The following is a 72,089-nucleotide window of genomic DNA, read 5'->3' as shown; positions in this document are numbered from 1 at the left end:
CAATAGCTTTGCAAATATTTCCTTTTTGGTGGTCTCCTAGACTTGAATACAAGGACGAAGGAACATATCCAATTCCCTTTTGAAAGTTACTATTGAATCTGCTTCCACCATCCTTTCAGATTCCAGATTATAACAAATCGCTGTGTAAAAAAATTTCTCCTCATCTCCCCTCTGGTTCTTTTACCAATTACCTTAAATCTGTGTCCTCTGGTTACCGACCCTCCTGGCAGTGGAAACAGTTTCTCTTTATTTACTCCATTAAAACCCCTCATAATTTTGAACATCTCAATTAAATCTCGCCTTAGCCTTCTCTGCACTAAGGAGAACAACCCCAGTTTCTCTAGACTCTCCACATAACTGAAGTCCCTCATCCCCATGTATCATAATATTAAGCACACAGGCTGTTAGGAGGTACTGAACCTGACAGTGAAAAGGAGTGAGATGCTGAAGCGGAAGAGTCCATCTTAACAATCGTATCTCTACTGATGGAAGTTCATCTCCATCACACTGACGAGCTCCAGCTTATTCCTCCGATAACTAGTGGGAATGATTTTTCTTTTCCACTCAGGACACTCGGAAAGCGACAATTTTACTACTTCAAGACTTCTTAAGTAAAATTAAGCAGCAAGTCGCACTGCACATTGTAAGTGTATTTGTTGCGAGATATCATGTTGCACCAAATCAAATGCCCGACCAATAATATCATCACAGAATTTAAAAGAGAGTTTTGTAATAACAGAATCCATAAAGAACACAAGTCTTTCCTTTCTTTCTTAATAACATTGGAAGTTGTAATCGAATCTGTGATCTTATTCTAACGTGAGGCTTGTAGTAACAGAGCTTGTTATAACCAGTGCATCTCCCATGGCCTTATCCATGGGCAGTCTGGAGTACAGTTGTGATGTGTAGTTACTAACCTGCCCTGTTCCTTTAAGGACATTTGCCAGGTAATTATTGGTGCTTGTAATTGTAGGTGAACCCAATTAGAGTTTGTAAATTGCTTGGAAATATCTGGCTCCAGGTCAGAAGAAACAAGGATGAAATGCTTGACTTTTTTTCCTTTTGTTAGAAGATTATTTTGCATCTGTGACAAAGTGTGAAACATGGAATGTGATGTCTGGAGCTTGAGGACACTCGCTAGATGCAAGACTTTCAAAGCCTGGGATGAAATTCTCTTCTTTTTAATTATGATAACGAAGGCTACAGACGTTCTGACTCCTGTGCCAATAAAGTATTTTCAGTTCCTCGGTCAGTTTTTGTTAACAATCCAAATGTCTGTCTTTGCTTTTACTTTTTAAAGTATGATACAGAAATTTGCACTTACCTGAAGTGTCACGAACAGAGGTGCACTAGATGTGCTATTTGCTTTTTATAATAATGGCCCAGATTTCCCTGGCACCATTTTGTAATGGCGCATCTACGGTGTAGGGATCCTTGAACGGTGCAAAAATAAGAGAGAATTATAGAGTAAGTGACTTATACTATTAATTATGCCATTGCATATTTCCCTGGGGCTTTTGGGCTGTTCCACTGTTACCCTCGCTGAAATTAGTTAGAAGGTAATTTGTAGGGGGTGGTGGTGTGTGTCAGCTTCGCCTCTGACTTCTGAGCGGTCCGAATCGCTCCCACTCCCTGGGTTCTAGACCTTGGACTTATTTGGGGGTTGTGACAAAGTGCAGCAGACAACTGGTTTTGGTGCAAGAAACTTTGACCTTTATTCAAGAGAGGAAATACAACACAACGATCTTAACACTCTAATAAAATGGGGAACACTTCAGTACACACGAGGGAAATTACAGTAGAAAGATACCTCACCCCTCCCAATCCCACGGTACTAGCTAAGTTGGACTCTAAAGGACCAGAGATAATGCTCACCAAACAAATCCTTGACAGTAATTCACCCAGAGATAAGTCAGAAATAGATTGTAGAGTGGAAACTTTGCGGATCTTCGGTTTTCTCCCGAGTTGGTTTTCTTTGGTCGCGGTGGCCCAATATTACCCGGTTGGTTGGTGGCAATATTCGGTTGGTTGTTTCGTAAGGCCCTTGTTGCCGCGAGGTGTCTGATGGTCACTGGGGCTGTTGCTCTGGTTTCTTCTTGTGTGTCGGCCTGCTTCTAGAGCTGCTGACCTTCCCTGTCGAACTGCTTTTCCTGTTGCCCCCTCGCCTTGTTGAACTGTCGCCTCCCGAGCTGTTGTTCGCTGGAAGCTGCGCTTCCTTCCAGAGACAGGCAGAACAAGACAAGCAGAACACAGCAGCCAGCAAGAGCCAGAGAGAAAGAGAGAGAGAGGTTTCAAGTTTCCACTTCTATTTTTTTTTCAAAAAATATACTTTATTCATAAAATTTGCAGCAGTACATACAATACAGTTGTCATATCGCTTTCCAAATGTACACAATACAGATTATACAATTTGCAGGTTACGTCAAGTACAGTACAATGAACACATTGGACATAATTACAGTTCATGACACTCTAGGGTGTCTCATTGCATCATACTCAACACAGATTATTGCTTGCAGGTCCATTTCAGATTCATTACAGGTACATTACAGCAATTTGAATTTTACATTCTGCCCGAGGGGGTTTTTCCCTGATTGCAGCCCCTCGGTTTACAATGGCGGGAAGGCTCTAAACGGTTGCCTTTCCCCACAGGGCCTTTGCGGCGGCCGCACCCATCCTCAGTGCATCCCTCAGCACGTAGTCCTGGACCTTGGAATGTGCCAGTCTGCAACACTCGGTCGAGGACAGCTCCTTGTGCTGGAAGACCAGCAAGTTTCGGGCAGACCAAAGGGCGTCTTTCACCGAGTTGATGGTCTTCCAGCAGCAGCTGATGTCCGTCTCAGTGTGCGTCCCCGGGAACAGCCCGTAGAGCACAGAAACCTGTGTTACGGAACTGCTCGGGACGAACCTGGACAGATACCACTGCATCTCTCTCCAGACCTTCTTTGCAAAGGCACATTCCATAAGGAGATGGGTGACGGTCTCGTCTCCACCGCAGCCTCCTCTGGGACAGCGCGCGGTGGCGCTGAGAGTCCGGGAGTGCATGAAGGATCTGACGGGAAGGGCCTTTCTCACCACCAGCCAAGCTAGGTCTTGGTGCTTGTTTGAAAGCTCTGGCGATGAGGCGTTCTGCCAAATGACATTGACAGTCTGCTCGGGGAACCAACCGACAGGATCCACCATCTCCTTTTCCCGCAGGGTCTCGAGGACGTTACGTGCGGACCACTTGCTGATCGCCTTGTGGTCAAAGGTGTTTTCCTGCACAAACCTTTCCACGAAGGACAGGTGGGGCGGAACGGTCCAACTCCACTTCTATATCCCTCTCTTATGAATGGTCTTCGTCACTTTAAAAAAAAGAACACTTCATGTCTGTTTAAACAGTTCTTACAAAGTCCTTAAGAATCTTTGATGGCTTTTTGATGGTCCCTCATCATGTTGCAATTGTTTCTCCCGATGGGTCATTGTTAATTCCGATTTTTAGAGCTTGTCACACAAGGCTTCCCTTTGCATCCAACGTCCTAGGTGTTGATCGGTTTTGCTTTAAAACAAAGGCATGGCCCCACCATGTCTGGAGCAGTTGCCTCTTTCAATGGCCGACTGCCTTTCGAATTCATGCTGAGTGTCGGCCACCTGCTGTAGGTTTTGCATTAAAACAGAGACCAGTCTGAAGCAGTAATTCTCCCACATTCCATGTGTGTGTTGTGGATTCGTCTGGTGACCTCTCACCTATCCTTCCATCTTAAGATTTCAGTCAATGGCCAAAGTTTTCCCATACTCAGGGTTTTTTAGGGTTTTTCTCCGAGTTTTGGGGGATCTGTGAATTTTGAGAATTTTACAATTACCATAGCTCTGTACCCCATTAAAATCAATGGCAATCATGATTTTCCTGCATTTAAGTTAGTTTTCACGCCACTGCCACATAAAAATAATAGCGCTGGATAGCTGGCATGACATGATTAATTGACTTTGAATGCATCTCTGAATGCATTTAAATGACATGCTAATCGGAACATTGCTGTGCTTGCTGATCGGGACATGGCGTGCTAATGTGTTTGCTGATCGGGACGTGTTGCAAGACAGGTTCTTAAGCATTACATTGTCCTGACAGTAAAATGATTCTTTCTTTTCAGTATTTTTTTAACAATGTATCCCTTTTTAAGCATTTATTGTTGCTAATCTAAAAGTTTGTTTATCTAAAAGGTCCCTCAAGAATAAATAAATGCCTAAAAAAGACATTCAACAAATGCTTTTCGATAGGGAAAAATAATGTTTAATTCATGCCAGGCAAAAGCAAGCTTTGAATGAATCATTTATGGAGTGACGGAAAATACAATGGCCAATGGCTGCACTATTTCTGATTCACCACTAGGCTCGTTGAGGTGTATTCTAATTAGAAATGCAGGAAAATATGGAGTAAGTTATCAACAGCAAGATTGGTGAGCCAGATAATGGTATTATATTAATTAATTGTATTAATTCTATTATATTAGCTATATTATATTAATTACATTTATTATAGTATACATATATGTATATTAATTATATTGTATTTATTATATTAATTCAATTATATTATATGCAATATTAATTATGTTTATTGTATTATATTGTATTAGATGAATAATATTATATTATATTATAGCCAGAAAACTGTTTGAGAGGTTTGTAATACATTAGAACACTGTATTAGAGTTTGTTATAATAGGAGATTTGATGTAATGTAAAACTTGTAATAGAGTTTATTATAATGAAAGGTTTGATGTTGCAAAGGCCTTGAAATTACACCTTCGGATAATAATATCTGAACACTTAATATGTTTGAAGGAGGAAGGATATTTCAGGTGAACAAGTTAAGTGTTTGTACAGTAAGTCTCACAGTGCAATTTAAAAGCCAGAAGGGTCGATTTTAACTGTTCCCGGCAGGCGGGAAAAGGGCAGCAGCAGGTCAGAAAATCAGGCCAGGTGTAAAACAGGCAGGAACATTTCAGATCGACTCCAGAGGTTGTAATAGACTTGTGGGTTAAAATTACACTGTGCAATAATGGTGAACATGTTAAAGCATTCTTATTCCTTTTTATTTTAACAATGATGTTAATCAGTTTATTTTAAATGGGTTAACACCTTTGGCAAAATAACAGATGGGGGGATTTCATATCAGCACATTAAAGGAAGAACTTAATTTATATAATAGCCATGATGTGGAGATGCCGGTGATGGACTGGTGTTGTAAGATTCCTTACATTAATTTATATAGCACATCACTTCCCAGAGTGCCTTACAAACCATGATGATCAGGCATTCTTGGAATGTAGGCTAATGCAGCAGCTAATTCGCACAGGACAAGAAGTTCTACAGCATAGTCGCAGGATAAGGGGTAGGCCATTCAAGACTGAGATGAGGAGGAATTTCTTCACGCGGGGTATGTGAATCTTTGGAATTCTCTACCCCCGAGGGCTGTGGATGCGGAGTCATTGATTATATTCAAGGCTGAGATCAATAGATTTTTGGACTCCAGGGGAATCAAGAGATATGGGGATCAGGCAGGAAAGTGGAGTTGAGGTTGAAGATCAGCCATGATCTGATTGAATGGCAGAGCAGGCTCGAGGGGCCGTATGGCCTACTCCTGCTCCTATTTCTTATGTTTTTATAAACAGCAAATGATTGACTAACCAGCTAAACTATTTTTGATTGAAGGAAGTATGTTGACACTGGGAGAAGCCCAGCTCTTCTTTAAATTGGACCGTTTATATCTACTTGATATTTAACACTCCATCCAAATGACAGCATCTCCAATAATGCAACACTCCCTCAGTAATCAGATAAAAAAAAATCTACAATTCAGTACCTTCCTTGTAATTCTTAATTGATGTGCAAACAGTGATATAATTTGTAACTTTGAGGGAGTATATAGATAGAGAACCCAATACATAGCAGACAATCTCAAGGAGACATTTATTGCAATATGCACCAAAATCAATCAAGCAATGACATACTTCTCTTCAAAGAGGTCAAGATCTCGATAAGTCAAAAACAAAATACAGCGGATGCTGGAAATCTGAAACAAAAACAAAAAGTGCTGGAGAAGCTCAGCAAGTGAGGCAGCATCTGTGGAGAAAGAAACAGAGTTAACATTTCAGATCGAAGACCTTTCGTCAGAACTGAAAGATGTTGAAAGAGTTAAAGTTTTTAAGCAAGTGCAGAGCCAGGGAAAGGTGGGGGGGAGAGAGGGGAGGGAGGAAAGAAAAAAAGGGAAGGTCTGTGATAGGGTAGGGGGCAAGAGAGATTAGATGATGATCAGTCCTCAGCAAAGGCCTTTGCTTCGCCCACTTATGGCTCCACCTCAATGAATTTCAAGCTCGACACGATGCTGAGCTCTTCTTCAGTCGCCTTCGCCTCTACGCCCACTTTGTTGGCCAGGAGTCTTCCCCCCCGCAGTCTTCAGGACTCTCGTTCCTCCTGGACCCCTCCCTCTGGCCTCTTACCCTCTCTTGATCTTCTCATTGCGAACAGTTGGCGTGACATCGGCCGTCTCAATTTCTCCACTCCCCTCACTCACTCTAACCAACCTCCCTCTGAACTTGCAGCACTCCATTCTCTCAGGACCAACCCTGATATTGTCATTAAACCTCCTGACAAGGGCGGCGCTGTTGTTGTGTGGGGAACAGACCTCTACTTTGCGGAGGCTGAACGCCACTCTCCGACACCTCCTCCTACCTCCCCCGGACCATGACCCCACTGCCGAACATCAAGCCATAGTTTCCCAGACCATCACTGACCTTATCTTCTCTGGAGGTCTTCCCCCAATGGCCTCCAACCTCATAATCCCCCAATCCCGCACAGCCTGCTTCTACCTCCTTTCCAAGATCCACAATCAGGACTGCCCTGGGAGACCCAATGTTTCAGCCTGTTCTTGCCCCATGGAACTTATTTCCTCCTATCTCGACTATTTTTTCTCCCTTATCCAGTCTATTCCGACCTACATCCGCGACTCTTCTGACGCCCTCCCTATTTTAACCGTTTCCAGTTCCCCGGCCCTAACCATCTCTTTTTCACCGTGGATGTCCAGTCCCTCTGCACCTCCATCCCCCCCAGGACAGCCTGCGGGCCCTCCGCTTCTTCCTTGAATGGAGGCCCAACCAGTCCCCATCCACCACCACCCTCCCGCGCCCGGCTGAACTTGTTCTTACATTGAACAACTTGTCCTTTGACTCCACTCACTTCCTCCAAATAAAAGGTGTTGCTATGGGAACCCATATGGGTCCCAGCTGTGCCTGCCTTTTTTTGGGATAGATGAAACATTCCTTGTTCCAGTCCTCCTCAGGTCCCCTCCCTCACCTCTTTTTCTGGTACATTGATGACTGTATCAGTGCCGTTTCCTGCTCTCACCCCGAACTGGAAAATTTCATCAACTTTGCTTCCAATTTCCACCCTTTCCTCGCCTTCACATGGTCCATCTCCGACTCTTCCCTTCCCTTCCTCGACTTCTCTATCGCCATTTCTGGGGATTGGCTGTCAACCAATATCTATTATAAGCCCACTGACTCCCACAGCTACCTTGATTACAATTCCTCCCACCCCGCTTCCTTTAAGGACTCTATTCCCTTCTCCCAGTTTTTCCATCGCACCTGTTCTGACAATGCAACCTTCTACACCAATACTTCCGATATGTCTTCCTTTTTCCTCAAGCGAGGATTTTCCTCCACTGTAGTTGACAGGGTCCTCGACCGTATCCATCCTATTTTCTGCACTTCTGCCCTTACCCCTTCCCTTCCCTCCCAGAACCATGATAGGGTTCCCCTCATCCAGATCTTCTACCCCATCAGCCTCCGCCATTTCCGCCACCTCCAGAACGATCCCACCACCAAACACATCTTCCCCTCCCCTCCCCTTTCAGCATTCCGAAGGGACTGCTCCCTCCGCGACACCCCGGTTCACTCTTCCATCACCCCCACCATCCGCCCTCCTCCCCAAGGCACCTTCCCGTGCGAGCGCAGGAGATGCAACACCTGCCCCTTCACCTCCTCCCTTCCCACCATCCAGGGCCCCAAACACTTGTACTTCTTTCAATTTAGTATACTGTGTTCGCTGCTCACGATGCGGTCTCATCTACATTGGGAGACCAAACGCAGGCTGGGTGATTGCTTTGCTGAACACTTCCGCCCTGTCCTTGACCCTGCATGACCCTGACCTGCTGGTCGCTTGCCATTTTAATTCCCTGTCCCACTTCCTCTCTGACCTCTCTGTCCTTGGCTTCTTACACAGTTCCAATGAAGCTCAACGGAAGCTTAAGGAACAGCACCTCATCTCTCGTTTCGGCACTTCTGGGCTCAACATTGATTTCAATAACTTCAGATCAAAACCACTGCTCCCATTTTTTCGGTCAGCTGGTGCTGGCAATGGTTCTGCTGCTGCCATTTACAGCTACTCCTGATCAATCCTTTGTTTCTTAACCTGTCCCATTACCACCTTCCTTACCTTGCACCATCATCCCTTTTGTCATTTAATCACTCATGCCCTCTACCCTATCACAGGCCTTCCCTTTTGTTATTTCCTCCCCTCCTCTTCCTCTCTCCCCCCACCTTTCTCTGGCTCTGTACTTGCTCAAAAACTTTAACTCTTTCAACATCTTCCAGTTCTGACGAAAGGTCTTCGACCTGAAACGTTAACTCTGTTTCTTTCTCCACAGATGCTGCCTCACTTGCTGAGCTTTTCCAGCATTTTCTGGTTTTATTTAAGATCTCGATAAGAGTCAAGAAAGTCTCCTCGAGATGGACTGTGATGTTTCCTGTTATTGTTTGGTGATGATTTTTTCCAGTATCATTATCGTTTTATGACTGAAATATCGATACATGAACTGTTAAAAATTCCTTCTGTGCACACAGTTCTATAAGATAGAAGTTTGTGCGGTAACTGTGCATTTACGATTTCAATATAAACATTATCAGAGGAAATTCTCCTGCTATGTCTCATGATGTGTCTAACACCACAGCCAGAAGTGTTCTTTTTTCTTCATCTTAGCTCCTTCTGCTGTTGACACTTAATTAAGACACTCAAACTGAGGTGGTATGGTGTTAATAAGCGAAAAAAGCCAATTTGTCCTGTGATTTTCCAAGTCAGTGCTACTCAAAATGAGGATTGGTAGCCACTTTTGGCACGATTCTCCTGCTCCTATAGCCCTCAGCTACGTGCCGATCTGTTTGCTTCTAGGCCTCATTCACAGCCTGCCTCCTCTGGGATTTTGCTGGAGCTGGAATTGAAGGAGGGAAGGACGGGAAGGCAAGAGGGCTTGAGGTTCTAGTCTTCTACATAAAGTTAGTGAGTCGCCTTGCATTGGAGGCAGTTCAGAGAAGGTTCACTAGGTTGATTCCGGGTATGGAAGGGTTGTCTTATGAGGAAAGATTGAACAGGTTGGGTCTATACTCATTGGAGTTTAGAAGAATGAGAGGAGATCTTATTGAAACATACAAGATTTTGAGGGGACTCGATAGGGTAGATGCTGAGAGGATGTTACCCCTCATGGAGAAATCTAAAACTAGGGGGCATAGTCTCAGAATAAGGGGTCGCCCGTTTAAGACGGAAATGAGGAGGAATTTCTTCTCCCAGAGGGTCGTGAATCTTTACCCCAAAAAGCTGTGGAGGCTGAGTCATTGAATACTTTCAAGGCTGAGTTAGACAAATTTTTGATCAGCAAGGGAGTCAAAGGATATGGGGAAAGGGCGGGAAAGTGGAGTTGAGGTAAAAATCAGATCAGCCATGATCTCATTAAATGGCGGAGCAGGCTCGAGAGGCCGAAAGGCCTACTCCTGCTCCTGTCTCTTATGGTCTTGCTCTTCGTGTTGAGTCTTCACTATTAGCTCTGCTGTATATAGTACAGACATTTCCCCACTAGTAGGGAGGAAGAATTGGAGAGAAAGCCACTCCTGGTCCACTCTCACATATCAATTGGCAGATCGCAAGCAAAGTTGGCACTTTTAACAATACAGTTTCTGAATAGATAGGTGTGCTCGTGTCCTTACAATGTTTCATCTGCCCTGTCCATAGAGTAAGGAGAACCCAGCGGACCAGCAGAAATGCCAAAGGGCACCACACACCGCACACCTGAGTACTAATCGTCGTCATACCACTTGAAGCGGGCACCACCATGCCCTCTTAGAGAAGTGCATAGTGACGTTGCTGAAGAAATACAAGGTGAGGCACGGAGCACAAGTGAGGAAAGAGCAGTGGTGATAGTGGCTGAGGGGCTCGCTGGCATCGGTTCCGTTATTAAAGACTGTGATTGTAGGCTGAGAAAGAGTGGGTGCTTCTGTTGCATCGTAATTTTTGTTAAGCAGAGATTAAGTGTGATGTGTGGGAGTACTTTGATAGTGGATCATTTGACCGTCCTAAAGATACGTACAGTTCAAATAAATGTTTCCAAATGATTTGATCTTCATTTTGACAGCCTTTCACTTAATATCCTGGGAATTTCTTCAGTTATTATTGTAGCATAAACAATGACTCAAGCAACTGTGGTTGTTGGCGTCAGTGAAATTAAACAAGGAGGTGACGGATTGTTTCATTTGTTTTGCTGAGGGCCACTGCGGAGACTTTACCGCACTTTAGTTTTTAAGGAAATACCATCAAGAACCTGGAGATCAAAACTGTCTGAAGTCACAGATGAGACTTCCCTTCACACATAAATAATGTGCTTTGTGAGTAGCTTCTGTGCAAATGCTTCTGTGCACTGTTATAAGCTTTTGTGGAAGATGCAAGGAAATCTGCTGAAGACAGGTCATGTTGTTTAACCTTGTAGTTGGCACGGACCCATGCTTAAACAGTGTTGGAGTGCTAAATTGTGGCGCCAGGACAGTGGGGGAACACACATTGCATCACCTTTCCTGCTGATCTCAGATGGGCTGCTTGGAAGTGTCATAACCTCTCTTGTCTTTCTCTATTTTATCGATATTACTATGGTCAGAAGAACATAAGAAATAGGAACAGGAGTAGGCCATCTGGCCCCTCGAGCCTGCTCCGCCATTCAACAAGATCATGGCTGATCTTCTACCTCAACGCCATTTTCCTGCACCATCCCCATATCCCTTAATGTAGAGAATTCCAAAGATTCACCACCCTCTGAGTGAAGAAATTTCTCCTCATCTTAATCCTAAATGGCCCACCCTTTATTCTGAGACTGTGACCCCTGGTTCTAGACTCCCCAGCCAGGGGAAACAGCCTCCCTGCATCTACCCTGTCGAGCCCTGTAAGAATTGTGTATGTTTCAATGAGATCACCTCTCATTCTTCTAAACTCTAGAGAATTCAGGCCTAGTCTACTCAATCTATCCTTATATGACAATCCCGTCATCACAGCAATCAGTCCGGTGAACCTTTATTGCACTCCCTCTATGGAACTTATATCCTTTCTTAAGAAAGGAGACCAAAATTGTACAGGTGCAGTCTCACCAAGGCCCTATATAATTGCAGTAAGACATCTTTACTCCTTGTTATTGTCTTGTAATAAAGGCCAACATATCATTTGCCTTACTAATTGCTTACTGCACCTGCATGTTAGCTTTCAGTGACTCCCAGGTCCCTTTGAACATCAACATTTCCCAATCTCTCACCATTTAAAAAATACTCTGCATTTCTTGTTTTACCACATTATATTCCATCTGCCATGTTCTTGCCCACTCACTTAGCCTGTCTATAGCCCCTTGAAGCCTCTTTGCATCCTCCTCACAATTCACATTCCCACCTAGTTTTGGTCCCCTTATCCAAATCACTGATATAGACATTGTTCCTTTGGGCATTATTTTGCTCTTACTAAGTATCAAATGCCCTGTCAAGTTCCCTGGATCCTCACTGTGTTGCACTATCTCCTACTCTAAATTCATGCTTTCCCAGGACCTCAAAACTGTGGAAATTTTTGCCTCCCTCAGTCTTCCCCTCCTTCTACAACTTGCAAGCTTATATAACCAAGGCGTGGTGGCCACTTCCAGCCCTACAACCCTCCGAGAATTCTGCATTCCTCCAATTCTGAACTCTTGCGCATTCCTGATTTCCTTTGCCCCACCATTGGTGGCAGTGCCTTCAGCTGCCTTAAGCTCTGGAATTCCCTTCCTAAACCTCTCTGCCTCTCTACCTCTCTCTCCTACTATAAAAGGCTCCCTAAAACCTGCCTTTTTGACCAAGTTTTTTGTCACCTGTTCTAATATCTCCTTATGTGGCTCATTGTCAAATTTTGTCCGATTAAGCTCTTGTGAAGCACGTTGGGTTGTTTTATTACGTTAAAGGCACTATACAAATGCAAGTTATTGTTGTTGGTGTCACCTATTCATTACTTTTTGACTTGCCTCATCTTCTTTCCTATCCTTTTCAGCCTTCGTATCCTTGGGCTTTGGGCCATCTTCTGGGTTTCTCAATGAAAAGAAATGGGTGAGAATTTCTTGACTATTTCACAGTGTGCGAACTTAATTTAAAAATAGGAAAGTTGGGCATCAAATGTAAGGAGGAGGGGAAGGAAGGTCTTTTTTTCCCACCTTGTCTCCATGTCTCCACTATCGTGTCCTGCTCTCCTCTGCCAAAACTGCTCACCATTCCAGGATCATCCTGGAATGCAAAGATAACCCCTGGCTTCTCTTCTTCACTACAAACTGTCTTCTTAAACCCCTCTCCCCTGCCCCCTCAACTCTCACCTCCAATGAAAAGTGCGAGAAGCTCATGGACTTCTTTGTCACTAAGATTGAGACCATCCGTTCAGCTGCCTCTGCCGCTGCCCTCCCTTCCCCTAGCCCACCAAGCCAAACTTCCCCTAAGGTTCCCCCCTGCCCTAGCCCTGAACTCGCACCTTTCTCTAGTTTCTCTCCTATCTCCCCTCATGTCCTCTCCGAGCTCCTCTTGACCACGAGGCCCACCTCCTGCTCCCTCGACCCTATTCCCACTAAACTGCTGACCACCCAACTTCCCTACCTGGCCCCCTCCATGGCCTCGCCCCTCCTTATCTCTGTAACCTCATCCAACCCTACAACCCCCCAAGATTTCTGCGCTCCTCCAATCCTTGCCTCTTGCGCATCCCTGATTTTAATCGCTCCGCCATTGGCGGCCATGCCTTCAGCTGCCTAGGGCCTGAGCTCTGGAATTCCCTTCCTAAACCTCTCCACCTGTCTACCTCTCTCTCCTCCTTTAAGATGCTCCTTAAAACCTATCTCCTTGACCAAGCTTTTGGTCACCTGTCCTAATATCTCCTTATGTGGCTCAGTGTCAAATTTTGTTTGATCACGCTCTTGTGAAGCACCTTGGGACATTTTATTATGTTAAAGGTGCTTTCGAAATGTAAGTAGTTGTTGTTATCTGATATAACTGTTTTTAACCAGGGCTTCTTTTACCCTTGAGTTTTTTTCCTCACCCTCCTCTGATGGGAGAAATTTCCTCAACACAGCGTGACTTTTTTTCCCTGTGCATTCACAAGGGAGATTCTTTCCCCCAGAATGACAATACCTCTGTTTGTATATTTCTTCTGTGAATGCAGGTTCAGTCACTTTGTGTTGTGATGGACATTCTGAGCAGTGGCACAGAACGAACTCTGAGAGCTTTTACATCAGACAAAATCATTCTAAAAATGGACAACTGCAACATTTTGTTAGTAATATTTTAAATGTTTATTCAACAAACACTGCAAAATGTAGGTATACTTTGTGCATTTTTCCAATCATGGAGGAAAGAAAGGGCCCAACTCTTTCTAAATGATACACTTTATCAAATTGAATTTCCAAGTGTTTACATGCACACAGGACCTATTTTACAAGGATTTGATGGTGATGCAGAGCCTCACTGACTGGGGGCATGAGTCGTGAAATTGGGCCATATTTTGCTGCAATGATAAATTCTAACATTGTACGGCTGCGCTGGACTTTGTAGCTTTTTCTATGCTTCCTCGCCAGAGCTCTGCTCACCCATACATACCATCACTATATGCCATCACTTGGAGGCTGGCTGCAGACAACTTGTATCACAGGGTAAGTACTTCCAGTGAGCATGCATTAAATTATGTCCCACCAAATCCTTTCCAGCTACCCCCGATGACTTATGTCAGTTCATTCAGTTGGCTGTTCTCAGATGCATCAAGAAAGTCACAGAGCCTTTGTTTATAAGGGGTAATGCATTCATCCCTTTCCTTGTGGAAGGAGGCATTGGTTCACGAGGATACTGTATGTTTATGGAATGCCAGAATTCCCAAGAATTCAGAACACAGTAGCTGACACCCATATACTGTACAGACCGTGGAATCTGGCCATCATCTCCTGGTATGCAATATACACTACCTGGCGGCCAAACAAGGCAACCTTCCTCGTGTAGCAGCACATCCCACTTTGCTGGCCACCAAACAGGGAGTCAGATACTCCACTGCTCAGCTACTCACTCACGGATTCCATTTCATACCTGTTCATGGGCTTCCTTTCAATTCATTTTTGCCTGGCATTTGGTTTCCCCCCCCCTCCCCCAGTCTTAGCAAAGGCTGACAAATACTTAAAGCAACTTTGAAGCTTTATAAAAACCGAAAGAATATTTGCCTCTGTAAGCAGTCACTTACCAATAAGTACCCACGTCTTGAAACTTGAGCTGCGGGCCAGATTTATGTATCTTCTGTTTGGTTAAATGTCAGTGCAAGGCCAAAGTTGCACCCAGATTTTGCTGGTCGATGAAATTAGCGATAAAATTCGATCCATCCCGATAGATTACTGCCCAGGTAGTGAAGACAAAAATCTACCCCCATTTTTATTGTGTGACACTTTACCAAGAATAGACACAGTACAGAATGATAGATTAAGTATCGAATACAATAGAAATGATGACTATACTAAATACATTTGCTACGTATTGATCTTATTTCAATATATTTAAATATTTTGGTGCATCTTTGAGCCGGGCAGTGACTCTTCAGTACCTCACTCATGTGCCCTTTGCTCCTGTGTGCACCCAAAAGGTGGGTGCCAGCAGCCTATTTGATTGGGGGGGGGGGTGGTGGTTGTGAGAGGGATATCATCACCAAGCTTGATCCTGTTTTCAGCTGAAGTTCACACACATACACTTTGCAGCATGGATAGTGATTAGGACTGAGAACACTGTATGATCTCCCTCTCCCCCCTCCTTATCCCAGGCTAATTTTAGTGTCCCCACCACAAACCCAAGTGAGTTCAGTCTTCTCAGCAAATACTGGGGATCAAGCCTGGAGAAATTACAGACATGGACCTGTGCATTCTACCATTCCATGATATAGTGAGTTGGTGTAACAATGAGCTGTGCTTTCAGGCCACATCATATGTTACAAGTTATATTTTAACCCATCCCAATTGATGTGATAGGTAGGGTAAGCCCTTGTTTCCAAACAGACCCAACAAAGGAACATCGTAGGTTTTGACTTCATAAACTAAGAATTGCACCAACAAATCATTGCAACGTTACCTGGGATGTGACTCAATCTATAGTGAAGCAGCAGTTACCCCAGTTTTTCACATGCATTGTTTTTATCAAAGTGATGTGAGTCAGTTCTCCACACATTGCAAAGACATGCACACAAAAAAGGCCTCAATGCTGACTGTGATACATTGTCCCAACACTGGACTACAAGGAGCCCAGAGCTCCACAGTTAACCACAGTTTAGATACTCAATGGAATCCATAAATTGCAGCATTTGTTTTCCTTAAGTCTATCATGTTCTGCAGTTTCCTCTCTATTTTCAGGCAGTTCTTTGTATCATTTTGTGGTACTGAAGAAATGCTCGTTGTTACATCGTTGTGTGCTCTTGCACAATTACGCCAGTGAGGGTGGGTCCGATTTCATGAGATAACTGGAAGGAAGAAAAGTTTACATGGTATGTTTAGAATAAGGCAGCAGCATCTTTTTCAAATAAAGCAAGAGGGAATGAAGCAATGGAAAGTAGTTCTATTGATGCGGGGCTTGCTGGAAATATTTGTAAGGAATGAGGAACAGACAGATATAGCTGGTGTTTCACAGAGGAGTAGAATGTCCATCTGATGCTGGTCCCGTAACAACAAGCTGAATTTCAGTTTGGTTTGATGTTAGGCACGCATGCCTCTGAATCTGTGAGTTCAAATTCCACAATGCGAATCAAATCTAGGCTAATACTTCAGTGCGGTACTGAGGGAGGGCGGCATTGTCAGAGGTGCTGTCTTTCAGGTGAAATGATAAACTGAGGCCCTGCCTGTCTGATCAAATGAAAAAAATCCAATGGCATATTTTTGAAAAAGAGTTGGGGGTTCTCCTAGATTCCCGGCTAACAGTCATCCCACCACTAATGCCACCAAAAAGGGCAAAGCTGATCATTCATCCCATTACTGTTTGAGAGATGTTGTCGTGTGCAAGTTGACCACCGTGTTTGCTTAAAAAACACTTCAAAAACAATTGATTGGCTGTGAAGCACTTTGGGAAGTCCTGAGGAGATGAAAGGTACTACAGAATGCGAGGCTTTCTTCATTCTAGGAATAAATGTATTTGTATGCATTTTAAACAAAGATGGTAACCTATTTAGAATAACAGGTACAGCAATGTGGTTATGGTACTGGATTAGTAACCCAGAGGTTGCGATTTCAAATCCCACCAGGGCAAATTGTGAAGCTGACATCAGTTAGTCTGCTCATTTGTGGTGAGTACCAGGGAAAAATTACCATGAAAGTGCCCGGATTGTCGTAAGAACCCACCTGATTCACTGATATCCTTCAGGAGGAGGGAACCTGCCGCCCGTGTCCAGTCTGGCCTACATGTGACTCCAGTCCCACACTCCGTGGTTGACTCTGAATTCCCTCTCACGGTGGCTGAGCAAGTTGTACAAACAATTGCAATCGAGGAGCAGGCCCACTACCACCTTCTCAGGGGAACTAAGGATGGGCAATAAATGTGCCCTTCTCAATGCCACCTACATCCCCAGAACAAATAAAACAAGCAGATTAATATCTGTATTAAATAAAGCACATAGAGGAATTTAATATCAATATGCTAAGTGTTTGTAGCTGAGGGATGATTATAGCAGTGAAAAGCAGAGAGTAAAAGGTTCACCTCCCACAATTTGAAGCCTCAGTATAGTTAATTTATAAATACATCACAAAGGAAATGGGGGGGGGGGGAATAACGTTACATAAAAGACTGTAGATCTTGCTATATTTTGCAAAATTGCTTTACTTGGGTAACACCAAATTAGCTGTTGAAAGCTTGTGTTTATCAGGGTGCTGCCGACAATATCAAGTGTCAGAAGACAATCAATTCAGAGGGAAACATAAAGTATGGCAAAGGGAAGCAACAAGTGAGACTTGCAAATATAAAAGTGTCAACGTGCAAAATATTTCAATCGGGGGTATTTCAATAAGTAATAAATAGTCTAGACTTGGCAATAGAATATTGGGGAACTAGAGTACGAGCCATATTGATTTTATCCAGAAGTTGCTCTGAAATCCTGGACCAGGGCTCCTCTGAAGTTCTCTACCGTTGCAACATAAGAACATAAGAAATAGGAGCAGGAGTAGGTCATGTGGCCCCTCGAGCCTGCTCCGCCATTCAATAAGATCATGGCTGATCTTCGACCTCAACTCCACTTTCCCGCCCGATCCTTATATCCCTTGATTCCCCTAGAGACCAAAAATCTATCTATCTCAGCCTTGAATATATTCAATGACTCAGCATCCACAGTCCTCTGGGGTAGAGAATTCCAAAGACTCACAACCCTCTGCGTGAAGAAATTCCTCCTCATCTCAGCCTTGAATGGCCGACCCCATATCCTGCGATTATGCCCCCTAGTTCTAGACTCTCTAGCCAGGGGAAAAAAATCTCTCAGCATCTACTCTGTCAAGCCCCCTCATAATCTTATATGTTTCAATGAGATCACCTCTCATTCTTCTAAACTCCAGAGAGTTTAGGCCCATTCTACTCAACCTCTCTTCATAGGACAACCTTCTCATCCCAGGAATTAATCTAGTGAACCTTCGTTGCACCGCCTCTAAGGCAAGTATATCCTTCCTTAGATAAGGAGACCAAAACTGTACGCAGTACTCCAGGTGAGGTCTCACCAATGCCCTGTATAGCTGTAGTAAGGCTTTCTTACTTTTGTACTCCAACCCCCTTGCAATAAAGGCCATTTGCCTTCCTAATTGCTTGCTGTACCTGCATACTAACTTTTTGTGTTTCTTATACGAGGACACTCAACCTGTCTCCTTAAGATGCTGATTATATTTTAAATAATGGTAGGAGATCACATTTAAGATACTCAAGATACAAAAGGGGGCCACCTTCAATAGGAATGCCAGATGTGAGGAAGCATATACTGCTTAGTGAGTTATTGTGCACTATATTATGTCTTGGTTGAATTGTCCTTTTTGGTAGAAAGTATTTTAAACTAAAGGGAATTGAGCTGTAATTGTTTAGAATTGGTGGCAGCATCATTAATGCATTGGAAGGGTCAAAATAGCTTTGTGTTAATGTGTTATGAGATTCTTCTGCCTGTGATTATAGCAAAAGCATTAGACCATTTAAAATGAACCACTTGACGCCGTCACTAAAACAGTGGACAAAGGAATTTTATACACACGCGCTAAAACAATCATTACTGAGATCGCTCAGGATGATTCCCAATCCATGAGACAACAGTGAATGTTATAACATGGGGTTTTTTGGCAGTGTTTGTTAAGTTCTTATTTTTTAATTTTAAAGATGGCATCATTGAGCAGGCACCACTGTGACTGACAAGAGCAGTGCTGAATCTCATAATGTTAAATGTTTATAACTTGAGGCATAAAATCATGGAGAACTTTATTTTTCTATACACTTACTAATGGGTGAGTATAGTGTTTGTGTATGTGCATCATATTAATAAAGAGAGATAAGTTTAACTTGTATCGCCTCGTGTTAATGGGGTGGCCACGGCCTCAAAATGGAGTCAGTAACATGGCAATGCGGCTAGCGCCATTTTGAAAGGGGCCTACCGCTAGGCACCCAAAACGTTTGCCTGTTTCAGGTAGTGGGCCCATTTCAATATGCAAATTGGGGTCGAAATGGTGGCAGCATGCGCTGTGCACACTCAGATCATTTTCACGGGCAGTAGAGGCAAGTTTCTATTATTTATGTGGGGCCAGAAAAATTAGCTTTTCTTATGCCGTTAAATCGATGTAAAGACCTAATTTTACTGACTTAAAAGTCTGCTGTAATTCACAGTGGCACAAAGAAATTGGATTAATTTACGAAATGGTTAGGTGGTGTATTGGGAAGAAGATAAGGTTGGATGAGATTAATGAACCAAAGTGTATTCACCATCTGACCTGGCGAAGGTGTTTAAAGACAATGGGGGAAAAAAATTTGATAGGGTCCATTTTCGGGTGCGGGTAGCGTGATCCGCTATTACCCCGTGCCCATTGGCCCCTACCCAGGTAGCACGTGAATTTCAAGCTGCCTGCTACTTACCATGATATCTCTGTGCAGCCAGCGCTACCCGCGCTGCTGAGAGGCTGCACAGAGAATGAGGAATTCGGAAATGGGGCGTGATCAGCGCACGTTATCAGCAGCCTGCACCTCAAAGGTGCGGGTGAACATTTTAAATGGAACATGCACAGTTCACTACGAGGAGGGAAAGACGGCCGCAAGGATGGCAGGACTGGTGTGAGAGAGGGCCCCGCGTTTCTCAGATGATGCATTGGAGGCCCTGGTGGAAGGGGTGGATGAAAGGAGGGCCAACATGTACCCGCAGGGTGGCAGAAGACCCTCCAGATTGCAGCTCCGCAGGCATTGGCAGGCTGTGGCCCAGGAAGTGAACTCCAGGAGCATGGCACCACGCACCTGGGTGCAGTGTCGAAAGAAGTTCAATGATTTGACATGAGTGGTCAAGGTGAGTGAATGCAAGTGTCAAGTAGCACATCCAACCAACTGCGCCACTGCTCCATGCATCACACTCCCCGTCACCCACCCACCAACAAACAGTGCCCATCCACACGCAATGCTGCACTCGGCATGCTGCATCTCACCCGCACTTGCAGGCCACACAACCACCACTCACGGGTCACACACACACCGACAGCTATTCGACCACGACAGGCACATCACCACACACCTTGCAGGATACTCATTGACAAACTGTCCTCCGTCTTGCAGGAGCAGGTGGCGCATAACAGCCGGCAGCTGGAGAGACCCGAGGGTGGACAGGGATGCTTACAAGTCCTCACCCCCCTAGAGGAGACAGTGCTTTGGATCACTGGGTGGGCCGTCGCTGCAGCCGTGACAACATGCCAAGCTGGAGGTCCCGATGAAGGGGGTTTCTGCATATCTAATGCTCCTTCCCGTTGCCCACATCTCCCTCCTCCCATAATCTTTTCTGACTCATGTGCTGCAGATGGTGTCAGCACACACCTCTGACTTGCTCTTCTCCCCGCTCCACAACTCAACCTGTTTCCCGTTGTCATTGCAGATACCCAAGAACATGTGGCGGCACCGTCCGAGGAGGAGAGGGACACTGAAACCACACAGTCACTCAATCTGATACTCGCTTCCACCAGCTGAGAGACTGACACGTGGTGAGACACCGAACACAAGTGCACAGGAGCTGGGGCGAAGGGAACGGATAACGCAGGTGCCAGTTCGCCGGAGGGCGAGGTCGCTCACTAGTTCTGCTGCAGAGGAGTCAGGTGAGGACTTCGATGGACCAGGCTACAGGAGATGGCTAATGGGCGTACACCAACAAATGCTTGGGGCACTGGAAAGCCTGCCAGAAAGCCTGCGCACAATGAGAAGGGGCATGGAGGAGTCCAACTCCAACTTGGCGCAGGGCTTTGTGCGGAGCTTGGAGCCCATCCTTTCCAACATGGAATGGGTGGTCACCTCCATCAGCGCACCTGTGGAACCCACCATAATGCAGTGTCTGATGGCTGATGTCGCTGCTTCCATTCCAGCACAAACCAACATCATCAAAGGTCTGCAAGCTATGGTTGCTGTTGAGACTGCTGCAGTGGAAGCTCAGACTGCTGCTATCGCGGCTCTGGGGACCACTGTGGAACGGGGCTTCCAGGGCATCACAGCACTCCAGCAATCCGTTCTCCAGCTTATCATCAGGATACTGAGGCGCCGCCCCAGGATAGTGGCAGTGGCGCCATGACAGTCGGACCTGCTGTTCTCTCTCAGGACAACAGCATTCCTGCTCCCACCCCTGCCACTCTGCCAGTGCCCCTGTTGTTGCCTATCGGCCAGCCAGGATAGACCACTGCAGCCCATGCCGAGATGGTGCAGTCTGAAGCCGGGCCCTCCCGGCCCAGGGCTACTCGAGGTCATCCTCCAAGGCCATCTGCATGCTTCTCCATTTACGGCCAGCAGCCTCCCACCACCCATGCTCCAGCCACTGGGGAAGCACCTCGTAGGAGCACTAGGATGGGTAAAGGCACACGAACAACAGGCACTAAGGCAATGCTTAAGGATGAATAGCTCTGTTCTGCTTCCATAATTTCATTTATTCATTGATAAATGTCACTTTGAATTTGCATTTGGTGGCGGTTATTATTTGTGCCATGAGCTGAGGGGGAAACCAATGTGCAATCAGATGGAGGGCGATTTGTTTGTCTTGTGGGAGCGAAAAGGTGGGGAATGTAGGACTGTTGCTGGGTTGGAGGATGTAGTTGACATTATTGATAGCGGGCACGGATCAAGTGAGCACGCAGAACCCTTGCAGATAAGGCGTGTGGTCCCTGTTGCACCCTTGCGTCTTCCTCCGCTTCCTCTTCTGGCTCCTCCTCCTCCTCCTCCTCCTGACACAGGATCTTCTCCGATCATTGGTGGCAAAGGCTGGTCCCTCATGATGGCGAGGTTGTGCAGCATGCATCATACTACCACGAATCTGCCCACCCACTCAGGGGAGTACTGCAGGGCTCCTCCAGACCGGTCCAGGCAGCGGAAGCATTGTTTGAGGAGGCCTATGGTGTGCTCCACGATGTTGCATGTGGCAACATGGCTTTCATTATAGGCCTTCTGTGCACTTGTGCGTGGATTCTTGACTGGAGTCATGAGCCACAGCATGAGGGGATAGCCCTTGTCGTCCAGTAGCCAGTCTTTGACTTGCCAAGTTGGGTGAAAGATAGCTGGCACGTTGAACTTCCGCATGATGAAGGTGTTGTGATTGCTCCCAGGGTAGTGGGCATCGACCTCCATGACTCAATGCATGTGGTCGCACACCAACTGCTCGTTCAGGGAGTGGAAGCCCTTTTGGTTGACGAAGACGGCCGAGTTGATATGCGGGGCACGCAGGACAATGTGCGTGCAGTCAATGGCACCCTGCACCATGGGGAGGCCAGCAATGCTCACTCATTCTGCTTGTCTCTGTTAAGAGGGAAGGTGATGAACCTTCACAGATGCAATGTACCAGATGTTCCTCATCTGGTACAGTGCGTCTGTGACCTCCCCTTTGCAGCAGTGCACTGCATACTGCAAGATGTTGCACATGTCACCAGCAGAGGCCTGAAATGCTCCTGAGCCGTAGAAACTCAGCACCACGGTGACCTTCACAGCCACAGGCAATGCTGTCCTCGCCCTGCTCTGAGGCTGAAGTTGTGGCCGCACCAGTTGACAGACCTCGGTCACGGCTTCCTTGGTGAACCTCAGCCGTTGGATGCAATCCTCCTCGGTCATGTAGAGGTAGGAAAATTAGTCCTGGAAGGCCCTCATTGGATACGGCCTCCTGCGCAGTTCTCTGTGCCTCCTCGGCCTCCCCCCTCCTTGCAGCATAACCTGCTGTGCGTGGCCTCTCTGCATGCTCCCAGTCATGCTCCATGCCCAGCGGGAGCCCTAGCAGACCACCCAGGGTTGCCAGGAATGTTGTTCAACCACGGTTGTAACTTTCCGAACCATAAGGTAATACCTGCCGAACCACTCTAAAATGTACTCTAGCAACTCTCAGTAAATATGGAGAGCTTCAAAAAAAAACACTTCCTATTCTACCAGCAGCCAGAAGCAATAAGCCAGCAACTAACCTGTAAATCCTGCATGGTCCCTATAAATAGTGTTGGGGTGGGGGTCCTCCAGGCATTCCAAGACACGTTCAGGTGTGCATGGTTAAGACAACGTGTTGAGTTGAGCCTTAAGGTCCAAAATGGTGTCTATCACTTTAAAGCAGCGTTGCACACTGATTGCACGCATTTTCTCCTTACTTTATATGCTTCCGGCGTGCGGTATTTGCGCATGCGCTAACTCGTATACTAAGACGGCATCCGGCGCATGTCACGCTGGAAACGTGCGTACACAGCCAAGACGCCTTCTTGGATGTTTGAGAGGCTGCGTAGCGCTGAAACAACGGGCGCTACACGGCCCAATTTAGCGCCCGCCATGTCACAAACACACTCTCAATGAAAATTCCTGATAGTATATGAATTCTTTTTTTTTGGAGGGGTAAGTTTTGTGCCCTTTGTGAGGGGGGAGGGTTCATTGTCAGGAAATGGAAATGTTTTCCACTTTTTGCATTTGGTGTCAACATCAAAGATTAAATGCAGAGTAAAGAAATCAGAACTTACAATGTTCTGTGCCTCAACAACATACCTTAATTCCCAACCTCCAAAGAACAAGATCTACTGCACCAGGGTAACATTCCAAACTGATATTTCATCCATCCTCGTGACCTTGCAGAGTATGATTGTCAAGTTATTTATTAGTTAATGTTAATTTATGGGTAGGAACTGGGTGGAGATTTGTGAGATTTCACTTTGGCACCTTAACAGCATCATTGAGAGGGGATTAATAGGATGAGCCTGGGTTGCATTCAAACCAAGTTTCCAGAGGTGAAAGGTCACTGTTCTGACTAACTACACCTGCAGGTGTCTAAAATGCCTGAGTTTAATGAACTTCAGCAGGCGATTAGATTTAAAGGAACAGAAACAAAAGAAAAAGGGATAAAGTTAAATTAGATGCTGGAAAATGAGAACGTCCTGCGAGATTCAAATTAGTGTAATTATGTTTTGTCGATTTTCCTACCCACCTTCACCCCTCCCCACTTGCCATACATACTTTTGGATGATAACTGAGGAAATAAGGTACAAAAAGTTGTAGAAATGCTGCAAAGTAAATGAATGGATTAACTCAATGACCTGGACTGCCCTATGACCAACAACAACAACAATAACTTGCATTTATATAGTGCCTTTAACGGAGTAACAACACCATAAGGTAGAATCATTCTCACCAAGGATCGCTGTAAGAAAGTCCTTACCCCACACTACTGTTATTACATGATAAATTATACAGAATGAATTGGAGATTAGTCATTGTGCAGCAACAAAAAATAATGAGGCTTCATGATTGGACTTGTTCGGTTCCATTCTAAGTTTAAACCACCAGGTGGCACATTCTATCACTTCCAGAGCCATCATCAATACCCTCGTGCCCACATTACCCATTGACTGAGCCACAGAAATATCAGAGATTACACGGGAGTCTGCAGTCCATCCAACCACAATATTGATTGATGGAAAACAATATGGAGATGAATGGATAGAATGGGGATAGGATTATACAGGAAGAAGTGGGATGAGACATGGGAGATTAAGACTAAATGAATACTTAAAAAGTTATGGTCATTCTGTGTCGCAATAATGGACAGTACCCTGTTGCTAAGATGAATGAAGACATATTTTTATTTACTGTTACATTGTAATGAAAAAATAAGATCAATATAAATAACCGAGATGAAAACAACCATTTTATTTCTGAAATCACAATCTTCTGAAATTAGAAGTTGTGCATTTTTTTTTTAAATGTGCTTATCAAGACAAAGAATGTTAATGCTGGGAATAAAATGAAAATAATCAGTGGAAATGAAAACCGGGCGGTTTCTATAATGGGTGGCCGATCCGCACTGTCAGTTCTATGCCCGGGCGGCAAGTTGAAAATCTACTCCAATATGTTGCCATTTTGAGCATCATGCACTCCCACATCAGCTATAGTATGACTACAGCTGAATAGAGCTCTGCTCTGCCCCCAGTGATTTGCCTCGGATCCAACCTTAGAATAGCACCCCACTTTTTAAAAGATATCAGGGGTCAAATTCGTCTTGGGCAGCCCAATTTCCTTTTCCTAAATTATGGAGATGAAAACCTTGTGGTTTTATTACAGGCGGCCAATCCACAATGCCAGTTACATGCCATGGTTGCTCCCCAATGTGTGCTGGAATACAGTGGTTTACAGTGAATACACCATTTGAGATGAGGCCCTAGGTTACACTCTGTAAACAACCACATCCCATTGACTTGTGGACTCGCTTACATGAGGCAATTGTGCTGTTATCAAGAGGTCTGGCAATCGAGTTCAAACCACCAATTTTAACAGCGCTGCAAGATGCAAGGTCCAACAATTAACCCGAGATTTGGCTGCGGCAAACTTTGCATATTAATATTCCAGAATTGTATTAAAGATGACAGCAGCCCATGTTCACACAGCAGCCCTTAAAAAAATGGTCTTTTTATCCATAGTCAAAGACGAGTGCTCCCTAACCAAATTATTGGCTCAGATATACAAAGAGCAGAACTGCATTCTCATGTCTTGGTTGTCGTGAGAATCACTGAAACAAACCCTGCGTTTAACCTCAAAGGTGAGGATTAGAGCTTCACAGCTCAAACTAAGTGGTTATGTTAGGCTGTGTTTGACAATTCCACCAGCGTGTACTAAATACCAGCTTGAGGGTAGCTAGCATAAGGCTTTATAAGGCTCACCACCACCTCGGGATGGCTTGTTAGCGATGCCCAATCAGTTAAAACAAAATACACTTCACTGCCATCCCCGGAGGGGTGATTTGATCCTGGGTTTAAGAGTGCGTCACTGTGACGAACAGTATGATTCACCAACTTGTTATTCAGTTCCAAAATGGCTCAGTGATGTCACGATGAGGTGTATGTGTGTATAAAATACCAACATTCGAGATAGCAAGTGCAAACAAAATAATATATCCCAAAAGTAGCGTTCCTCAACAGTGCCAGCTTTTCCATGATACAAGTCAGGGAGCGGATGAGGTTGGGCATGAAATGTGAACAAGGAGCAGAGGTTCATGTGCAGAAAACTAAAAGTAGGGCTGTGGTCACGTTAAATCTCAGACCAGTCCGTAGGTGTAACTCCTGTGGTTTGTTGGAGCCGATTTAGACACCTACTTACTCGTATTATTGGTAACCATCTTATCAGAGCATCAGTGATGCATTTGGAAGTGGTCATTTTTTTTTTAATGAACCTGTTTTCTTGTTACCAGGCAAAGAAAAAAGATCTACACTTTTTTTTCCTTTGTTCTTTCTCTTTGCCTTTTGCTCTGTTCTCATGCTAATTGCAAATGGAAAATATCAAGTGCAGAATCTTAGATCAGAGCCATTTCATGCCAAAAAACTTCCCTCTTCCCAACTCATGACCTGTGTGAAAAAAAACCAAAATACTGTGAAATACTGGAAATCTGGGTCAAAAAAGAAGAAGCTGGAAGCACACAACAGATCAGTGAGCAGTGGAGAGAGCAGACGGTCATTATTTTAGGTTCATGCCCTTCATCAGATCTGAACAAATGTCGCCTGCCTGTTCTCTCCAAAGACGCTGGCTGATGTGCTGTGTGTGGAATCATAGAATCATAGAATCTTACTGCAGAGTGCCTGTACTGGCTCTTTGAAAGAACTATCCAATTAATCCCATTCCCCTGCTCTTTCCCCATAGCCCTGCCATTTTCTACCCTTCAAGTATTTAACCAATTCCCTTTTGAAAGTTACTATTGAATCTGCTTCCACCGCCCTTTCAGGCAGTGCATTCCAGATCATAATAACTTGCTGCATAAAAATATTTCTCCTCCTCTCATATCTGGCTGTTTTGCCAATTACCTTAAATCTGTGTCCTTTGGTTACCAACCCTTCTGCCTCTAGAAACGGTTTCTCCTTATTTACTCTATCAAAACCCTTCATTTTGTGTTTTGTCATTTAATCACTCCTGCCCTCCACCCTATCACGGATCTTTCCCTTTGTTCTTTCCTCCCCCTACCCTTTTCCCTGGCGCTGCACTCGCTTACAAATTTAAATCTCTAACTTCTTTCAGTTTTGATGAAAGGTTATCGACCTGAAACGTTAACTTTGTCTCTCTCTCTTCACAGATGCTGCCTGGCCGGCTGAGTGTATCCAGCATTTTCTGTATTTATTTGAGATTTCCAGCATCCGCAGTATTTTGATTTTGTTGCTGAGTGTTTCCAGCTTTTTTGCTTCTCTGTAACTCTGGGTTCATAGTGTACTGAGTTCTACAATCCATTGCACAACACAGCACAAGTTGAGTTCTGAATCTTTGGTTCTTCAAGCATGTACTGGTTTGTAATTTTTATCTTTAAACTTGTTTGGAAATTGGGCAGACCCGTTCTCACATCTCCCTTGCCCTCATTCCAATCCCCTCCCTGATTTGTATTGTGCAAAAGCTGACACTATTGAGGAGTGCAATATTTAGATTATTTTATGTAAATTGCACTTTCTATCTCAATGCTGTTATTTTACACACACACCTCATTGCGACAGGCATAAATGGATCCACATTCAATGCACTTGAAGGTAGCCTATCCCATAAGTTAAACACTAAAAGCTTGAAAGGATTACATACAATAGTACACCTTCCTTCCCAACACACCTCCTAAACTGTTAAACACACATGATGGACTGGGGTTGACAAATGTAAAGAATCTTACAACACCAGGTTATAGTCCAACAATTGTTGTAAGATTCTTTACATTTGTTAAACACACAGGGTAGCTTTCCTCCACTCAAAATCCCTCACCTTTATAAAAGCACAAAAGCTCCCAAAATGGCCTCCTGCAAAATAATGCCCTTGGTTCATCTCAGGTGAAACTGTGATGACAGGTAAAACCCAGGGCAGGAGTCTAAAAGCAAACCAGAAAATGCTGGAAATGCACAGCACACATGTCAGTGTCCGAAAAGAGAAGAGACAGGTTAATGTTTTGGGAGTAGACCTTTCATCAGAGCAGGCAAGGGTTTATGGGTGAGCCCCTTTGTAGGGCTGACCGAAACAAAGAGGGGAGAACAGATACAGGTTGACAGTCAAATATACTAAATTGCAGTATAAAGCAGAGCTGCCAAAAGGTTTAATAGCCTGGGAATATTTTTAAATAGAAATAAAGAACTTGCATTTATATGGTATCTTTCATGACCTCAGAACATCCCAAAGTGCTTTCCAGCCAATGTAGTACTTTATTTGCTGTAATATAGGGAAGCACAGCAAGATCCCACAAACTGCAATGAGATAAATATCGAAAGAAACTATTTTTTAACAATACTATTTGAGAAATAAATGTTGATCAGGACACCAGGCGAACTGCTCTGCTCTTCTTCAAATAATGCCACGGGATCTTTTATGTCCACCTTAGAGGGAAAATGAGTTTAAGGTCCCATCTGAAAGACAGTACCTCTGACAGTGCAGCACTCCTTCAGTACTAAACTGAACTGTCAGCCTAGATTATGTGCTCAAGTCTCCAGAGTGGAGCTTCAACCCCATGATCTTCTGACTCAAAAGGCAAGTGTGCTACCACTGATCCAAGGCTGACACCTACCTGGAAAGTGGTGGGTGTAATACATAGGGTATTGCTGTCAGCTGTGAATCAGGTAGGTGTCTAAACAGGTTTAAAATGTCACCTACCTTTCAGATGCTAAAGAAAATTGATAAGTATATTTTTTTGTAAATAACTTTCCATTTATCTCAAATTTAAAAACTCCCTCCCACTGAAAGACAAACAGAATATTGATCCTCATCCAACAGATGATTGTGTTCTCTTTGTATAGATGACCAGGGACAACAAGGAGAAAGCTTTATTGTGAAAAGGGCCATCTACGTCATTTCTCTGGGGATGTCCTGTGGGATTACAGCGGGAGTCCAGCGGAATAAAGAGTCCTGCGGAAATTCAGGCCCTCAGTGTTCTTTGCTGTAAGCCCACATCCACTAAGAACTGAGTTGACACCAAACTCATTTCATGTCAGACCCTAACAATCATCAGAGATGGAAGAGCCCTCCATCCCATTCGTCCTATTCCAGAAGGGAAAGGCAGCGTGCTAAATCACAATGCAACCTAATCCCCTTGGTGGCACTGTGGGTTAACAGAGTATTTGAATTTCAATTATGTTTCCGCATTGATAACATGCAGAACTCACAAATCATTATTAAAGAGTTGACTTTTCACAGTTTGTACTCATATCTTTGCTGCTCTCTAAATAAAGAGCACCTCGCGTCTGTCATGGGATTCTCACTTACCCTGCAAATCTTTTTAAATGATCTTTATCATGGGAAGGGTGAGGAGCTGGAGCCCATAAACATCATTTTCATTGCAAATGACGTACGTTACAAGTGAACCGATGGGTAATTTTACAATGCCATGCTTTGGCATGTATTATTTTGACTGTTTGACAAACAAACCAAAAGGATTTGCCAAATACTTTTTGAATCTTGTGCACCTTAAAATTTTTATTTGCTAGATGGGAAGTTTTTTAAACAAAGTATGCCATATGTTTAAATGGGCATTGCACCAAATAAAAATGAATGATTTAAGAAACTGCATGCATTGTATAGAAATAAATACAGTGGGGATCTTTTAGCGATCACCTGTGATACTGTACTTCAGCCATCTATAATTGAAGTGGTCCCTTTGAAACAGCACTTTCTCTCAATATGTCTAGTGATCAACAACCTTTTCAAAGTTCAAACAGTTACAATGAATTATGAGCCGAGAAACTGTTAGCAATTGCAGCTTAGAAATGTTTACAGTGGGCTGTACAGCATTCCTTTGTCTGCTATTTTAATGGTAGCATTAGCTCAATGTGCTAACGCCTCCATTAGACCAGCAGCCACAAGAACGCTAATATCTCCAACAGTCATTTCTAAGTTATGAGCAATTTCATCATCCTTTTATTTTTCTTTCAATTTAAGAATATAAAAAGCATGAAATGGGGATGGCCAGCCGACCTTGTCAAGTTCACACTTTACACACAACCATGTGCAATGTAACCTGTCAAGGACCCGGCCCCACATACTGAATTGAGTCGCGATGACATAATCATTGGAATTGGTTTGCGAGCAGCTCCTCATGATGTGTGTGTGTTATTAAATCCATTCACAGGACTAGAATAAGAGATTCAAAAATCAACAAAATACACAAGAGTTAATATGAAACATAACTCGTTCTTTTAAGGTGAGTCTCACTCTTGAAGATTATTTTTCCTAACTGCTGCTATTTAGCAAGAGTTGTACATTTGTAATATCCTACTTTTCTTGAGTTAGAAGACAGTGGTTTTACGGGTTCCTTGAGAGATTTAAGAGAGCTCCCTTTGGAAACGACCTTGAGTTTTGCTGAGGTGTATACAGTGCTGACAATGTCCATAAAGTTAAGATGCAATTACACAATGGACTAGAGCTTATTTTATGCCATTGGTACTTCTTGTAACTGCTTAAATTAAACTTTCCCCATGTGACTGCCTGAGTTTAACAATGACATTAAGAGATCATGCATTTATTCCATGGGGCTGATTCCACATATTAATGCCTGTTGTGAAACTTATTCCATGTAATTTCCTCAGTGTAATGGAAGGTTACACCATCGTAGAGTCATTACTTGTGGTTGCTTGAGCTACTATAATAGAAAAACTCAATTCTTTCCTTCCCCTCACAATATTTCTTGGCTCTGCCTATTTTATCGATACTACACCCTCTGAACTTTCCTCTATTAAGTTCCAAATATGATGCTCGAGTGAGATTTATTTTATATGACTGCCGAAGTGTGACATAATATTATTTATTCCATAGGACTGATTTGATATATGAAAGCCTGATTGTGCTGTAATTATAAGATATTCCATGTAAATTCCTGCATCTCCTTCCTTCTTCACTGTATTAAAATCTCTGAACTCCTCGCTTCTTTCTCATTACTCCGTTACTCCCCCTCCCAAAATCCATTGCCCTAGTTATGGTAATGTGATGGTTATGGTTCTGGACTAGTAAGTCAAAGACAAAGGAATGCCCATTTTTGGGCTGGTACCAGAAAAATGACCAAGAAAGCAGCTGGCCTATTGTAAAAACCCAAACTATCATTACTTCCTGTTTTACCCCATTTTCTGTCCTACTTTTTTCATCCATGGCATTTGGCCCTTCATCTTAAAAAAAAAATCATAGGTTTACTCCAAGTGAATGTTTGGGTTAGTACAATGTAACAAGACTTTAGAGTTATTCCACATCTTTGCAATTAATAAATTGTAGATTTACTCCATTTTATTCCAGGAGATGCAGGAGGAGTTACTGCTTGATGGAACAGGAATGCACCAAATGCTCAGGTTCATCAAGCCTCTAACACCAAACGGCAACAAGCTGACGTGATCAGCAGCTCTTCGGGTCAGGTGATAGAAAAAGCTGAACAAACTCGGCTCAGTCTGGAGTTCCCAGTTGCCTAACTCTTGGGTCTCCATTGTACAGTACATCCCAGCAATCATGTACAGTGGATGGGCAAGACCTATGAACCAGACAACTATAGAAGCTAACAGCACTTGCCCCAATCTCTCCCTATAGCCCTGTAACTTCCTCTAATTCAATTGGTTATCCACTATTCCCTTAAAAGATGCAATGGTCTCTGCTTCTACTCCCTGTGATAAATCAATCCATGCTCCAATAATTCTCTACATAAAGAAATTTCTCTTAACCTCTCTATTTACTCCTTTAATGACAGTTTTAAATTGATGATCCTTCATCATTGACTCTCAATAGCCTTTCCTTATTCACCCTACATAATTAAAAAAAAACTCCTATCCAATCTCCTGTTAGCTTTCTCTGTGCTAACGGAAATACTTCCAGTATCTCAAGATTATTCATAACTATAGTTTCTCATCCTTGGTGTCATCCTGTTATAATGATAATTTCTCATCTCTGGTATCATCCATTTGTCTTGATGCATCACACCATTCCAAAGTTCCTTTCCTGCAAGTCCTGTTACATGAACAATATAATCTGAGAATGGATTTTAAAAAATTACAGTACACTGTCATTGCATTTAAAATTTTTAGTGACAGTGGGATTTTTTAATCAAAATATAAAAAACTTTGCTCTTTTAGTTGATACGAGGGAGTCTCAAGCCTATGTTATTGATAAAAACGTGACTCCCTTCTGCTATTAGTATAAACCCACAACAACTAATCTCACTAATAATTCAGTTATGGGAGTTTACAGGGAAATTTCCCTGCCTACTCAGGCACAAATATCTGATCATCATATTTTAGTCCAGTTTGATGAAAATGCCCCATTATCTACCCTTTACACATTACTCATTGATGTTTTCTTAAATTCACTGCCTTTAGAAAACAACATGACCCATGAAAATGTTTGAGTAGGATGTTTGCATTTGTTATTATTTTGTAAACAATGCTAGTGTCAACTCGGTTCAGTTGGTACTAGTCTCACCTCTGAGGTTGTGAGCTCAAAAAACTGCTTTGGTATTTGAGGGCATATTCTGGGCTGACATTCCAGCGCTGTACTTTTGAAGAAGAGCAGGGAGTTCTCCTGAAGTCCGAGCTTCCTCAACTCTAACATTGTCAAGAAAACACCTCAACTGGTCATTTACCTCACTGCCATACGTGGATCTTACTGTGTATAACATGGCTGCCACATTTGACTCCTCGACAACAGCCATCGCCGTTCAAAGTTTGTGATTTTTCTTTTTGTATGTGAAGCACTTTGAGACGTAACGAACCACTACGTACATTGCAAGTCTTCCTTTATTTCTTTTTGCTACGCTGACATTTTTTGAACAGTCATTTAGGTGAACAGTATAATATACAGACTCGATCTATGATAACTGATCAAATGTAGCTTATGTAGGTCACGGTAAAGGGACAGCACAGCCAGAGGAGGCTGCATTGCTTTTTTTTTAAAATGCATTTTGTGTAAGCTACATAATTTTCAAATCTCCTGTAGCATCAGGGACCTGCATTGACAATTACATTTTCACACCGTCTGAGAATAGAATTGGAATCTCCCAGCACATTTTGCTATTAATAAGTCATTGATTTAAAAGATAATGCACTGCGAAGCCCCAGCAAGTAACGAATAGAAAGAGGTGGTAACCGAAGTGTATGATGCTCATGATGTGCGTGTGTTACGTGCGAGGTCACTATGAAGCGCTACATGGCAAAATACATCTCATGGTATGGAATCTGCCACAAATCCTTCAATAAAATACAAATCAGGAAATGCAATCTAGCAAGAACTTCATATTGAGTTTGGGAGTGTTGCAGTTAAATCCGAAACTAGGGTCTTAAATTTAAACAAGGCCAATTATGTACGTATGAGGGGCAAGTTGGCTAAGGTAGATTGGGAAATTAAATTAAAAGATATAAGCAATGGCAAACATTTAAAGAAATAATTCATAATTCACGACGAATATACATTCTCTTGAGGAATAAAAACTCCATGGGTAAAGTGATCCAACCATGGCTAACTAGAGAAGTTAAGGATAGTATTAGATTAAAAGAAGAGGTTCACTCTTTTAATGTTGCCAGAAAGAGTAGCAAGCCTAAGGATTGGGAAGGTTTTAGAAATTAGCAAAGGTTAACCAAGAAATTGATATAAAGAGGGAGAAAATTGAATATGAGAGTAAACTGGCAAGAAATATAAAATCAGATTGTAAGAGCGTCTACAAGTATATAAAAAGGAAGAGATTAGCAAAAGTAAACGTGGGTCCCTTAGAGGCAGAGACAGGAGAAATTATAATGGGGAATAAGGAAATGGCAGAGACGTTAAACAAATATTTTACATCAGTCCTCATAGTAGAAGACACACAAAAAACAGAAAAAGTTTTAGGAAAATTAATGGGACTAAAAGCCGACAAATCCCCTGGACCTGATGGCCTACATCCTAGGGTTTTAAAAGAGATGGCTGCAGACTCTGACCCCGATCCCTCGACCTCTGACCCTAATGCCCCGACCCTCCTCCTCAACGATCGCGGACCCCTGCGATGACCCCCGATCCCGCCCCTCCCCGTGACTGACCTCCAATCCCATCCCCCATGACCCGCGACCCCCGTGCCCACCTATGCTCACCCGTGGCCTTCTATGCCCACGTATGCCCCTTGCCCACCTATGCCCCGCGTTCCTCCCCCCACTCCATGCAAAGACTTGCCTGCAGACTCACCTGCAGACGTCCTCTCCCTGGCTGGTCTCACGGTCCGACTGAGATCAGCCGGTCAGTCGGACGGGAAACCGACAAAAATAATAAGACGTCCTTTCGTCAAAATCGTAAGAACATCCAGGAAACGCATACTAATGGGTTTCCCGGCCTCAAAATGACCCACTGCCCCCTTCCCAGCTCCATTTCAAAATTGAGCCCATAGTCTCAGGATAAGGGGTCGGACATTTAGGACTGAGATGAGCAGGAATTTCTTCACTCAGGATAAGGGGTCGGACATTTAGGACTGAGATGAGCAGGAATTTCTTCACTCAGAGGGTCGTGAATATTTGGAATTCTCTACCCCAGAGGGCTGTGGATGCTCAGTCGTTTAGTATATTCAAGACTGTGATTGATAGATTTTTGGACTCTAAGGGAATCAAGGGATATGGGGATCGGGCAGGAAAGTGGAGTTGAGGTCGAAGATCAGCCATGATCTTATTGAATGGCGGTGCAGGTTTAAGGGGCTGTATAGCCTACTCCTGCTCCTATTTCTTATTTTCTTATGTTCAATCAATCAAACATTATGATGAAGGGGCATTTTTAATATTTGGATCTGAGAGGTTATAACAATCAAGAAAGACTGAACACTCCGGCGGACTCCTGAATTGGGCTTCCTGGTGCCCATTCAGAACCCTGAAAACATACGAGACTCATCGAAATTTCCTCCAGCTCTCAGTCATTCTTTCTTCCAACAGCTTAAGGTTTATGACAGACCTCCAATCTTCCTCCATGTAGGACAGAGTAGTTTCTAGGGTAAATTTAGCTTCCAGTACAGAGCCTCATTCAACAGAAGCACTGACTGGGGAATTGGGCATAAAAGATAGAAAGACTTGCATTTATATAGCACCTTTCACATCATCAGGACATCCCAAAGCTCTTTACAACCAATGAAATATAGTCACTGTTGTAATGTGGGAAACGTAGCAGCCAATTTGCGCACAGCAAGTTCCCACTAACGGCAATGAGATAATGACCAGATAGTCTATTTTACTGATGTTTATTGAGAGATAAATATTGGCCAGGACCCTGAGGAAAACTCCTCTGCTCTTTTTCAAAACAGTGCCATGGAATCTTTTACATCCACTTGAGAGGGCAGGTGGGGCCTCGGTTTTACATCTAATGTGAAAGACAGCACCTCCAACAGTGCAGCATCCCCTCGGGTATTGCACTGGAATGTCAGCCTAGATTATGTGCTCAAGTCTCTGGAGTGGGAACTTGAACCCATAACCTTCTGACTCAGGGGCGAGCGTGCTACCAACTGAGCCATAAGGTCAATATGCCAGATTAATGGCATTCCCCATTTTCCAGTCATTACACCTGACCTCTGTGGCCAGTTTTCCAATTGGTGTTTCCAAGTGCAGAGCCTCTCAAGTGACGTTTTGCACTTGAAGCAGAGCTTTGGTGAATTTACCCTATGTGTGTAATGCATTGCTATATAGGGGAAGTTTGGGTTAATGGTGACACAATTTCACATGTATAAGGAGTCGTGTTCTTGGAAATAATTTTAGTGTTACTTTGTTAAGTGACTATGACCTGAATCAGCTACTTGTGCAAATATATGGAAACTAATGTGTGCATTTTTAAAAGACCCTGTCACAATACTACAATAAGAAGCAAAATATCACACTTAATTTTCATTCCAAGACCACACATAATGAGTAATACAAATAACTTAATAGCAGAACCAAGAATCTGATTTCTATGATTTTTCAAGTGGTTTTGTACATGGATTCTCAAAATGCATCATTTTGTAACTGAAAAAGACTGTAGAGAAGTGTCAGCAAGTCAATTAAGAAAATAGGCTTCAGTTTATTTTTTTCCTACGTGATTTATAAATGGCTGCCCCCAAAATGTAATAAGGCCTAAGTAGAAATAATGCACCATTTTTAAAAAATAAATCTCTGGAGAACCTGAGTGATGTTACCATACTTGTATCAAACTTCTCTCTGCACTATTTTCATGGAAGAGTTAATGTTAGGATAATACCAGGGCTGAAAGGACATATTTATGATAAGATAGTTGAAAATCAAGTGTTATATTTACTGGATCAAGGAAGGTTAAGGCGAATGATGAAAGATTATTTCTATTGGTCAATAAATCAGTAATAAGGTGTTAGAAATTTAGGATTGCTACCAGAAGCATAAAGGGAGGGGGGCAGAATTATTTTTCATGCAAAGGATTATTAGAAAATGAAATGTGTTACTATAAGTGGCTATTCCAATTAAATCAAGCTCAGTGTTTAAGAGGAATTAAATAAGCATTTGAAGAAAGACATTAAAGGGTAGAAAGAGCAAGAAAATGGGATCAGAGTACATGGCTCTGGTGTGGGGTTAGCAGTAGCCCAGGTTAAATGGGCCAAAATGGCCACCCGATGTGGAGCTCGCAGTGACACAGGAGCAATGAGCTAAAATGGCTGCCTCCTGTGCTTAAATTTCGATAAATTTGATATTAGTGTGTACTGTTCATGTGTAGCATCGATTGCAGTGATTTGCAGATGATTATTTCAACTCATTTAACAAAACAGAAAAACATGTTTATTTTGTTCTGAAGAAAATGCAACATTCAGCAGGACAATAAAGCTTGTTTTCCAAAAAAGTAGGCAGCAAAAACAACATAGTATTTAAATATTTAACCATGTCTTAACTTTCTTCTTCTGATCTGAAAATACATGAAGAAATAGCTGTTGTGTTATGTAAAGGGTTAATAGGTTTGTGAGGCATGTTATGCTATAAAAATTTAAGACTTGCATATGTTTTGAACTCAACTCACGGTAAAAAAAAACTACGATGCGATCAATATCTGAGCAACTGTATCGCTTTGGTGTATCAGATACGATCATTATCTGACTTCCATTTTTGTGAGACCAACTTGCTAAATTATTGCACTGTTGTGCAATTTGCACTTGGCTCTAATTGGTACTGTCATGTGTTTGTCAATGTTTACTCAAATGGTGTCTTAGTACTTTTTTTTTAAAAAGCGATGAGAATGAAAAATAAACCTCTTTATTAAAAATTACAAAAATGCATTTGCTTGGTTTCAATAAGAAAAATTTAGTTGTTTCAAAATGGAGGCTTTGAGAGCTACCTGCCCACAAGTTGCACATCAATTTGTCAAGAAACACATTGTTTTAGAGGCGTAATATACAATTCTTTTATATGCATTGGTTACAGTGCCTGCAGAATATGACAGAGAACTCTGCAGGGTTCAGGGCTGAGGTTATTGATAATGTCTATTATCTGACAACATTTGAAATTATTTTAAAGTGAAAAGAAAACAGAGAATAACAGACATAAAAATATCATCTTACTTCAAGCTCATGAAACTTTTGATAGACATTAATGGATGAACACCTAACATGTTCGTACAAAGTTTCTTTGTCCATTAGTTTAATGAAAGCATTATTTCAAATGGGTTAATGCCTCTGTTAAAATAGCAAAGTCATGTTGCATGAGTGTGTTAAGAACACAATTAATTTCTAGACTACGATCACAAACAATAAGCTTAAAATGAGCTTTAAAAATGCTAGAAATACACAGCTGCATCTGCAAAAGTAGACAGCTTAATGTCTCAGATGAGACCCTTCATCAGTGCTGTTGAAGAGTCTCCGCCCAAAATATGACCCTATATTTTTTGTTCATATGCTAACTGGCCTTTTGTGGTATTCTGATTTTAATTCCGGTCTATCAGCATTTATGGTTTTCTTTCTATTTCCACATTAGCGACAGTAGCGATATTTAGTGAAAAAAAATTAAGAACTAAAATAAAAACAGCGTCAGGCTTAAATTGACACTAAAGTCATCAATTAGCTAGGGCTAATTTACATCTACATAGTTCGGAATCAGGGCGGTGTCACTGAGGGATTTGTGTTGATCCACCACACTTGGCTGAGTAATTCAAATGTGATTTGTAACAGCGTAAACCTGCATTGATTAATTTGGTAGGCATCACATTTTATAATCAGATATTTCAGATCACAGATTACCCATTGCCAAATCAGCTGGTCCTTTTATTTTTATCTTGCTTTCTTTTTACCATAGTGACTCAATGTAAACAGTGAACTTAAAAGGTTTTCAAATGTGAACTGAGGTTTATCAATGGAGCTGTGTTTTTTGCTTTCTGTCCTTTCTCTTTGGCCTGCGTTGAAATTTGTTAAAAATAAAAACGAGAATGCATCTCCTCCGCTTGAAGCTGTGTAATTACTTCCTCCAGACTCTTTTTTTAATGAACCAAACACTCATCAAGGTGAAGGAGGTTATTGTTGGGATATGGTACATTTTTCCATTTCGGACTCCAGGGGCCCGATTTTAGCACCCGCTCTCGGGTGCGTTCTCGGCGGGGGGGCCTCGAAAATTGCAAAATCCAGGAGCGGGACCGGATCGCGCCTCGATCCCGCCCACTTCCGGGTTCCCCGCTGACGCGCGGGTGTGCGCGCGCAGCCCCCGCTGGTGGGAATCCCGCAGGCAATTAAAGCCAGCGGGATGTCACTTGACGCTATTACTTCGCTATTTCAGGTCATTAACTGACCTGATTAAGGGACTGTGTGTGATTTTTGAGCAACATGGGACTGTTTCCCGTACTGGGGGAAACACTCCCAGCTGTCAGCCTGTGGCAGCTGCAAAGGTCCATTTGACAGGTTGGGGGGGAGACCCTCACCCATTGCAGGAGGCCACTCTGTCACTTGGGACAAAGTTTGGCCTCAACCACCCTCCTCCTGACGGTCAAAGTCACCAACCTGCACACTTACCCCGGGGTCCGGAGACATGTACCTACCTTGTGGACCCCCTCAGATGTACATCTTGCGAATGGGGGCCGCCGTAGCTGCAGTCATGACCTGCTCAGAGGGCGAACAGCCAGCCTCGCCATCCACGCCGTCCACCTCTGACATGTGGAGCTCCACAACAGAGTGCTGTGACACATCCACCTGTACAGCAGGAGGGAGGGCTACCGCAGAGAGAGATGCGTCGCAGAGGGCACTACCCTCGCCACAGGGTCCACAGACCGAGGCGCAGCCTCCTGGACCTCTCTGAGCAGCAGTGCACACGGAGGCTCAGAGTCACTCGACATGTAGCCGTGGACATCTGCAGCCTCTTTCATGCCGAGCTGCTCCTGGCTGGCCCGTGCACCATCTTCCTACCTGTCGGTGTCAAAGTCACCACTGCCCTCAACAACTTCTCCTCCGCATCCTTCCAGGGTGCCACCGGGGACATCGCCGATGTCTCTCAGTCGTCTGCACAGAAGAGCCCTGCAAATACACCTACACCCACTCTGTAGTGACACAATGGGTGGCATCAGTGGTGGGTCCTCAGGAGTGATACCCAGGAGTGGGCTTTATTGCACAAACCGGACAGGTTTCGCGAAGACATGGCAGTAGTGGTGCCAATAGAATGTGTGATGTGAGTTGTTCTGAAATTCAATAGAAGTAACACCCATGACAAACCCTCAAACACCCTTGTGCATCCCCTTCATGCTCACGACACGTTTGCCTTACGCTGCCTACTGCACATATGTGATGCATGCCCTGTGGCTGCAGCACAGGTGGTGGCAGGTTGAGTGAGGCTGGCCGTGAGAGAGATGCACGAGAGGGTGAGTATGGGATAGAGCCATGAGATTGTATGAGGATTGGGTTGCGTGTTAGTGGCGGGGTGAGTACTCGCGAGGTGAGTAGGTGCAGGTAAGATGAGGATGGGGTTTGAGTGTGTATGAGGGGTGATGTGACAGAGTAGTGTTGGCAGTGGCGAAGGAGATGTGGGGTGGGGGCAGTGATGTAGCAGACGGAGTGTAGAGGAAAGACTACGTGTACTCACTGTGGCTGACCTACTGAGATCATTGGACCGCCTCCTGCACTGTGTGCAGGTGGGCGATATGTTGGTGGCGCGGGTGACCCCCTCTGCCACCTCGAGCCAGGCCTTCCTGGTGGCAGAGGCGGGCCGGTTCCTCCCGCCCGCCGGGTGGAAGATCTCTGTCCTCCCCCTCCTCCTCACCCCATGTATTGATACCTGGAGTGAGGGATCATTAAACTGGGAGCAGCCGTCCCCCTGGGCTGCTCCATGCAGTCATCTTTGCTATTTCTTGCAGCATCTGTCAGTGGAGGACTGCCCCTTTAACTAGAGCGCCTCCAGCTGACAGATCTTACTGCGCATGCGCAGCCCGCCCGACGCGCAGATCAGCAGCGGGGAACCCGGAGGAGCAGGTAAGTGGATCCAATTAGTGCGTTGCCTGCTGCGATCGCGCGGGCAACCCACTAATTTCACCGGGCGCGTTACCAATGCGCCCGCTTGCCCACCCGCCGGGAACCCGCACCCCTGGTAAAATCGGGCCCCAGGTGTCAATATCAAACATTTTGGGCCAGGTAAAGCACGGTTAGGTGCAGATCAAACCTCCTTCTGCCCTAACAATGCGCTTTAGCCTCATCCTCAGATAACCACCCATATTGCACCAGTGCAATATTCTCTAACTCTCATGCTATCCGCGCAGTGACCTCTCTGAGTAAGTTTGCCAATTGGTGGCTAATTATGGCCAGTTTTGAGCTGCAGTAACAAACAGAAGATAAGGGAGACATTCATCTCAACAGGCTGAATGAGAATTGACCAAAAGGTGAAAGTTTAGTGTAACCCACTGCACCACACCATCCCCATGAGCTATTTATTAATCGGTGTATTTACATTAAGATGAAAGGACGGTTTATGTCACATCAAACTAGGGTCATCTGGAAAGAGTAGATTAATAAAGTAGGGGGTACTTTAGCTGAACAAGAAATAGAAATTCACTTCCAATGAACCTATTACAATGCTACATTTCAAGGTTAACTTTCTTAATTCAAATTCAACCAGTTGGTGATTTCCTATATGTGTGAAATTTTTTCACCAGGTCTCTTAGTAAAGTGAATAGAGAAACATGACTTCAGTCAAACTGTTGAGGGAATTCCAGAACATGGGGCCTGTAGGCACGGCCATCAGTGGTGGGGTGAAGGGAGGGCGGGTGCAGAAGAGGCCAGAATTAGAGGAATGGAGAGTTCGGGGTGGGGGTTGAAGGGTTGGAGGAAGTTACCGCCATGGGAGGGTGGGGTAAGGCCATGAAAGGACTTCAACACATGGATGAGAATTTTAAATTTGAGACAATGGGGGACCAGGAGCTAATGTAAAGTGATGCAGGATAGGATACAGGTGGAAGAGCATCCTACAAACACTTTCATTGTGACTAGACGTCAGGTATGATTGAACAATATGTGATGAGAACTCAGGTACCATATCTCAGCTTATTAGTTACTGTGGAAACATATTTTATTAAAAATCATGAAGCTTTCGAATAATGTGAAAGAATGATAGCTTTCAATGAATAATTAAAGTAACCAGGTATATTTGTGTTCATTATTTATTTGTTGAATAAATTTCAATCTGGGACTTTAAAGGAAAAGACCAAGGGAAATGTTACCTGATAACAGTCGATTTAAGAAATCTCTGTTGAGGACAAGACTTGTAACTGAACTAAGTCTTAGCTGAGCAAGGGATGTTCTGTTTAAGTGGTTGGACAGGCCTCAGCAAACATTGCTGAACAGACAGGCTTTCACTATACGGAAAATTAAAAAAAGACCGTTCTGAGCTCCCACCTGCTCGCTTTGTTTCTAAATATAAACCTCCCGTTGTTTAGATTGTTTATCTTTGGAGACCACAGAGGAGCGACACGGTGGGAAGGAGAGGCACGGAGAATTTTCTGTCATTCTAGAACTTGAGAGCGGCCACAGTGTTCAACCAGCTGTATTTGACATAGGGGTGTGAAAACCACGGATGGCTGGCACATTAGTCGCTCTGAAAATGTCCTCCCGCCCCCCTCATTACACAGAAAAGTTCTGGTGGCTTCCTCAGGAACCTTTTCATCTACTAATCAGTTACATTAATAAAGAAAATGACTAGGCCTGGCCCTGTAAATGCCACCGTGGATTACAGTACTTGTGAATCACTTACATAACCTTTTCTTTTAACTTCTGCAAATGTGTTGCTTTTGGTTATTTGCAGCACCATGGCAGAAAAAAAAACCCATGCTCAACACATATGATAAAAGTAATCATTAATGAGCTAACACAAGCATGATGGGTTGAATGGACACCTTTTGGGCTCCAATTTCGATGATTTCTTTCACTCAGTGAAATAATTATTACTCTCCAATGGCTCAATTGATAAAGGCAGTGAACAGCTGAGGCTTACAGCCCAGGAGGTTCTCCCAGCCTGTGCTGAGTTAGCTGAGGTCAACTTGGCTCTGGGGTCAGGGAGGCGTTCCCACTTTCAATCAGTGTCCCATTATCCCTGCTGGATATTCTGGATATTGAACAAGGACAGTATAGGGTTTGCTTGTGATACCCCCTGTGGTTGAATAACCTGTTACATCGAGTTACATTGGGTCTACAGCACAGAAACAGGCCATTCAGCCCAACTGGTCCATGCTCCACATGACCCTCCTCCCTCCATACTTCATCTAACCCTATCAGCCTAGCCTTCTATTCCTTTCTCCCTCATGTGCTTATCTACCTTCCCCTTAGATGCATCCATGTTATTTGCCTCGACTACTCCTTGTGGTAGCACGTTCCACATTCTTACCACTCTTTGGGTAAAGAAGTTTCTCCTGAATTCCCTATTGGATTCATTAGTGATTATCTTATACTTATGACCTCTAGTTTTGGACTCCCCACAAGTGAAAATATTTTCTCTACATTAGCGTTCACTATCTAGGCTAACACAAGAAGAAGGGGCACATGGGTGAGGTACAGAAGAAAAGGGGAGAAAATTGAAGTTGGAAAGTATCAAATGTTAGAATGTGTGAGGAAGTAAAAATGGTTACTGGTAAGATACTCAGTGGAGTGTTGTTGTAAGGAGGCTGTTGTCTTAAAAAATGTAATTGTTAGTGAACTTTCCAAATGTATCACTATTTCCAATATTATAGTCAAATTGCAATTTACTCAGTAAATAAACATACCCCCCATAGTGCAGAATGCCAAAAGAACAAACTCTTGCCATTGACGCCTATTGCCTGCAATTCCATTTGTGCCACAGTCCATTTAACCGTTCATTCCGCAATTCAATCCAAGCAAAAACGGAATCACTTCTCAAGCCTTCAGATTTTACACAAAGTTGATCCAATTTTTAATATGTGCCATTGTCTCTCACTGTAGTTTGCAGAAGATTAACTGTAATTTTAGGATGTCAAGCATGATAAGGCAGGTTCAATGCTTGGACCAGGACTTCTGGTTAAATATTAAGTTTGGAACAGATATTTTACACAATGGGACTGGATAGGAAGGGGTTGGAATTTTATGCAATAGAATTGAATGCTGAGGATTGGTGGTGATTTGCACTCTAGTATAAACATATTCTATTTTTTTTTTGTTCAATGTATAGTTCTGTGTACTTTTAGTTGTGGCCTGATAAATACATAAATAGTTTAGCACGATATTTCACTTTGGTATCATTTTTAATTATATGTAAAATAAATTAATTAACAAACTTTTGACTCTTCAATTACAAAATACACTAAGAAATAAACTTCACAAAATGATTGACTCCTACATTTAAAAAAAAACTAAAACAAAAACAAAATGTGTTAAGTCTTTACCAAAAAATATAAAGAAATGACAGTTTTATTTTTGGTTAGGCTATGTGCACATTTCTGTGATTTTTGTGATAGTATAAAGTATTAAAGTTTGATTCGACTCATTTTGGAGCAGTGCCATGACAGGAAACGTATATTTCGAAAGCACAAAAGAAATTCAGTGTATAAAAGGTCACAAAATGAAAGGTCCCTCCATTTTCTGTTTATATTTAAAAATAAAATACATAAAAGATCTGCTTTACCGGGAAAGATGGTTTTACTAAATTTTACCACTTTGTTTTTACTAAGTTCCTTTCAGGTACGAAACTTGTTTTAGAATTCATGACATAAAAGTTTTGTAAATTTATCAACTGCACAATTAGCAGTTAAATATGCACAGAAACACATTGAAAACAGTACTGATTCATTTTATTAAATAAGCCTCCGATGGTGGTTGAGCTACAAATATTTTTTTTCTTTAGAATTGCTATGATACTTCAGGTTTATTTTTTAATGGAATTCAATTGAATACTGTAATCATGAAAGTAGCCTTTTGACTAGTAAAAAAAATTACAAAGTAATAATTACCATTACCTAGCAATTTGGCCACCATAGGGTAGAATAAAATTCATCATGTTGTAAGATGATTTTTTTTTGCAACGAGGTTCATTTTATCGTATTTTTTCGTTCTGTAATCACATAATCTATCAAAATAGTTTCATTTAAATATGAGTCACCTCTACTTTCCTCTTTTTGAATCAAACTCTGAGTTTGTCTAGGTAGAATTTGCACATTCCTGACATTATGGTTAGATCAATCGATCCAGTCCAATATAAGGTTTGATGCAGAGTTTCATGTTGCGTGTTAAGAGTTGTTGCACGGCTAAAGCCCTTTTCAATTTTTAACTGTAGCACGAATGAACCGTCCTTGTGTTGGGTTGAACTTTTCTGGCATTCATTTTGATCAGAAATTAATTATAATTTTGTTAAAGAAAAATTCCTAATTATTTAACTTAACTTCTCTAACTTAATATGTTAAGGGCAAGACATAATATGGCAAACGTACACCGCAAATCACTGGTTGCATACAATTAGATAATGTTTAATAAGGAGAAAAATAACAGCTAAATTATCAAAGACTCAGAGCATTCTTTTCAACGCACACCTGCTTTGGCATGAGTTGGAAAAAAATACTTTTAGAAAACGGCATCAGTCGTGAAGGAAGCAGCTGCCACCATTTTGTTTTTATCAAAGAATTAGCTGAACTAATCAACATGCTAATCTTAATGGATTAAACCAGTTCAGATCAGCGCCCACTCCTTCCACAGCTAGTGCATCATGGGCAGAGAACATAACAGCAGACATTTAGGCATGTAACTTTTTTTGAAATTCGCAACAACTTTACGTCTTAAAAACGCAGCACATCTTTCTATTTTTATAAAAGAATCTACAATCTCAAATTAAACTAGAATCTATACTCTTCAAACAGCAGACTTCAAAAGAAAGCAGCACTTGCTATGTTTGGAGTTAATCTTTTACCTAATTTAATAAAAACATTTTTTAACATTGGTAAGACACTGAAGATAAAATCGAACTAGGACCCTTGAGGTATTCTTTCAACTGAATATGGAAAGTATATTAATATCATGGCACGGGTATATGACTGAAACACTGTGGGAAAAGATTATTTAAAGTGCTTTAGAAGGATGTACAGCTGTAATTTAAACTCTTTCACACAGCCCTGCTAAAAGAAATATTTTACAGAAGCATAGAAAAATTTTCAATGATTCGGTGATGGGTTCGTTCAACCTGTGCTTAAGTTAATCTTACTTTTGGTGTATATTAGAAAAGGGTTAACTTATTTTACCCTCCCACCTTATTCTGTGGAAGACCAGTTTTGTTGCTAACCATGTTCAAAATTGTGAATATGATTCAGTTTTTAACTTAAAATTATTTTCAGCTACGCATTTTCGAAAAGATGCAGCAATTAATCATATTACACCCGCATCCTGTTTCATACTGACACTGGTTGACTTTAAAGTGGGCAGCTGAATGAATGCTGCTGCATTAACTAAAGATGTAGCAGAGATGTGGAAATAGATGGTAAATTATACTATTTCACCAGATGCGTACTATATTCTTTTCTTTGCACATCTATTTTTTTTGGTAAAAGTATTCGCTTGGCCGATAATGTACACTGTGAGCCTTTCTTCAAACATTTCGTTAGAAGTACCCTTCAACACACCCACGCTAAGATCCCAACAGCTTCTAAATTGTTTTGGAACAATCCTAAAGGATACAGTGAAAATCTGAAAATCCATTTGCCATTATGTCCTTTCAGATTTTTCAAAATCCCATTGAGTTTATTCGGGCAGGGGAGGGAAACAGGACATTTTACATGATGGGAAATAGTCATTTGACCTAACAAGCCCGCCCTTTTTTGATTGTTCCACCCACCAACTCACTTTCTCATCATATTGCTTAATCAAAAACACATCTACTTTCTTGAATCCACATATACTATTGGCTCCAATGGACCTTTCCTGATAACTTTATGACTACCTTTGTGTGAAATAGCTCTCCCTGATGTCTTTATTTACTCCTAATTTCCTCATTTCTAAATCATGTCCTGTACATTCCGAACCCTTTGTCAGTGTGAACAGTTTGCCTGGAGCAAATTTATGAAACTAGCTTAACAAGTGCTGACAAGGTTTAACAATCCTTACTTGAAACAGTCAGAGCTAGTTTCATTTAATTCTCCAGGACATCACAAGAAAAGCTTTGTAAGAAGTAGATCAACATTTTTTTAAAAAAAGCACAATTAATACTTTTCTGAATTATTTAATCATTCAATTGGAAGGGCCACTTTGAACAAAACCCAGTTAATAAATGATTAATGACATAAAATTGATATCGCTGCGTAAAATCTCCGCATATGAACTGCTTACGGAGCACGTAGTAATGGTGAGAAGGTGTGAATCTAAATAATGGTTACCATTGTACATTGTACAAAAGCCATTGTTGCTATCTCTTGTCTTTCCCCAAAGCAGCTTTATCTCTGATTGTCAACGAGATGTCAAATAATTCAACAATACTAAAAATAAAAGTTCACATCTTACCTTGTAGTTCTTTCCTCTACTGCAACACTCACACATACACACACACAAACGCATCTGTTAAGATGCCACATTATTTGATTACTTTTACACTAACCTTGTGCAGCAATCGTAAGCTGCTCGTACAACTAACACTTGGACTAATCTAAAGAAACTTGTTTTATTCTGGGCGCTTATGGTGGCAATATTATCTGCAAACACATCGACTCTCACATCCTTGCTGCAGCGAGATCTGATATGTGTGCAAGGCCTACATTTTTGGGCCCTGCAGAATTCTTAGAAGAGAAATAATGGAAAAATGAAATCATTTAAAAAAGCAACAAAAGCTATTTTTTTTTGCTTTTCTCTCTCTGTTGGCAAAATAAAGAGTTTCACACCTGGAGGAGGCACTACAGAACTTAATGTCGAGACTTGACAAAAACATAGTACATTTTAAACCATGTTCTTAGAAAAAAGGCTGTGGCAAGTGTTTTTGCATTAATTATTGGGCTAATCATAGCAGGAGGAAACCAGATCAATGTTAACACAGACTTTCAGCTATCTTTTATTCATAACACAACTTGCTGAGGGTATGAGTGAAAGAGAGTGTGACTAAATGTCATGTTTGTTGTTTTTTTTCTTAGAAAATGGTGACTAGTGAATTGAAACTTAAAGGCAACCACTTGAGATGGGGACAAGGAGATGGGGTGGGTGTCTTTTCACCAAATCTTAATACAGACCATTCTCATTACCAGCAGAAAAATCTGTTAATTTAGTTAAGGAAAGAAAGAGGGGGAAAAAGTCCCATGGCTTTAATATCAAAGAACCACCTACAGGCTGCACGTAGGAATGACTGGGTCTACAAGATCTACCGACTCATACAGAACTACCTCACTGTAAGAGAATTTTCTAAGAATGTGTGACCTCACCGTTTCAAACCCAAAGCAAATCATTTTCTGATTGGTTGAGAGCTAAAATCAACAGATTTGTCCTCTTATCTCCTCAGGTTTTAAAGCTTTCGTTTCCATTTTCTCCCTCCCTCAGTTGATGGCATTGGTGGATGCAGTTCCTCAGGCGTAGGCAACCCTCAAGGTATCTCAGCCTTGACATTTGCCGTTTACATGCCCTGGACAGTAAAGCCTTTTGACCGTGAGAGGGCAGGGGGGATAACATCATGGCTAAACTCAATCTTGTGCTCACCCGATGCCCACCCCTGCCAAATGCCCACTTTCCAGTAGATGCCACTGGATTATTTTTTCCCTGTCCTACCCCAAGGATGCCTTGGCCAATTACAGTCGTCCACTTGCAGTCCAGGCTGTGATCAGCTAAGTCAGCATAGACTCTGTCCCTCTGTATGAAAAAATAAATCGTACAGTAATATGTCACTTGTTGAGAATTGTAACAGCAGCCAGTGCAAACATACAAACTGACAGGTGCTCACAGCAAAGCACACAACTGATTTTTCCCCACTGATGTAATTATATTTGAAGATATGACACTGTGGTTTGCAAATCAAATACTTTAGGAAAAAGACAGACTTAAACATTCGCCTGCAGCAAGCAGCAATTGATCAAACTACCAAGGTCAAGATTGAAGCTTTTCCTTCCCAGAAAAGACATTCAATACTTTATTTTTGTTTTTAAAAAATGACCATCGTTTGTACTGGAATTTTTAAAAAAAATTTCTTCATTTTGTTTTTCAAAGTCAAAGACAAATAAATCCTGAATAATTACTTTGCAAAGAGATTTAATTTATATATCTTGACAGGCGTAAGTTGAAGAAAGAATCACATTTTAAAAAAACGCACTGTGAAAAATGGCAAGCAAATAAACATCACCTATAATGTGTGCAAAACCTCAGGAAGTAGGGTTGGTGCACTTGAGAGCACATCTCATTCTCAGAATGGTCTGGCCAGGAAGTGAAAGTGGTTTAAATGATATGAGAACAATCTGTGGCTCAGAGCTTCTTGCTGCAGGTTTATCTCTCTCTCTCTCTCTCTCTCTCTCATTCATTTGATATCAGTCTTTGACCTTTTAAGGAATGAAATGGATGTTTCTTCAGGAATTGGTACGGTCGGGGGCGGGGGGGCACATTTGCATAATTCAATGGCCATTTCCACAACTAGAAGGGTGCCGTTGTTTGGGGAAAAGGGGCAATTGCAACATTTCAAATGTATGTGTTCAGTGGTGGCCCCTTTCTGTCCACTCGCTGCCTTTATGTTGACCAGTGCTGAAGTAAGAGAAGCAAAACAACATCAAATGCCAAGTTTTATGGCGAGACCCAAGATAAAGTCCTTTCCTTACGAAAATGGGTTTGGTCTGACAATAGTCGGGATGACATTTCAAATATCAACTTATCAACCAAAAAAAAGCTTTAATGAAATGGATCTACAATTTGTTTATAGCAGTGTGGCCAATAGAAATTGCTGACTAGCCACAGGTGTGGCTGCGGCGACACCATTTTAGCCACCTGCACTAATTTTATTGGAAAATGCTTTACACGCACAATACTTCATGTGTGTGTATCTACTACCATTCAGTACTCGAGGAAGTAAAGAATTCACAATGATCAATAAACACTTGCACACTGTGCTTCTCGCCTTACCATTTTACCAACAGACGTGCAAAAAGGTTACCGTTCACATGCATACGCTGTGCAAATACGGGTATTGAGATTCATTGCCCAACGGTGGAGTTAATCATTTTTTATTTACTAATTAGAAATGCAATTTGCCACATCTAGATTGGACAACACTGGTTTATGCATAAAAACAGAGAGGGGGCCTAATGGAACCTTTGAGCTGATAGGAAGGAGGATTTGTGACTGCAATAGTTGACATGCTTTGGACAAATGTCACACACTTTATTGGAGTAAATCCAGCTACTTTTTATCTACTATAACTACACAGTGGAATTCTGATGAGAGGTCCCACCCAAAACCTAGCTCCCTTTTTCAGATGCTGGCAAACCAAACAGATGGGGCTCAATTTTCAAAGTAAAAAAACGGGTGGGTTGGGGCCGGGGAGGCATTGAAAATTGCCACCATCTCAGACCCGCCCCCCAACCCGCCTCCAACCAGCCCATTTCCGGTTTTCATGGCGGCGGGATGAGGGGTGGGCAATCAACCCGCTCCCAGGAGGCGGGTCAGGCCTTAAAACCTTTAAAGGAGACTTCATGCCTCCATTTTTAATTAATTCCCCATTTCAACCCCGGGGGGGCTGGGATTCCCGGGCCTTCTGTTTTACGCCTCGTGAAAAGAGGCGAGAAGGCCCGAGACTAACAGGTAGGTGCCTAGAAAGGCACAGCTTGAGGGCCTGGAGGAACAGGAGTCCTTCCCCCAGGCCCAACAAGCCTACCTGCACCGATGCCACCCCCCCGAATCGCGGACCCCCCCCGATCACGGACCTACAACCCCGACCCCCCAACCCCGATCCGCCCCCTCCAACCGCGACCCTGATCCTCCGACCCCCGACCTCGAACATCTGACCCCGATCCACCGACCCCAATCCCCTGACCCCAACCCCGGTCATCCGACCCCGATCCCCCGACCCCGATCCTCCTACCCTCTACCCTCCGCCTCAACAATCGCGGACCCCCGTGATAACCCCCAATCCCGCCCCCCCATGACTGATCCGCCCCATCCCATCCCCCATGACTCGGGACCCCTGTGCTCACCTATGCCCACCCATGCCCCATGCATAACCATGCCCCTTGCATAACCATGCCCCTTGCCCACCCGTGCCCCTTGCCCACATGTGCCCCTTGCCCACATGTGCCCCTTGCCCACCTGTGCCCCTTGCCCACCCATGCCCTATGCATACCCATGCCCCTTGCCCACCCATGCCCTATGCATACCCATGCCCCTTGCCCACCCATGCCCCGTGCATAACCATGCCCCTTGCCCACCCATGCCCCTTGCCCACCCGTGCCCCTTGCCCACCCGTGCCCCTTGCCCACCCATGCCCCGTGCATAACTGTGCCCCTTGCCCACCCATGCCCTATGCATAACCATGCCCCTTGCCCACCCATGCCCCTTGCCCACCCATGCCCCTTGCCCACATGTGCCCTTTGCCCACCCGTGCCCCTTGCCCACCCATGCCCCTTGCCCACCCATGCCTCCGTGTCCACCCATGCCCCCCCCATTCCCCCCCATCCAGACAAGCAAAGACTTACCTGCAGACGTTCTCTCCCTGGCTGGTCTCCTGTCCTGTCAATCAGCCGGTCAGTTGGATGGGAAACCGACAAAAAAAAAGTAGAAGACGTCCTTACGTCAAAATAGTAAGGACATCCGGGAAACCCGTACTAATGGGTATTGACCCCCCCCACCCCGTTCCCTTACCGGCTCCATTTGAAAATTGATCCCATGCTGTCAGCTATGGCTCAGTAACAGCAGACCCACCTTTGAGTCAGAAGGTTGTGGTTTCAAGCCCCACTGCAGTGACTTGAGCACAAAATCTAGGCTGACACTTTAGTGCAGTACTGAGGGAGTGATGCACTGTCAGATGTGCTGCCTTTTGGATGAGACATTAATCCGAGGCCCTGTCTGCCCTCTCAGGTGGACGTAATAGTGGCACAATTTCAAAGAAGAGCAGGGATATTCTCAGTGCCCTGGCCAATATTTAACCCTCAACCAACATCACTAAACAATAGATTACCTGGTAATTATCTCATTGCTGTTAGTGGGACCTTGCTGAGGGCAAATTGGCTGCGATGTTTCCTGCATTACAAAGTGACTACACTTCAAAAGTACTTCATTGGCCGTAAAGTGCTTTAGGACATCCTGAGGTCATGAAAGGTGCCATATAAATAAATGCAAGTTCCTTTCTTTAGACCTGCTGTACGTAGCCACCATTTTAGTTTTTATTTCAGCTTTCCAACCTTCACATTCTTTCTTTTTATCTCATTTAATCATTACGGTTTTCTTCCCAATACTCTGAAGGAAAATGATGTATATTTTAACTCTTAGCGTGCTGTGTCCAAGCTGTGTGAGCATGGAGAGCAGCTGATAATGAATGTATTCATTGGGCAGAAGCCCCTTTCTGCTTCACGGGGGGAGAAACAATCAAAGATTGACCCTGGTGAGCCTACAGTGCTACCAGATCAATATTGAGGTCTTTAGGATTTGATTGGCTGAAAATCTGTTTTTATTGGAGCTGGTTGTTGTCCAACCCAAATGGCCATTTTGTTCAGAGCTGTCCCTTCCTCCAAAATGGCCGCTGAGGCCAGGAGACCGAAGAACAAAGGTAAATTAAAATACTTAAACTTAGAAAAATTTGAAACAAAAAAGGATCAAAATAGGATAAAAAAGATCATTGATATTACAGTCTACTCTTAATACAAACTCACTTAATTTGGATTATCTGATGATTTGAAATTTTCGTGCACTCAGCAGCAACCTAAGATCCTTCCCCATTCAATTTAATGGACAGGAAAGTCACGGTGAAGAATTCAGGCATAAGTTGGCAATTCGCTGGTGTTATAAACGCTGCCCAATTCGAATTACTGGTTAAACGACTGACTTATTGGGAGTTGACTGTAATTTATAAAAGGAGCAAAACAAAAGTTAAAATGATAAAGAAAAGGGCAGAGAAAGAAAAGAGAGCGACAGCAAAAAGAAAGTGACAGGCTGAATCATTTAAATTTGTGTTTTTAGTGCTTCATTTAATATTTTGGCATTAATACAGAAATGTTAGTCCATTGTGCCTGTTCTGGTGCTAGCTCGCTAACTGAAGTTGTTCACTCCAGTTTCATATCCCTGCCCTTTCCCCTTCTGCCTCTAATTATTTTTTTCCTTCCAAGTGTTTATCTAATTAATTTTAAATGTTGAGATTGATTCGGCTTCAATAGTCACTGTGGTAATGCATTCCATATTCCAGTAACCCTTTGTGTGACAACATTTCTACTATCCTCCCCTTTATGCCTTTCATATTGCAGTAATAGAGCTACTCCTGATTTGTGAGCAATTTTATTATTGTATTCTAAGTGTCTTTTAGGCAGCACAAGATGTGCTAGCTGAAAACTCATAAAACTGGCCAGCCCGGAGAGACAGGAGTTTCCTTTGTCGTGTTGGCAGTCTACAGGTTGAAGATAGTTTAGATGTATGACATTCTTGACTTTGTCTGCGAGGCATTGCTACCCATGGAATGTACCCCAACATTGAAAATCGGGAGAGATGCAGAACAATCAGCCAATCCGATGTCACACTATCGCCAAAAGTTAAAATTACCTCCGCCGTGTGCAACATGATCAAATGCATGAATTACCTGCAGATCTTTACCAAAATACAGTATATCCTAAGGCAGTCTCAATTTGAACAAAAAGGCTTGTATGAATAAAATATAATAATATACCTCAGAATATGATTGTAAATAAATTCAATTTTGCAATAAATATTACATTTGCTTCATAAGGACTGACTGCAAAGTTTATTCGATGAGAGAGTGAAAGGGTTAACATTCACAACCCAGCCTGAAAGTCCAGAATGTTCTTTACTACATAGTTAGATACCAGCACTAGGGGGTGCAAAGGATCGTCATTTTTCTAAACGATTGAGCACAAGTCACAGCATTCAGCTCCTATTGTCTTCAGCAGATTAGTTTTTCACCAGAAACTAGTTAAATGGGACTTTTTTTTAAAATCCATAAATCAATTTTATGCGACTGGAGGCAGATTCAATCATGGCCTTCAAAAGGAAACTGGATAAGTACTTGAAAGGAAAAAGTTTGCAGGGCTACGGAGAAAGGGTGGGGGAGTGGGACTAGCTGGGTTGCTCTTGCATAGAGCTGGCGCGGACTCGATGGGCTGAATGGCCTCCCTCCATGCTGTAACTTTTCTATATGATTCTATTCTATGGATGGTGAAATGAGTCCTTTCCCATTCACCCTGGGTTTGGATGGGATAAAAGTCTAATTTCTGTGATGACTGTAAGAGTCCAGTGTGAAATGAATGGCTATTGAGGCTGGGGGTCAATTGAAAATTTCAAAACTGAGACTGATAGATTTTTGTTAGGCAAGGGTATTAAGAGCTGTGGAACCAAGGCGGGTAGATGGAGTTAAGATACAGATCAGCCATGATCTATTTGAATGGCAGAACAGGCTCCAGCAGCTGAATGGCCTACTACTGTTCCTATATTCCTATGAATTTGGTTTGGTGTCAACCCAGTTCCTAGCAGCTAAAGACCACAGCAAAAATTGCGGACAGTTTAACACAAACTGGTACTAAATTGGATTGCCCAGGCAGAGGGCCGCCAAGGTTGACGGGTGAGGGAAATGGAAACTTCATATCGATGCAGTAAGCACTGTTTTCGTTACAGTTGAGTCACTGTGTATGAAGCTATTCTCGACATCTAACTCATGTTATTTGACCTGGGAATGCTTGATGCTAACACTGGATGCAAAGAATAGAAAAGTACAACTCAATGCTGATATTCCTAATTTTCAGAATCTGCTCCCTGCCTCCCAAAATAGTTTAAATAAAACTTTGCTGACCACGTTACTTAATTATGCCAATTTTGCCTTTGAAGTGCATTAATATGTACCATAAAGAAACAAAATAGAATTCAAAATATTGTCAAAATTGATAAAAATGAAAGGTGACTGTTAAATTTAAAAAAACTATCAATGCCTTGAAGTCATGCTGTGTGATAACAGTAGACCAACGCTTGACATCTTTGTATCAAATTATTTTGTCTGCCACTTTAGCAGAGGCACAATCCCGTTTAAAGTAAATGGGCATTGATTCTGTTAAAACCACGGACAAAGGAATTTAATTTGAATGCGTTAAGCATTTGTACACTGTTATCACATGTGATTTCAAGGCCTAAGTGATTCCACGTACAACAATGGGAATTGATGCTAACTGCTCAATAATATTGGAGCAGAAGCTTGTGCTGAGGCTGATGGCCTGATGTAAATCTGTAAATATCGGGAAGAGTGGGGAATTTCCCAGCGATTTTTTTTTGTAGCAGATTTGGTATCCGAAGTTGCCATTCTCAGCTGTGTCATTATGGGAAGGTTCGGTATAAAACTGATACAGGAGTTGGACCCAGAAGGGTGAGGGCTGAATACTTACACTGGAGGGTGATATTGGCTGGTGTGGAGTGTCTTGCATAAATTTAAAGGAGGATTATAAGCATTGCCAGGAAACCGAGCCAGAGAAGTGGCACAACCTATTGGCTGCAGGAGTCACCAGCTTTCATCCCTTTTAGAATGAAACCTCACTTATTTGGTTTAAAAATGTGACCAGTTTTGTTGCGTCTCGCTCTCAAAAATAAGCAGCTCCCTGGGGTTGGTTCTCCCGATCAGACCCTTTGGTCTGGAAACTAAGGGCTGCAGTTCCTGATTTTTGGCATCTGTCATGTGTTTGAGATCAGTTTCCCTCGTAACAGGATCTTGACAGCAATGAGGGGGAGAGAAAATCAGAAGGCTGCAGTCACAAACCTCCCACTGCACAGTCCTAGTGCCACATTGGTGGAGATCTGGGGAACGGCTGCCCCTCCATCTTCTCGGTAGGAGGTGACCTGGGGGACAACTACTTTAGGTAAATTAAAGCTATTTATTCAACAGCTCAATGCCTAACAGCGCCTGAGTACAGCTGAGATCTGCGGCCACTATGGGGCAGACCAGCTCCAGTGACTTGAGCAATCATCCTTTCAGCTGCTTTTAGATGGGAAGGAGTTATGAGAAATTTCCTTTGAAGGATGATTTACCCCACGCCCAATTACTCAGATTAAAAGAACGTCACGTAAAAAAGTCACATGATCCATGTATCAATTATTGTAGGATCAGGAAGAGCGTGAATAAGTCCGAGGCATATGCAACAAGACAAAAAAAAGTAAGGTGAGTTTGAGTGTGCAAACGGTTATACCATGAAAATCAACTGTTCTTTTTGTGGGTCAACTTGAGAAAAAAACACTCGGGCCTTTTTCTAGATGTTAAATCAGAAGTATGCAGAGCAATCGGAGGTGGCTTAAGTCTTTAATGTCAATTCCTTAGAATTTTACTGATGAGACACTTTCTTTTTGGAGGTGGTCATGCAGACAGCAGGGATTTTCCCAAGGGAAGCTAACATGGGGAGTTAAAGGTTAGAAAAGTTACGAAACAGTAACTCTACACTGTAAAGTACAGCGTGCGTAGGCACCAACCAAAAGGCCTACACAAATTAATTTGTGAGAACCCCCTTTAAGGCTAATGTGGGTGGCCTAGGACTTGAACAAATGAGAGTGTTCTTAGAATTCTCTTGGTGTCCCGTGTAGGTAACCTTTACAGCCCACTGGTGACTATGGGTCTCGAAACAGCAGTTTTAAAAATATATACTTTCAAAATGACTCAAAATCTGTAGACTGTCAAAAATCTTTGAACCAAAACACTTTCTCCATGAAAGCTGAGAGTTTCTTTGAGGTTTTCAATTGATGGGATGTTGTATAATTGTTTCCTAAAACACTAAAAAAAATATAGTTTTCTGAGAAAATAATAGTTCTATGTGTCTACTCCTTTGGTCTAGTTCCACCGGAGCATAGAGTTTAAAATAAAAACAGAAAATGCTGGAAATTGTCAGCAAGTCAAACAGCATCTGTGGAGAAAGAAACAGACTTAACGTTTTAGGCCGATGACCGAATTGACGAGAGGCCATCGGCCTGAAACATTAACTCTGTTTCTCTCTCCACAGATGCTGCCTGACTTGCTGAGTATTTCCAAATTTTCTGTTTTTATATCAGATTTCCAGCATCCGCAGTATTTTGCTTTTGATATAAATGCCAGCGACAACATACGCTCCTGTGAAAAAATATATTTTCCACCACGCAATCTTTGAACTTTTATGATCCGATCTAGTGTTTATTTGTGCCCTGGCCAGCATGTTTCTGCTCCTTCAAAATCATCTCTCTCTTCATCCAAAACCATCAACTACTTCTCCAGGCGACTTTTTAACAATTAACCAAATGCCGTGTGATAGCACATGAAAATTGTCACAATGACTCAATGTTGTTCACCTCTGATTTCTACCAAGACCCATTTTATATCGATCGAGTTCCAAGTTATCTCGGTTGTCTAATCTTTACTTGCTCAGAGGCTTCTGATAGGCCCATTATTCTCACAAGCAGTCACTTTTGATTGCTTCAGCCATATAGCAGGACAAGGGAAGCTTGAAAGCTGAGTTCTCATGTTTAGGATAGAGCTGCTTTTGATTCAGAACCAAATGCAACAACCTGAGTTCCAAATAGGCTGGGAGCTAAATTCAGCCTGGCAACATTGGGGACTCCACAATTGGTCTCAGTGCCCCTAGGTTAGGGAATGGAAAACAATTTGCCAGGGTCCCCACTCCTGAGCACGAGCCAGTGACTTGAGCTGGAAAGAACACCTATGTAAATTTTAGGTTAGGATCTAACCTGCACTGCGCAGGCTCCAACTGGTTCCTACCAAAAATGGTAATCAGGTTCCTACTTACATCACAGGACCCCCATTCAAGGGATATGGGAATCAGGCAGGAAAGTGGAGTTGAGGTCCTGCTCCTTATTTCTTATGTTCTTATGACCCCACTTTCCATATTTTTTTTTTATTCGTTCATGGGACGAGGGCGTCGCTGGTGAGGCTGGCATTTATTGCCTATCCCTAATTGCCCTTGAGAAGTTGGTGGTGAGCCGCCTTCTTGAACCGCTGCAGTCCGTGTGGTGACGGTTCCGTCCGGTTTTATTCTTATTATGACTTTTCGTAGTGAGATTTTACAACTGAGTGGCTTGCTAGGCCATTTCAGAGGGCAATTAAGAATCAACCACATTGCTGTGGGTCTGGACTCACATATAGGCCAGACCGGGTAAGGACGGCAGGTTTCCTTCCCTAAAGGACATTAGTGAACCAGATGGGTTTTTACGACAATCCGGTAGTTTCATGGCCACCATTACTGATACTAGTATTTTAATTCCAGATTTTTATTGAATTTAAATTCGCCAGCTGCCATGGCAGGATTTGAACTCATGACTCTGGATTTTAGTCCAGGCCTCTGGATTACTAGTCCAGTACTGGAAAGGGGCTTAAAAGGGGCTTATTGCCTAAATCAGGCAGGCACTTTGGACACCCGGCAATAGGGCCCTTTTAAAATGGCACCGGCTGCATCGCTGGTGTTAACAGGGCAGTAAGGCCACAAACCCCATTTTGAGGCCGTTACCGGCCTGTTAACAACAGGCGAAGGCAGTGAAAATCGACCCCCATCAAGTTTGGCTGCGATGGTGAAAATAGTCTGCTGATATTCACTGTCAAGGCTCACACATGCAGAGTGGCCATTTGGATGAAGTATTGCAAGGTTGTCAACAGATGTGGAACTGTGGGGTAAACTTTCCAATTTAGTGCAGCGGAAGTGCATATCGGGAACTCAAGCCCAGAGGTCAGTGGGCCTCGTTCACAGTGCACATGATTTTCTGTCCATTTCAGTGTCTGAATCGCTGATATATTCTCCTGTATCGGCACCGCTGACTCGTTAAATTTACTCCTTGATTCCAACACGAGTCACTTCCTTGAGGAGTGGAAGGGTTAAGAAAAGAAATCGACAATGATTGGCTACCATCTTTCTTTTCCTACTATCGACACATTCCACCTCGGTCAGGTTGAGGATTCAGAACCTTTCTCTATCCAGTAGCCTTCGAATTATCTTCCAAAAAAAACCATAAAAAGCAAACCCAGTCTGGCTGGAGAATGGAACATCAGCAACTTTCTCGAACAACAGCGGCAGGAACAATATTCTGGAACTCAATTTTAGATTCAGAGAAGAGTTGCTTTGCACTGTGTAACAACTGCAGGAAGAACTTTCCTTTCAGAAATGAGATATTATTGAGGTGAAGTGTCAATTAGATGTGTTGTAAACAATTTTACAACACCAAGTTATAGTCCAGCAATTTTATTTTAAATTCACAAGCTTTCGGAGATTTTCTCCTTTCTCCTTTCTCCTTTCTCCTTCCTCAGACAAAGAACTCCCATTGGGGCAGGCCAGTCGAGGGACTTTAAACATGATGCACATTTTATGTTGAAAAGTATGAAGCATTAATAATACAAAGCCAAACGGCTGCAGAGAAAGGCAAAAGTTGTCCCCCACCTTCAGGTGTGAACTCTCACCTTCTCAGCCTAACAAGAGCTGAGGTGAAAGTTTGGGAAAATGATGTGGACATTGATGTAGCAAGGGAAGTATACTCTGACTGTCCGAAAAGTTTAAAGCCCAAATTATTTCACTGATTAATGTAAAGCATAAAGAAATCTCAGGGGGTGGGGAGGAGATTTTCACTGGCCGTTATTTGTGGTGGGATCATACATGCATGTGTAAAGAACACCTTTATGATTTCGCTACTAAGAGCTGAGAGTGGAAATTTATTCCCTCTCTCAATTACTTAGACCTTCAGTCAGTCAGTAATTGCACCACTTGGTGTGTTACTCAGCCACAGTAACCAGAACATCCCAGGCCAGTGCTGCTTAAGGTGATCTCAGTTAAGCGATATAATTGGTCTCAGCGCACTGGGATAATTGAAGGAAAAGTCAGGCAGATCCTGTGTCTGATTGCCATCCAGTGTTCCATTGTTGGAAACGTGTGCATGGATGTTGATTGAAGACAGGATGAGTTCAGCTGTGAGGGCCCCCATAGGAAAAAGAAGCCTGCCAATATGCTTACTGGGCTCACACACAAAGAACTCCCATTGGGGCAGGCCAGTCGAGGGACTTTAAACATGATGCACATTTTATGTTGAAAAGTATGAAGCATTAATAATACAAAGCCAAACGGCTGCAGAGAAAGGCAAAAGTTGTCCCCCACCTTCAGGTGTGAACTCTCACCTTCTCAGCCTAACAAGAGCTGAGGTGAAAGTTTGGGAAAATGATCTGTTTTTTCATGTATCACTTTCGTGTTTCGTTATAAGTGTGTCTTTTGATCCAATCTCTGAGAATGTGAGGTGTGACCTTAGCATTCACCCCGTTGACTGCTCATGGAGGAGAAAGTGACAATTCACAAGGCCAAAGACTGGGGAATTTTGCAGTCCCTCTGAGGCAGTTGGTGTCATGACAAAGTATGGCTAAGAGGAAGACAGCAATCAATAAGATATCTAGATCTACACAGAAAAGGTTTATCGTTAGACTAGCTCCCGATTGTTTTTATTTTTTCTAAGGACACTTCAAGTTCACAACTATTGCTCATCCCGAGTTGCCCCGAGAAGGTGCACGGCATCCTATAGCAATTGCTTTCACAACTGAGTGGTTTGCTAGTGTGAGACTGGACCGAGTAATGTCAGCAGGTTCCTTTTCCTAAAGGACATCAATGAACCAGTTGGGTTTTTAACAACAAAAACACAGCTTTCATGGCAAATAAATCAACAATAGTGTCTTCATCTGTTAAATGTTAAGGGATCGACTACTTGTCCTGCATTGTGCTCTCCTGCTACGCGCAAAATTTGCTTTTAAACGTATGAGCAATGGGGATTGAGGCATGAGGGTAACTTTTTCAAACATAGATTAATGACTAGGAGATCGGCAGCTTCTTGAATTGGACAAATCCAATTCTCTGATGCACAGTCCATTGGGTCAGACTCCTTGCCGGTAATTGGGGGTTTGTAGATTAGGATGGGGGAGGGCAGGGTAGGATACCCAGCACTGATGCAGCTATTTAAAGGGCAAAAAAAAATGTAATCATTGAAAATAATTTCTGACTTGAAAAATTTTAGCAGAGCCAAAGCAGAACACTCTAATTCATACACACAGCTGTAGTGCTGCTGCTCCAAGAAGTGGGAGAAAGAATGTAAGGAATCTTACAACACCAGGTAAAGTTCACCTGACGAAGGAGAAAGCCTCCGAAAGCTTGTGATTTTCAAATAAAACTGTTGGACTATAACCTGGTGTTGTAAGATTCCTTACATTTGTCAACCCCAAGTCCATCACCGGCATCTCCACATCATGGGAGAAAGAAGGTGGTCCTGCTCAGTGCTCCAGGACAGCCCACCCCTGCTCCCACCCCCAGGACCCCACTCCACAAGGCAGCAATCCAGTCCCTGGGAAGAGGCAAATTACGAGGATGCATTAATATCTAATTAGCATTAAGTTGCCAATTGGAATGAAGCTGTTGCACAGCTGCACGGCTGTAGGTAAAACCAGGTATGGAAAATTGCACATTGCACAGAATCAGTAGAGAGCAGACAAAATTGGAAAGTGCACAATTTCCCAGGGCCCACAAGCCCAAATAGCACCTGCTGCAAGGGGAATCAGCCCTTTAATATCTTACTTGCTAACATTTCTCTGTCGGAACAGTATTTTCACATATATCTTTAACAACCATTACTTTCCTTCATGCACTATGCTGCTTTTTTACAGCAATATAAATGCCTTTCCTTTGTCACTTTGCCTCTGCTCTCCTTGCCTTGTTTTCTCTCTCTTCTATATCTATTATTTTTACATTATTTCTAACCAATATTCCATGTTCTAATTTTCATTTTTCTTTTTTTAAAGCTTGTTTTGTTTAAATAACAATGGTACCTGCTTTTCTGTTCCTCTACTGTCTTGCTGTTCTTTTTGATCTGTCGGTAAAATTTTCTCTCTGACTATGATACCCTTACAATTCTTTATAAGCAATCAGGAGAGTAAACATTAAGATTTGATTTGGTCATATCACTAGAACAACTAGGTCAAATGTTGATGTCTTTATTAAGCTTGGCAGTGTGCAGGCCAAAACTGATGGTGAGATAACTCACTGATGCCTGAGGTAGCTGGCCACTATCAAGTGAGTATTTTTTATCAGTGGCAGGGGAAGATTTAACCTCTGACACTCTTGTGCTGTTCCAACAGCTGTTACTGTACCACACTTTGCACGGGTTAACAGCAAGAACTCATTGTGGGGTAGATTTCGGTCTTGGCTCATTTCTGGGCCCAGAGTCGACCAGCTTGCGCCCAAACTGAGAGGCCTGAGGACTGATTGGATAAGATATTAAGGGGAACAGATAAGGTGGATAGAGAGAAACTATTTCCGCTGGTTGGGGATTTTAGGAGTAGGGGGCACAGTCTAAAAATTAGAGCCAGACCTTTCAGGAGCGAGATTAGAAAACATTTCTACACACAAAGGGTGATAGAAATTTGGAACTCTCTTCCGCAAACGGCAATTGATACTAGCTCAATTGCTAAATTTAAATCTGAGATAGATAGCTTTTTGGCAACCAAAGGTATTAAGGGATATGGGCCAAAGGCAGGTATATGGAGTTAGATCACGGATCAGCCATGATCTTATTAAATGGCGGAGCAGGCACGAGGGGCTGAATGGCCTACTCCTCTTCCTATATTCCTATGTTCCTATGATGGAAATTGGTCCATGGGCCTCATCGGCATACTTGGCACGAACAGTCGGTTACTGGTCCCGCCTCCACGGGCATCTCAGCTGAGCAATGAGGTCAATGTCAGGCGCCAGCCTCACCAGCAACGGCCCTCAGGTAAGTCCAGATAGCACCTGCTGGATAGGGGGATTGGACCATTCTGGGGGGGTGGGGTGGGGTGGTGGGGGGGAAGGGGGGGTGATCACGACTCCTGTGGAGTTGGAGGAGCAACTATGGAGTTGGAAGATTTCCTCTGTGCAGTAAGTGTGGCAAAATCAATTTCACTACACCTAGCACGCAGAAGAAACATTCCCCAACGTACCAAACCCTAACCCTCCTTACTACACCAGTGTAACATTTCCAATTCCTACAGCAGTTATCCTTGTGATCTTTTTGTGTTTATTAGTTCTAAATTCTTCCAATTAGTTCTAACATTAGGCACAGTTTTGAGCTGTGAGCCTGAGGCCACGAGGGATTGGGTTGGGACTGGCCAAACTCATTTCACATAAGAATCGTACAAACAGCAGAGGGAAGCGAGCTTAATTCCACCAGACCAAGTTGGATTCAAGCCAAGTTCCAAGGACAAAGAAGGACAGTCTGCTAACCCACTTGGCCAGCCATTCCTTAGGGATTCAATGAAACAGCCAACATCTTCATGTCAGAATGTTCAGAAAATCTACTTTTATTTGTTCATAAACATTTTTTTTTATTCGTTCATGGGATTTGGATGTCACCGAGGAAGCCGGCATTTATTGCCCATCCCTAATTGCCCTTGAGAAGGTGGTGGTGAGCCGCCTTCTTGAACCGCTGCAGTCCGTGTGGTGAAGGTTCTCCCACAGTGCTGTTCGGAAGGGAGTTCCAGGATTTTGACCCAGCGATGATGAAGGAATGGCGATATATTTCCAAGTCGGGATGGTGTGTGACTTGGAGGGGAATGTGCAGGTGGTGTTGTTCCCATGTGCCTGCTGCTCTTGTCCGTCTAGGTGGTAGAGGTCGCGGGTTTGACACAATGATCACTTGTATATGATTGTGATTTTAAAATAACATACAGTTCTTCTGGCTGTCTTTTCTTGAAAACAATAAAGATTTACCAAACACCTCTTTCTGAAGACAGTGCCTCATTGACACTCACCATGAGGATCTGAAGACAATGGGATAATTATCACCTTCACTATCTGTGCGATAATCACTGGGATAAAAATCGGGCACATTTTACATAGAGCGGGCGATCCACTCTCCAAATTACCCATGCAGGCCATGAAAGGGAAAATTACTCTCACTGTATAATTGTTTTACCTTCTGCAGTTGTATTGTGGAAGGGTATTATTTTAAAGTGGTAATAACAAATATATTAGTGGACGTTGCACTCCATACAACTGTTCTTAGCGATTACTTGGCACAAAGCAAGAAATCTCCAACACGCACATACATTAAAAGAAATCAAGAACAGCACATGTATCAGAACAATCCAGAAACTGAGTGGGTGGACTTGTAGCATAATCTTTCCATTTTGCATTTTTAATTGGAAATTTTATTTTGTTACCAACAATGAGGGAAAAGTGGATGGAATGTAAAAATTATGGAAAGCAATGCCTTACTTCACAACTCTTCCAAAATTATATTACATTTTTATAAGGTTAAAAAAATTGTAATTTACTTCATTGCTAACTTACAATCCAAAAAATATTTATAATTGATCGAAGAAGGATTATGCTAGTGAGCCAAAGGGGTTTTTCCTTTCCTAAATATTCTTATGTCCTTTGGTTGGCTATGTAGTACAGATGTAACTCCAAGTTAAGGTTTATAACTTGAGATGGATTCAATGGAAAGAGTTCCCAAGCTATTTTCTTAAGCCTGCCATCTCAGTCCTGTTCAATGGCCACTAGAGGGTTCTAAGGAGGTTTGACTATCTTTGAACTACATGGAGTAGGGTGTCCAACATAGCTAGTAGATTGACTATAGATTCAACCTGCTTGACAAGAAGATATTATCATGTAAGCTTTAACAGCTGCTGTATGGAAGACTGCACTACATCAACAATGTATTCTATACTTTGAATCCTGGCACAACGTCTGCTGGCTTTGTGTGGGAGAAAATTTGTGACACAATTGCAGTGGCATATTAGATAATCCCAACCATTTGTGAGATGTCCCAGTAGAAGATCCTGGAACAGAGGTGTCTCTCTCCCTGCATTGCTTCCTGGCTTTGTTATGATTGTGGATCTCCAATGCTGGCAGGAACCCCATCCCTTACTCTTATTTACAATCGTTGAGACAACTTTCTCCACTTTATTAGGCACAATGGTGGGTAGGGATGTTAGCAAATGATACATCAAGGAACCAAGAGCATTGTACTATGCAACATCTGACATAGACTTTTTAAAGACCAAAGCATAGGATCTAGAGTTCAGATGCAAGGCAGAAATGAACACTATATACATTTAATATGCTACATAAAGTGATATGGCCACTGATATGGAGTTTGACTACATTATCGTTGTGATTTGTATAGTTTTTGACTTTTGTGCATTGGTCAGTTACCCATTCCGGCGGCGAAGAGACCCCTGTCATTTTGAGGCTCCAGCCTCATTTAAATTCGGTAAGAGTCCCAACGCAGCTCGCCAGTTTGAGCTCTGAAAATCAGGCTGGAGCTGCCGCCAGCGAGGTAAGTTGCGGTCGGTGTCATGTTTGGGGAGGGTGTGGGGGGTTCTCAGGGTGGCAGCGGCCCAATTTATTTTGAGGCTGTTACGGCCCAGACTCCATTTTGAGGCCGTTACCGCCCCGTTAATGCCAGGCGAGGCCACTCAAAATCCACCCCAGTGTGTAACATATAAATACAGTGTTAGCTATTACATTCCAAGAAGTCTGTGATTTGTGTGTCCGTCTCACTCGTAAAGTTACACTTCTGTGCCATTTTTCATTTTGCTGCAGTCAATCCTTTTCTTGCGTGGCACAGCTACAATCTTTTGCCTAAGTTTCCAAACTTTTATTATAGGTCACTTTTTAAAAATTATGCCTGGGTATATTACGGTTTCATACCATATTACTCACTTTCTTTGGAAATGATGAAACATCAAACATAATCAAGAGCTTTTATAAGCTAAAGGAACTAAAATATTTATTTGCAATTCAGTGGAACCATAAAGCACAGAAGAATTTGGCAACTACTATCAAGTACAAATGTAAAATGCAAATATAGAAAGAAGTATTCTTAATATTTTATCACACATCTCATAGCAGGTTACATTCAATGAATTACTTTGTAGAGCAGTGTAGGCACTGCAGCAGGCAAATGCAAATACAGCAGCCATTTTTAGTACTGCCAAATTCAACAAACAACTATGAGATAAATGACAATTAATGTTTGTTTTGTTGATGATGTTTGAAGGAGGGATGTTAGTCTGGCCATCAGGCGAATGCCCAGCTCTTCTTTAAATAGCATCGTGGGATATTTAACATTCATCTGAACAGGCCAAAAAGGCCTTAGTTTAACATTTCATTCAAAGGGCAGGACCTCCAGCAATGTAGAATTCCCTTAGTACTGGATTGTAATGTCATCCTAGATTATGCATCTAGATCCTGGTGTGGGGCTTAAACCTACAGCATGGTGATTTAGACATAAGTTTGCTATTAACTGAGCCAAAAGTCAGAAATCTCAGGTCAGAAAACAGTCTTCTTGAATCTGACTATTTATTCCAGTGTAAATCAAATCTATTGTAATCTTGTGTCGTTCTCTAATTTTACAATATTTGGGATTATGAAAGAGCAGCAAATCAGTGTCAGGTTATATGGCAGATAATGTGTGAATTTTAAATGCTTAAAGGGAAGTCTAACACTCAGTGGGTTTATGTCAATGTACAATGATTGAATTTATATTACAATGTAGTATAAACCTAGACATAGAAGCAAATTATATATTAACAATGAACTCGGTTCCTGCTCAGCTCGTTCAGTTCACTCGTCACCAGAACCTGGCAATATATTGAGCTTTAGTCATTGGAGGATACACGAACCTTTGCATGTTAAACACCTGCAGATAACACAAAGAGTGAAAATCAGAAATAGGCTGGGAAGTGTTGGAGGGGGTTTCGGGAAGGGGCTAACTCAAGCAGATAGGGCTGCAACCAGAATTAGCAGATCGTGCAGTAAACCAGAAATCTTTCATGCCCACCCCGAATGGTTTAAAACATTCTAATGTCAGCCATTCTTCCTTTACCCGCTGCGTGATTACAGCGACTTTGCTACATCTGCCACCAATACCACCTCCTGGTAAACTCACTTTTCAATCTAAGCTACATTAACATCCATTCACTTCCACCCTTGTTAACTGACTGCCTCAAAAACCACTTCCATTGCTGATTATTACCTAATGCTAAATGGTGGTTTACTGCCAGTAAACAAGTCCTAACAATCAACGCTGCAGTAACACCTGTAGCTCCCTCTCCTACCACAACAAGCTTTACTCCAGCAGCGTTATTTTCCTCAAGGCTTTCCAGAGCCTTTGCCGACTGCTTCGGCTGAACTTACCATGTCAGCCCTGGCTCAGTTGGTAACACTCTTGCCTCTGCGTCAGAAGATTGTGGGTTCAAGTCCCACCTCAGAGACTTGAGCATAAAATCCAGGCTGATATTCCAGTGTAGAACTAAAGGAGTGCTGCACTGTCAGAGGTGCTGACTCTCAGATGAGATGTTAAATCAAGGCCCTGTCTGCCCTCTCATAAACATCCCATGGCACTATTTCGAGGAAGAGTAGGGGAGTTATTCTTGGTGTCCTGGCCAATATTTATCACTCTACCAACACCACTAAAAAACAGATTATCTGGTCATTATCATATTGTTGTTTTTGGGACCTTGCTGTGCGCAAATTAGCTGCCGCGTTTCCTACATTACAATAGGAACTACACTTCAAAAACCACAATTTTTACTGCCAGTTTAAATTAACATAATTACGCTGAGCAAGGTATGTTAGTCTCACACCAGTTTTAAAGAGACGGACATGCTTAGTTTGAAGTATAACTTCTTGTTATGTGGCTTCCATTGATTGTTGTTCAGGCTGCATTACTGATTGAATCATTAAGTGGACCACAGGGCAAATGCTTACCAATTGATTGTGTTTTACTCATCTTCAGTGAAAATCTTCAAACAAACTGAAACTCGATTCAAGCCTAGCAGGCTTTTAGTATGATGAAATGCGTGCCCCTAATTTTCCATTGTGTGCTGGCTGCTCGCAAGGCTTTGCTAGTGGCACAGGGCCTTGAAAACTTAACCCTAATAGACACTGCCGAAATGATCATTTGGGAAGACTAATGGAATTAATTCCACAGCCTCCGTATTGCTTATAACAACAACAACTTTCATTTATATAGCACCCCGAGGGTGGTGAACCTGTGGAATTCTCTACCACAGAAGACTGTGGTGGCCAAGTCACTGAATATATTTAAGAAGGAGCTAGATAGATTTCTAGACATAAAAGGCATCAAGGGGGATGGGGAGAGAGCGGGAATATGGTATTGAGATAGAGGATCAGCCATGATCGTATTGAATGGCGGAGCAGGCTCGAAGGGCCGAATGGCCTACTGCTGCTCCTATTTTCTATGTTTCTATGTCCCAGGGCACTTTATTTCACAATGTTTATGATAGCTTGAAAGAAAGACTTGCATTCATATAGCTCCTTTCATGACCTCAGGACATCCCAAAGCGCTTTACAACCAATGAAGTACTTCTTGAAGTCACTGTTGTAATGTAGGAAACGTGGCAGTCAATTTGCACACAGCAAGGCCCCAACAAACATCAACGTGATAATAGCCAGATCAATTGTTTTCAGGTGTTGGTTGAGGGATAAATATTGACCAGGGCACCGGGGAGAGCTGGAAAAGATAATGAACATAATATTGGGCAGTGATAGAAGCATTAAGAGGAAAAATCCGGTTGACTTTTCTTCTCTCTTACCGCCTTTTCTCCCCTAGTTGAAAGTAACACTCCTTCGAAGAACGAATTAATCAATGTTTTCCTATTCGGACTATCTGAGCACAGACTGGCCGGGTGAATGTTGCCCACTGGCATTGCATATTGAAAGATTGTGGACAGCCCACTGAAATGAATGGATGGAACGTCTGAGGTAGCATGCTCTCGATTTTCCAATAAGTACTGGGTGAAGGTCCCCACCACCAACTATCTGCTCATGTTGATTTGAGAAATAATGGTCCCTGCCTTCCAGCTGGACTGTATTAGTAATCTAGGGTTCCTGAAACTGATTAGTTGTTTGAGGCTCTGATAAAGTATGTTGCTCCTTCAAAATAATATTTTTCACATTAGGGGACACTCAGTGATCCTACACTTCCAGCAGGCAATCTCATTCCATTGGAATTATAGTTGGAGACACGGCTTCAAAACTGTGACACCCATTCCTTAACCCTCTGCTTCAGTTGAGCGAGACTCCCCACTGGGAGCTTGAGAGTGCTGAATTAACCTTATTGAGTGATGAATCAGTAACAGGGTGGTGTAAACTCAGAATTAGTACAGTCCCCATTGCTTATAGGGGGCGTGTTGGTGTTAACATGATTAGCCCACTATAAGTGTTGGACAGTGTATCGTCTTTTACAGGGTAAATGGAGGCCTGTGAGCAGTGAACCAGGTCGCACACACTTGCTCTCGCAAACGGGCACTGCTCCATGCCCGTTTGTTTACACTTCTTCTCTTCACAGAAAGTGAGATTCTCTCCAAAGTGGAGGCGCACTGCCTTGTGTTTGACCACATCCCTCCTGAACTGACCACTCTGTTCCAACATCCAGATCACTATCATCAGGGGAAACGCTGTCTCCTACGTCTACCAGCTGATGAGTGAACTCTACAACCCTGACAACCACCAAATATAGCTTACTAAAACCTACTAAGACACGGAAAAATAATCAAACACAGAGTGATCCCTGGAGGGATTTAAATACAAATACAATATGATGGCAAGGTGGGAAAAGTTCATTGAATTGACGGAATGGACGGCCCGCTTAATACGTTATAAGAGGCGCCTTTGTAATTGACTTCAGTGGAAGTGGCAAGTGGTTAGCGCCATTTGCCCAATGTAGGCAGCTACCCAGGATAAGCACGGACAGTGTAAGTGGTGGCGATTGTACATAAAAGTGTACTGGGAAGATTACAAAGAAAGTTTCCATGCAAAGGCTTATTAGGATATGGAATGCTATTGCAGCCAAATTAATCACAACATTTCAGGGGAATTAAATAAACATTTGAAGAAGGAGATATTGAAAGGTATGGAGAAAGATTAGGGAAATAGGATTAGAGTAGATAAAAAGATGAAAGAAAGATTTGCATTTATATAGCACTTTTCACGACCTCAGGATGTCCCAAAGCGCTTTACAGCCAATGAAGTACTTTTTGAAGTGTAGTCACTGTTGTAATGTAGGAAAGGTGGCAGTCAATGTGCGCACAGCAAGGTCCCACAAACAGCAATGTGATAATGACCAGATAATCTATTTTAGTAGTGTTTAGAAAGACTTGCATTTATATTGCAGCTTATCAAGTCTCTCAGAAATAATTCAAAGCACTTCACATACCACAAATTACTTTGAAGTGGAATGAATGTTGTCAGATAAGCAAATGTGGCAGCCATTTTGCATACGGTTAGATCCCATAAACAGCTATGAGAAGAAGGACCAGTTCATCTGTTTTCTGTTGAGAAACGAACGTTGGCCAGAGGACTAGCAGAACTCCCTGATCTTCTTCAAATAGCACCATGGGAATCTTTAACATCTACCTGAATCACCAGAACAGGTAAATAGGCCCTTAGTTTAATATCTCAGCTGAATAACAGCACCTCCAATAACCTGGCATTGGCAAAGAATCAACGGGCCTAATTGCCTCCCTCTGCACTGAAATTTCTAGGATTCTATAAAAGCTGGTTAGGAAACAATTGGTGTCGACTCAGGCTACTTGGATACAGTCCACACCTGGATCAGGAAGCCACTAAATCAAGACTATGTGCCTGCCAGTGTTATCATGAGCAGGGTCACTGGAAAATCCCCGTGAAAATAGTCATCCTCTGATCCACCAATTCACCTCTTACCACTGCTCAAGACCACTGTGTGACTGCTCCCTTTGGGCCTCCAATGTTGCTTCATACTGCAGACACAAATTCCAGGTCCAGCAAAAGTAGTGCGGGATCTGGAATTTGCCTGCCCACATTGTACAGCAGAGCTGAATACTTTTTTTCTAGCAAAACAGCAGCATCAGGTAGGAATCAGGAGTAGTAACAATGAGGGGTGAGTAGGGAGAATAGTCCAGTTTTCTAGGAGTAATTTATTGCATAAGAAAGAAAAAATTTCTCTGGTTGCGATATGTAGCAGCATCATCGTTTTGAATTTTTTGTTCTTAGGTTGCAGGCAATGCTGGTAAGGTCACATTTGCTGCCAGTCCCTATTGGTGGACCACCTTCTTGAGTAATTGTATTTGCGACTGAGTGAGCTGCTAGGCCTCTTCAGATGGAGTTAAGAGTCACATGGAGACCAGAGCCATGTAGGGGTGATAAATTCACTTCCTGAAGGACAGTAACGAACCAGTTGAGTTTTCTTTACAATAATTCCACAGCTTTTATGATCGTTTTTGTGGTGTTAGCCTACGAGTTGCCAGATTTAATTAATTCATAGAATCTTACATCACAGAAGGAGGCCATTCGGCCCACTGTGCCTGTGCCGGCTCTTTGAAAGAGCTATTCAATCAGTCCCACTCCCTAGCTCCTACCCCAGAGCCCCGCAATTTTTTTTCCCTTTTAAATATTTATCCAATTCCCTTTTGAAAGTTCCTATTGAATCTGCTTCCACCACCATTCCAGATTATTACAACTCGCAGCGCAAAAACATTTCTCGTATTCCTTTTGGTTCTTTTGTCACTTTTGTTCACTTTCACAACTTGCCATAATAAGGTACATACTCACAATGTTTGGGTTTCTAGCTCAGCAGTGTAATTACTACACTACCGTGTCACAATAAATACATTGATAAAGAACATTTTTAGGATTTTGCTAGAAATACTGACCAGAGAAAACCTTCCTGAACACATTTACAAGGTCCCCACATGTAGTGACAAGAGGAATTCCTTCCTAAAGGATTTTCTCAAGGATCTTATTAAAGTTTACGTTGCACTTGTATTTAATGTGATTCGCAGAAATAACAAGATGAGGAGACGGGATCAGCACTGAAAAATGTGATTCAGTTTTAAACAAGAGGTGTCATTTTCTAGGCAAATGTGGCTTGTGAAAGTTCCAAGAGTTACGGCGGAGACGCTTCATAACAAAAGTCCTCATCTCTTCAGAGGTGACGCAGCCACAGACTGTGATCATTTTGTCAAATGGTGATTTCACTCACAGCACAACAGTTTTCTTCAGAGACTGAAACGCAGCATTGGTTAGAACTTTGGAAAAAACGATTCAGAGTTCAGTTTCAAGAATTGTTTGTGTTACTGAGTATGAAATATCTGAAATGATGGAGGCAGACAGAGCTACTGACCCCAGAGAAAAGTTGCTTTTTTTTTTCTCTCCCCTTATTTTTTCCTTTGTGCAGCCCACTCACTAATATGGTAGAGATAACGCGCCGGTTGGTGGCGGTGGTGTCGATGTGCATTGCGTGTCAAAGTCCTTTATTATCAGGCATTGAGGCCGGCTCAGTGCTCAGCGTGCGTCACCCTGCGTAATACCACCCTGAAACACCTGAGACTCTGAGCGGCTGTGCACTTAGAATGTACTGAGCTTGTTAAGGCCTTGTTAAGTTATGTTAATAACCTCATGTCCTCAAATTGCTGGTTAGAGGCAGATATGGTGCACAGATTGGACATCACCAGGATTAGCTCCAGTGAATTCAGGAATAAGTCCGGCAAG

At 42.8% G+C, this 72,089-nt stretch overlaps 1 long non-coding RNA gene across 1 annotated transcript; it reads right to left on the bottom strand.

The window, feature by feature from the left end:
* Window positions 1-14,725: 14,725 nt before the first annotated feature.
* On the bottom strand, window positions 14,726-47,039 carry LOC137341879 (uncharacterized). Its single transcript, XR_010967149.1, has 3 exons — window positions 47,003-47,039; window positions 16,697-16,911; window positions 14,726-15,825 (listed from the first exon to the last, which is right to left on the bottom strand). It is a non-coding gene; the product is annotated as an uncharacterized lncRNA (long non-coding RNA).
* Between the last annotated feature and the right edge of the window lie 25,050 nt (window positions 47,040-72,089).

This window comes from Heptranchias perlo, chromosome 24 (genome assembly GCF_035084215.1).
Source record: "Heptranchias perlo isolate sHepPer1 chromosome 24, sHepPer1.hap1, whole genome shotgun sequence".
NCBI classification, from domain to species: Eukaryota; Metazoa; Chordata; class Chondrichthyes; order Hexanchiformes; family Hexanchidae; genus Heptranchias; species Heptranchias perlo.
The sequence above is the reverse complement of the archived record's forward strand: the minus strand, read 5'-3'. Positions and strand labels throughout refer to the sequence as shown.